General features: G+C 35.9%; 2 protein-coding genes across 3 annotated transcripts; one reads left to right on the top strand and one right to left on the bottom strand.

The window, feature by feature from the left end:
- Positions 1–22,500: 22,500 nt before the first annotated feature.
- Positions 22,501–26,083, bottom strand: LOC136811034 (uncharacterized). Its single transcript, XM_067067637.1, has 6 exons — positions 26,029–26,083; positions 24,227–24,739; positions 23,769–24,056; positions 23,385–23,594; positions 23,004–23,253; positions 22,501–22,609 (listed from the first exon to the last, which is right to left on the bottom strand). The coding sequence occupies exons 1-6, from the start codon at positions 26,081–26,083 to the stop codon at positions 22,501–22,503; spliced, it is 1,425 nt and encodes a 474-aa protein (XP_066923738.1).
- A 3,823-nt stretch (positions 26,084–29,906) lies between these two features.
- On the top strand, positions 29,907–37,400 carry LOC136810937 (uncharacterized). Of its 2 annotated transcripts, XM_067067525.1 has the most exons (6): positions 29,907–31,216; positions 31,613–31,687; positions 34,015–34,189; positions 34,729–34,882; positions 35,167–35,261; positions 36,617–37,400. In XM_067067525.1, exons 1-6 carry the CDS (start codon positions 31,107–31,109, stop codon positions 36,884–36,886), a joined length of 879 nt encoding a protein of 292 aa, XP_066923626.1. In that variant the 5' UTR covers positions 29,907–31,106; the 3' UTR covers positions 36,887–37,400. The 2 variants fall into 2 exon arrangements, with proteins under 2 accessions (XP_066923626.1, XP_066923625.1); XM_067067524.1 differs by lacking the exons at positions 34,015–34,189; positions 34,729–34,882; positions 35,167–35,261; positions 36,617–37,400 and adding an exon at positions 32,265–33,337.
- Positions 37,401–72,089: the final 34,689 nt, after the last annotated feature.

The raw sequence follows: 72,089 nt of genomic DNA, 5'->3' as shown, positions 1-72,089 counted from the left end.
CTTTTCGGCACCCCGTAAAAAATCAGCATTGGGGGGACAGTTGCTTCCTGCCCCTTCCACCTGTCACCGCTACTAGTCGAACAAGGTCATAAAGTGCTATAGAACTTCACGCTGGTGGTCAAGGTAAACCCATAAGAAGGTCACCAAAAATAAGGCCACAAAACTTTACAAAATCAAAATTAGCGCATGAATACGTGAATCAGCAGAAATTTGTGCATGAATACGTGGATTTGGGTTTGACTTGGGGGCTCTTNTTGGGCGATCTGATGGCTTACTCAAGCCTCGCAGCAAGTTTAGCTAGTTCCGGACCATCGCGCCGTATTCATAGCGGCTATATCATCACAGTCGAGCATGGTTCGTTCAGCCCGTTCGTTATGTCTCCGTACGGAGGACAAGGAAGAGAAACGGAAATGATCATCACGACCCTTGCAAAGAAGCTCTCAGACAAAAAAGACATTGAATTTGGTATCATGTTGAATTGGTTGAGAACCAAGCTCTCATATTGCTTGCTACGATCAGCTATCCTATGCTTACGTGGATCGAGAACTGTTAGGAAATTGAACATTGATATGAATGAGATTGAGATTCATGAATCTACTAGGAGAAATTTTTAGTCAATCTCTCTTATTATTCGTCGATTTTGAGATTATTTTTTTCAGACTTTTGCATTATCGTTAACCCCTTGTTTTGCGCCCGGCGTGACCGCAAGGTTATGCCACTATCCTTATGATGTGGATTTGTGATACTTGATTTGTTTGCCTCTTATTATTCATTTTTAACTAATTTAGTCTTATAATATTTATATTTATTCTAATGTATATCTCTTGGTCCAACTATTATTTACAAATTTTTCCTTTGAAAAATATCGTCCAGGATAGGTCGAATTCTTTGCGAATTTCACGTCACTGAGATGCTTTTACAAGGGAGTTTTGTACAAACATAAATTCAATAAAATCAAATGCAATGTAATGCTTCGCCGCCAAGAAAAGTAGGTAAATCGTAATTACCATTCACACATATAAATGAAATTGAAAATGACGTCATTACGAAAATAAAAAATAGTACCTTAGAGGTTGATCCTTATCTTGAGGTCGAGATTTCGCTGATATAGCATTATATTTTGGCTTTTTGCTATAGCATAATTTTGCTGGCTCAGCAAAAAAGGACATTTTTGCTTATTAGGACAAAATGAGAAAACTTATTTAAGCTTATTTGCTAATGAAAATTTTTGTCTAAGAAAATCCAATTTTGGGAAAACTAGTTCCTATGAAATAAGTCAATTTTAATGATTTGCAAAATTAAATTCCATCAAAACACGCGGATTTTTGCGAATGGCCTGATTCGCGAAATATTTGGACGCGAAAATTTCTGACATTAAAGTAGCTTACATCCACTCCAATTCACGCTGAAACTCTAAAGATGGAGGCCGGTATCCCACCGGAGAGGAAATGATAGTCGGTCTTAATTGTTCTTGTTGCAGCAAGCCAATAATAAGGAGTTGGACCTGATAATCCCCGAAAATCAGAATTGGGGCCGGCGGGGCCTCATTCTGCAATGCCTCATTCCGTTGTTAGGTCACTTGAGCTATAATCCAAACCTTTCAGGTTTTTAAACTCTTTCTAACAGTCAAAGCTTTAGCTTGTGGGAAAGGGATTCTACATCAGGTGCCAGATACCTTATCGGTAGAAAATATGCCAGCAAAAAAATCCTCTTTTTGCCGAAGAATATTTTTCCCGGTGAATTTTTTACCGATAAGGTATTGAGTAACGCTAGGTTTCCAGAGGAATGGAAAACGGTAAAACGCCAATAAATAAATTGAATAATCATTGCGGTCATAAATGTTTCCCTCGGCTCCTTCGGGTGTTTTTTTGTCTTAAATGGTACTGAAACCGTATTCAACAACCACGCATTCGGTATTCAGCAAAAATGTTGGGGGCCTCTTAATTTCATGTAAAGAAATCGTAGAGGACAGGCTTTGAAAAAATTTCGTTCTTCATCGTTTCGTTGTCGTTTCGTTGTCTTTCCCTTTTGATGCGTTTACCTCTCTAAGGAAAACTTAATTTTCTGTATTTATATACAGTAATATTTTGAAATGTTTTCAATGAGCCTCAGGGCTATTAATACCGAATAACCTTCCAAATCATGTTATTACTAATATTTACCTCTATCAAACGTATTGCCCACGGAAGCTCGGTCAAAATTTTACGGTATTGCCCTCATAAATAGTTAGTATAGAATTAGTATAGAAAATGGCTCTTCTTACTATTATACAATAATGACCGGTTACTGAGGGTTATACTAATACAATAATGACCGGTTATTGAGGACTTTACTGAGAAATATTGTCAAGTAACGACCGAGCTTGCGAGGTTTTTGCGTTAACCGAGGGCAATATTTTCAGTACAGCCCGAAAAAAACCGGTTATTATTGTATTTGTCAACCGTTTCCTTCTGCTTCGAGTGATTTTTAGCGCTTTATCCAAGAAAAATAGCGAAATAAAGCGAGAAAAACAAGCGAAAAGAGATAAAAAATTCTTATAATTTCTGACGTCAGAAATAAAAAATGAGAGAAATGATGTCAACGCATTGTTCATTTTCCTTTGAAAAAGAGACGTCACAATGAATTTTCCTAACGACGGGCAACTCTGGACAATGTAGGCCCGTCGTCATGCGAAAAGAACCAATTGCATTGTGTAAAAAGTCGTGTAGCCCGCTTCGAAAAAGTAACCGGTTAACAATGAGAAATGTTGTTCGAGGTCGTTGCGTTGACCGAGGGCAATATTTCTCAGTATAGCCAAAAAAAAACAAGTCATTTTTGTATTTGTTAGCCTTTTCTTTCAGCTTCGGTTGATTTTTCGCACTGTTTTACTGTAGTGTAAGGGAAAATAACGAAAGCAAAAAAAAAAAAAAAAAAATTGAAAATAGTTTTGATTTCTGACGTCAAAAATGAAAAATGAACGAATGATTTCAACGCAGTGTTCATTTTCCTTTGAAACAACTGACGTCACTGACGGGCAACCTCGTGCAGTGTATAGGCCAGTAGTCAAGCGAAATTGGACATAAAAGTCATGTAAGACCGCGTCAAAATACAAACCGGTTAACAATAGAAAGGATTGACTTGATAATGTCTTCTTTTGAACAGCCAAAATTGACGTCAAAAATGCTATTCAACAAAATCTTGACCTCAAGTTAAGAATCCACCTCTAAAACTAAGGTACTCATTTTTATTTTCGTAATGACGTCATTTTCAATTTCAAGCTTTAGAGTTGATAGGTGTTAATGGTAATATAACAATAGTTATAGCCGCAAAAGACGGCCACCTTAGTTTAGTCTCTTCGTAAGTCTCTCTTCGCTTCAATGCAACGACTTCAATCTAATTCCGAGCGGGCCGCAAATGACGTTATTGCCCTATAACCCGAACGGTTGATGATATTTCAGCCATCTGAAGCCTGGCGCCTTATTTTCCTCAACACGGGTATGACTATGAGTCAGAAAACCTTTCAATACTGCCCACCAATAGAATCTTTCATGGCTTACTTAATGACCGTTATATGGATAATAATTACGATTTACCTACTTTTTCCTGGCGGCGAAGCATTGCATTGCATTTGATTTTATTGACGTTATGTTTGTACAGTGATATGAAATTTGGGTGCAACTGTGCAACTGCAAGCCCGCCAGAGAAATCAATCTATCCTGGACGATATAGCCGCTATGGATACGGCGTGATGGTCCAGAACTAGTTAAACTTGCTGCGAGGCTTGGGTAAGCCAGCAGATCATCCAAGCCAGCAAAGTGAACTTGTAAAGTTTGGTGTCGCTTAAGTGAACTAGCGGGTGTCGCTTAAGTGAACTAGCGGGTGTCGCTTAAGTGAACTAGTGAGTGTCGCTTAAGTGAACTAGTAGGTGTCGCTTAAGTGAACTAGTAGATGCCGCTTAAGTGAACTAGTAGGTGTCGCTTAGGTGAACTAGTGGGTGTCGCTTAAGTGAACTAGTGGGTGTCGCTTAAGTGAACTAGCGGGTGCCGCTTAAGTGAACTAGTTGGTGTCGCTTAAGTGAACTAGTGAATTCTGGCTGGTCAGTAAATTATATCTTAGACGGTGGCCCACTTTCTGAAATGTGCCATCGTCAGTTTGGTACTATCATTTTGGGTGGTGTCGCTTAAGTGAACTTGTAAAATATACTAGTTCACTTAAACGACACCGACCACGCTAACGTCACCTGATCCNGCCTCGGGGCATTAATACCAAATAACCTTCCAAATCATGTTATTACTAATATTTACCTCCACGCCCTGCCCACGCAAGCTCGGTCAATATTTTACGGTATTGCCCTCATAAATAGTTAGTATAGGATTAGTGTAGAAAATGGCTCTTCTTAGCGACCGTGTACAAATATTGTTCCACTTTTCAACGAATTTACACGATTTCTTTCGTTTCCCAAATGATTTTAACCGTTCAAGAATCGTACCAATTTAAAGCGATGTCAGGCTGAAACGTTATGAAACGATTTTAAACGTTTTTCTTTGAACAAAAAGTGGTAAAACGATTTGAAAAAGAAAGTCTTCAAGTTCAAACGATCACCTAATCAATTAAACGAATTTGAAACTATCAAAACGAATTTCTTACCTCTAAAACGAATATCTAAACTATTAAACGAATATCTAAACTAGTAAACGAATATCTAACCTATTAAACAGATATCTGAAATATTAAAAAAAAAAACACCCTAAAATGCACCAATGTAGTAAAACGGAGCTCTTTCAAAAATACAAAATGTACTATGGGAATCGTATTGATTGATTTATCTGGAAAAACGATTTTTCTTCAAATTTTTGGCTACTAAATTGTTTCATACCTTTTCACTATACGATTTTTTTCTCAAATGATTAAAACAATATTTGTACATTGTACTAGCTAAACTTGCTGCGAGGCTTGGGTAAGCCAGCAGATCATCCAAGCCAGCAAAGTGAATTTGTAAGGTTTGGTGTCGCTTAGGTGAAATAGTGGGTGTGGCTTAAGTGAACTAGCGGGTGACGCTTAAGTGTACTTGTAAGGTTTGGTGTCGCTTAAGTGAACTAGTGAGTGTCGCTTAAGTGAACTAGTGGTGTCGCTTAAGTAAAGTGTCGCTTAAGTGAACTAGTAGTGTCGCTTAAGTGAACTAGTAGGTGTCGCTTAAGTGAACTAGGGGTGTCGTTTAAGTGAACTAGTGGGTGTCGCTTAAGTGTACTTGTAAGGTTTGGTGTCGCTTAAGTGAACTAGTGAGTGTCGCTTAAGTGAACTAGTGAGTGTCGCTTAAGTGAACTAGTGAGTGTCGCTTAAGTGAACTAGTGAGTGTCGCTTAAGTGAACTAGTAGGTGTCGCTTAAGTGAACTAGTGGGTGTCGCTTAAGTGAACTAGTGGGTGTCGCTTAAGTGAACTAGTGGGTACCACTTAAGTGATCTAGTTGGTGTCGCTTAAGAGAAATAGTGAATTCTGGCTGGTCAGTAAATATATCTTAGACGGTGGCCCACTTTCAGAAATGTGCCATCGTCAGTTTGGTACTATCATTTTGGGTGGTGTCGCTTAAGTGAACTGGTAAAATATACTAGTTCACTTAAACGACACCGACCACGCTAACGTCACTTGATCCGGAAGAAGTAACTTTCATTTTCCTATGGGGATATTCCGAAATACTTAACCGACTGGGCAGAATATAAATTAGAATGGGAACCCAATACTTCCAGGCCAATTATACGACGACGTACGAATTTTTGAAACCTTCATTCGCACTACGGCACTTTTCGAAAGCTAGGCAAACATATCCCGCACTAAAATATCGGATTTGCTCTAGAACGAGAAATTGAACAGAAATGTGTTTTCTAGCACGATATTTTTACGCGGGGTATGTCTCTCTAGTAAAAAAATCTGTCAGCGGTGATGTCTTGTCCCATGTCGATTGTTTTTGTTGTTTATACAAACTATCCGAAAGTTTTATCTTAATCGTTCGTGGCAACAGTAATCTCTCCAAAGCATTTGGAGGTGGTTTCCACAAAAAAACGCATACCTTTGAAACCAAAAATAACGGTTTAATAGTATCAGACGAGGAAGGTATATTGAATACGAAAATTACTTTTCTTTTTCGTAATGAATAAAAGAGATAAGTGATGTTGTGGGATAACCGGTTAGTGTAAAACGCAGGTCGCAGGTCGCAGGTCACAGGTCAGTGATGACAGGTTGACTCTAATCAATGTCATTACAGAGGAAAATGGTTGGAAAACACAAAGAATTATCAAAAACATAATTATCAAGCAATTTCATCCATATAAAACCATTTCAAACATCAAAATTTAACCATGTGCTTTTATCGATCTTTCGCAGTTTGCGTCGTGTATAATGCAGACCAGAAAATATTTGAAACCATATTATACGTATAACAGGTATATTACATATCGTAATGTTTGTAATGTTATATGATGGTTACATACATATAATAAAACACATCGCTCTAAAACTACCTTCTCAGAGAACTCGCGAGCTTCTGATTGGTGTAAATTTTATATCCAGCCATTTTGTTATCATCACATTCGGTATGCTAAATATTTTTGGTGTTTTTCTCTTGTAAGACATGATGTTTTGTGATTCTGTCAATATTTTTTGTCAAAGATTGTCATTAAGACGTTAAAATAATAACTGAATTAATTAATTAGTTCCATTCTTCTAAAACCACTCTATTAGGGAAATTTTTTTATCCATTCGCACCATCCACATCACATTTTGTATAATAAATATTTTTCGTGCTTTTGTCTTGTTAGGCATCATATTTTATGATTTTGTCATTATTTTTGTAAGTATAAGTGTCACTAGGTCGTTATTCTATTCAATTGTCATTTTATAATATCTAAATAACATGTATTACTTTTTTGTAATTTAATGCGTTATGGATTGATGTTATGTTATGTATTTGTTATGATCTTATTTCCGGTCTGCACTTTGTTGACCTGTGACCTGTAATCTGTGACCTGTGACCTGCGTTTTACACTAACCGTGGGATAACTCCTACACTATTGATTCAAGGTTTTAAAACTTTAATGTCTAAAATAAAAATATAACAAAAAAATTTATACAAATTTTATGCAAAATTTTCTGTTTTTAATTTCGCGAGTCACAGATTTGAAATTTTTTTCATAGATTTAATTTTGAGACTAAAGCAGCTGAAAAGAGTATTAATGTTGCGAAAAATGGCAAAAATTTGCAAAATTGTGAAATTTATTCTCGCAAAAGATAATCCGATTAAAGTAATAAATTATTTTGCCAGTCTTTTTGGCATTAAAATGCCTCTAGAATAAATATTTATACTTTGGTAAAAATTTGTTAATTGTTTTGAATGATATTAATTAAACTGCATACCCTTCCCTAAGCCTAAGTTAAATCGATTTTTTATTCAAATTTTTAGAATTATCACAAGCTAAAGCCACTGACACCAAAGAGAGCCCTTGGTCCGAAGAAATCACTTACCCCCAAGAAAACTACAAAACCAAAGAAAATTCAGGTTAATAAATTTGCCACAGCGGCCAGTATTATGCACATAGTAGGCACCCTTTAAAAAGGGAGGTTGACTTTTGGATCAAAATTTTTGAAAAAGGTTGGTAGAAAGAAAATAGGGGGTTAAATTTTAAGGGGGCTTGGGAAAAATTCTATCTAATTATTGCTTCTCAAACACGTTTTTATCAACAAATTTGAGTAATCAGTTCTCAAAAGAAAGAAATCTTCATCAACAAAGATCTTCTCCTTGTCATTCTAAATGTTTGTTTGATTGGTACAGTCTTAGGCCAGCACAAAATTCAGGGTAAACCGATAAAGAGGTGCATACACAGAGCCATAATAATAGGAGGTTATGTCAATGTTTTACCAAAATAAGGGGGTTGATAAAAGATCGGGGTTGGGAGATTTCCCTTTTTAAGAGGGGTTTTGAGCAAAAATAGGGGGTGATGATTTTGAGGGGAGGCTCAGAACCCCTGTGCCCACTATGTTATGTTAAAGTATCATTTTTGTGAATGGTGGTCAGACTCAGCAAATGATTGAGTGGTCAATGCTGTATATTCATTAGAAAAAAACCATTCTGAATACCTTGTGGTTTGGCAAATAATTTTCTGGAAACTATTTGACAAATTTGTTAGGTTTTTAAAATCTTCACTTTGGTTTAATAATCACATAAACCTTCATTCACAGAGACAAGATCAAGCCATAACACCTATCCCAGAGACATTTCCATTATGTATCAACATGAAACTTTTTATTCACAGAAAACCTCTTCATTGAAATTTTTTGATAATTTTTTCATTAGATCTACTCATGATTATCTTTCCAATAAATATTAAATCACAATCAGAAATTCAGAAATATAAACCCTCTTCATTTTTGAAAATTTTTAGTAATTTCTTTTGCATATAATAATCCACTCACGATTATCTTTCCAGCAAGTATTGAATCAATTCAAATTATATTAAAAGTTACATCCTTTTCTGTTTCCAATATCAATTATTTTGAGACATACTTCAGTTTTGATATAATATGTTTCTATAGAAGATCAAGAAGATCTCAAGAGTTATTGTATTTTGCATTTCAGTTCAATGGTCAGCATTTATCATGGAATCAGATTCGTTTTGTCTATGAGCTTGATCTTAATAAGAATTCCCTGTCACTTGGTTTGCGGAACCTACCACGATTAACTAATGATCACATTCGACTTGGTCCTCGAACACACATGAGAGTTAATCTTGCTGCTCAGGTGCCCTTTACTACATTTATTTTTAAGTTTGCACATTTCGCCATTTTCAGAGAAAGATTTTGAATTTTATATTTTGAAAATTATGATGTCCAAAAAATTGCAAAAATAAATTTGCTGAAAAGTTTTGCACTGACCTCCCCTCCTTGTTGGACCCTTTATTCTGGTCTTATTTTAGTTTTTAGTTAATGTTCTTTCAATAATTATAATTGTGAGCTTTGTAATTTATTATTGAAGCTTCTTTTTATGTTCTCTTTTCAGGTACTCAGCACCAGCATGGCAAATGCTTTAAAGAAACAAGGATTTAGCACCACTAAGGAGCTTGAAAAATTCATCAGAATGATTGATAAATTCTTTGACATCATGAATGTTCAAGATACTTATTCAGGCACGTCTACCAACAAACCATGGCTTATCGAATTTAGACTTGATGAAATTGAAATAGACGAAACTATCACACACAACACTCAGACTGATGCTACAGCTACAACACACAATCAAACTGCTGCTACAGCCACAACACAAAATCAGACTGATGTTACAGTCACAACACACAATCAGGCTGCTACAGTCACAACGCACGATCAGACTACTGCTACAATCACAACACACAATCAGAATGCTGCTTCAGTCACAGCAAACAACACTCAGACTGTTGCTACATCCAATCAGACTGCTAACGATAAAGTTAAAAAGGAGAACAGATTGAAGGTTTGTTTAAATTTGATTATCATAAGTTTTACAATAATTTCCTGATAAACGTCACTTTTTGTTGTTCGTTTCATTAAATTGGCTAACACTTCCAGTTAAATCAGATCGAACTTAGATATGTGATAAACTGTATTGATTATGAAATTGAAAAACAACAAATGTTTCGATGACTAAAGTTTTCTTTTTTTCCATCTTCTTATTTAGGGGGGGGGTACGGTTTCACGGTATGCAGGATAAGGCTTTTTTAAACACGGGATAACGGTATTTGTGAGAAAAAAAACGGGATGACGGGTTTTCAGATGACCCACGGTGACAGTATTTGTCAGATTTCAATCTCGGGATACGGTAATTTGAGTAAAAATCTTCGGTATTTCGGTGAAAATCATAGAAGGACGGTACAGCCAGTACGCAACTCTCACCACAACCATATTCGAATATTTTTGGGTACAGCCGTTTGCTCCCAGCTTTACGCAATTCTCACCACACAGAGAAAATTCCCGCCCAGCGTAAAGTGTAAACGGGGCTTTAAATATTTAAATGGAATATTTTTCGGAATGTTTTCAATTGAAAAGTTTTTTTCAAACTCGTGCTGCGTGGGTGATGGAGACGGTTGAAAAGTCTTTATCGATTAAATCTCCTCTTTTAAATCTTCAGTGTGAACTACCCTATTAGAAAGGGGGAAGGGTAAAGCTTTCCCGAAAATGTAACCCAGCTGGCACATAACGCTGTTTCAACGTCCATCTAAGGTTCAAAACGTCCATATATAACGTTAGACAAACGTAGAAGCAACGTTGTGTGCCAGCTGGGAAGGTATAAATAATAAGGCAAGGTAGATTTTCATAAAGAGGCGGGGTAAAGGGATTTTAAAGGAAAATTTGTAACAATGGGAGACAGAACTTGTAATTTGGTAAGTATTTAAAACATTACCCAAATTAGGGAATAACTTGTATCATTATATGTACAAAATTTGTTTTGGCGAAAGTTCTTGAAAACAGCATTTTTCTTGGGACAGGTACATCCGTCCATTTTAAGTAAAAGGGATCGGCGTAACGGATTGACCCATTGAAGGGGGAGCGATCCTTCTGTTACTATGATTTACCATTCCATACACGTATCGTTTAGTCGAATGTTTTTAAAGTATTTTTTTTTCTAAGAAGTATAATCGTTTAATGCTGAAAACACCACGTATTTTAGGTGATTACGAACTCAAAGCTCTTCCGGATGGATTAAAAATGATTTCACAGTCACTTAATATCATTTCTGGATTCGAGATATTCGGACCAGCGGAAACAATGTTCCAGCTGTATTCTTAACTGGTGCTCAAGGGTTCGTGTCTACAAAGTCCTTCGGGTCATTGCAGCAGACAGAATGGTCCATTACGAGACTGATTGAGAATCTTTCGTCGTTTAAATTCAACAACGCCAACTTTCTGAGCATGATGACCCTGTCTGTGGAGCATTTTCATTCCACCACACACGTGAAACATGTTCTAATGAGTCAGCTTCAATATGCAAGAGAATTCATGCGTGCAACAAAAGAATCTCTCAAGCAAACAAACCCTTGATCGGCTCATTATTTTACCAGTAGAAAGGGGAGTTGGTATCCTCCTCCAGAAGGAAGTTTCAACTTCAAAACGTTGGCAGCGCTCCTTCCGAAAAATAAATCTATCCCAATGGATAAACAGAAAGTTGAAAAACTTGGGCTAACAATTATACGAAAGCAGTTCGACAAAGAACGGTACGTCAAGAAACAACCATGGCGAAAATAGGGACATTACTACACTACATTTACACGAAAAAACTGAGTGAAGTGATTGAGTCAACAAAAGCTTATCAAAGAGTCGAAAAAGATCAAACGATTGAGCGTAACCAAGACGATCAACAGAAGGAGTCATCATCAATAGAAGCAGAGGAACCAGAAAAACCAGAGGAACCAGAAGAACCTGATAAGTTTAATGAATCAGGCGATGAGGACAAAGTGATGAACGAACCCATCAATATGGACAATGCTCTTGACGAGGATCTTTCTTCCTTGTTGGTCGCTCCTCGAGATTTGGTCGATCAATCAAAGTTAACTCTAAATTGTTGTCTTAGGATATTGTCTTTTATAGGATACTGTCTGTATATGTGAGCTAAACGTCTTTTACCAAATAAAGGGTCATGATATAAATCTTTAGAGTTCACATTACCAAACTATCAAGTTTGACCAAGGAACTTTCTTGGTTTTATGGAAATTCTTCACGGGATCGGTATTTTCGGGAAAAAAAACACGGGAAAACGGGATTTCCTTGAAAAATTTACGGGATGACGGGATTCCAGATTGCCGTACGCCCCCACATTTAGTGGCTCGAAGACGTTTTCTTGAAGTATTTTGAAGACTGGGAAAATGAAACAAAAGCCTTGCCGTTTCCACCAAAGGAACAAGCAAAACATTGTATCAGTACACAGACACTCAATCGATTAAGAATAACAGGTATATTTTCAATGTTTAACTCATAATTCTTCCATATGGGTCTTAATTTTCACCCACCTACCCTTTTTTTCTGATTGTATTGTTAATACAGAGTTCAATGCATTACTCTCAGACATGTTATATCAGATGTAATCTTGGGTCAAAAGTCTATTTATGTTGTAACATCTTGTGATATTATTTTTTTAGTTAGTTCCATTGCTACTACGTATGGATGGTCTCGAATACTTCCTGTCCGATAAGATCAATCAGGACCCCGTTGAAGAACATTTCTCCAAGCACAGGGCTCGACTAGGTGGATCAGACAACCCACCTTAATTTTTTTAAATTCTTCCCTTAAGGTAATAAAAGACCAAGCTCAGGAAAAATAGTTTCCAAAAATAAGCGGAACAGATTTTATATATAAAAAATCCATTTTGATCTTGGATAACTTTTGAATAAAAAATTGACTTTTAAAATGCATTACTTCAAATCCCAGAAGGCAACAGATTTTAGTTTTTTATCTTATACAAATTCTGTTTTGCTTTTATTTCGTACACTGTCGGACAAACTGTATTTAGCACAAAGAGTGAAAACGTAAGTAATAAATAATTAAAATAATACAAAATGTTAGAAAAAATTTGACTACAGGTTCAGTTTCTTAACTTTATCAAAACTCGCTTTGCACTTTTAACTTTAGAGTTCGCAGCAATAACACTGTGATTTTTTAGCTGTACCCTTTCACAGTTGTAAGTTTTTTCTGTGGCGATATCATTGACCGATCAACAATTTTCTTGATTCCCTTTTTTGCTAGTCCTATTCTGAGAGATGGATCTCCTTGTTCAGTTACCTTCTCTGCTTCTTGGGCCTTTTTCCATTTATATTGCTGCAGCCACACCTTAACAAATGCATTAGCTCTAACATTTATCCACTTTGAAATTAATTTGAGGAAAAGCTTTGACCTGACATTTTCATCCAAACTAATAGTGAGGGATTTCCACTCATTCAACAAAGTTGTGCATGATAAAAATTTGGTCCTGATGACTTCCTTGATATTTTCCCCAGAGTACGTAGCAAACGAATTCAGATTCAAAATAGTCCGTGCTAGTTTTTCAATCCTAACAATAATCTGATAAAATTGGCTGTTCACTTTGAATAAGCCGCTTCTATCCACCTGCTCAACCCAAGCTCTAACGTACTCGTTGATTCCCAAGTCTTTGTATGAGTTACTGTCTTTGGTACCCCAACTTTCGAGTAAAGTTACCAGTGGATTGGGTTTTAAAACAGAGGTCCGCATGCCTTGTTTGAGCGAAAAAAACAAGATACCCAGCCACGTAATATAAGGTTTGATCCTCATCCTTTGATATTTGTAGCTTTTCCATGTCCAATAACTCTATCTAAGCTTGAGACCCATAATGTGAGAGAATCTGGGTTAAGAAGGAATCTGCAACAAAATCGGTTAGTGTAAAACGCAGGTCACAGGTCACAGGTCACAGGTCAGTGATGACAGGTTGACTCTAATCAATGTCATTGCAGAGGAAAATGTTTGGAAAACACAAAGAATTATCAAAAACATAATTCTCATTATCAAAAACATAATTCTCAAGCAATTTCATCCATATAAAACCATTTCAAACATCAAAATTTAACCATGTGCTTTTATCGATCTTTCGCAGTTTGCGCCGTGTATAACGCAGACCAGAAAATATTTGAAACCATATTATACGTATAACAGGTATATTACATATTGTAATGTTTGTATTGTTATATGATGGTTACATACATATAATAAAACACATCGCTCTAAAACTACCTTCTCAGAGAACTCACGAGCTTCTGATTGGTGTAATTTTATATCCAGCCATATTGTTATCATCACATTCGGTATGCTAAATATTTTTAGTGTTTTTCTCTTGTAAGACATGATATTTTGTGATTCTGTCAATATTTTGTCAAAAATTGTTATTAAGTCATTAAAATAACAATTGAATGATTAATTAGTTCCATCCTTCTAAAACCACTCTCTTACCCAGCCGGCACACAACGTTTTCAAAACGTTTTTTTTAGGTTTAAATTACGTTGTGAAGAAACGCGTTGCCAAAAAACGTTTCAAAAACGTTTTTTCAACGTTGTAGAGAAAACGCGTTATTTCTTAACGTTTATAAAACGTTGTTGAAACGTTATAATCCAAACGTTTTTCAAAGGTTTTGCTAACAACGTTTAATAAGCGTTTTTTCTAAACTTGATTTAAACGTGATTTTGATCAACGTTTTTTAAACGTCTATAAAACGTTTTTATGAGACGAAAGTGTAGTGCTAGTAGGGGCCACTATGTCGCGAAAAAGCTTCCCGTGTGCAGCAGCTTGTGCAAAGGGATTTTATGATTGAATATTGTTCCTTGAATGTAGAAGATCAAAATTTGAGAGGTGGGGCCGGGTGTGACCACCCGTTGCCATGGAAACTGACGTCATTGGTTACTATGGCAACCAAAATAAAAAGTCGTCAAAATTGAAAATTTTTTGTTTCAGTCGAAAGAGCATGAAAAACTGATAAAGAAAAAGGTCACAACCTATATCTGAAAATGATTATATCAGGAGATATTAAGGAAATAAGGCAAAATGACGTCATAAAACGATGACGTCACCGAAAAAAAAAATTTGCCAAAATTCAAAAACTTTTGGTTTTTTGGAAAGAGTACCTTCCAGTGAACAAAAATTATTATTACGAAAAAGTCTGAAAATCCTTTTTAAGAAGTCTATGAGCCAAAATTGATATTTTTAAATTTTGCCTGTAATGTGTTTGGGCAAGCTCCAACCTTCGACAGGCAAAAAATGAAATTGTCAATTTTGGCCAATAGACTTTTTTTAACGAATTTTCAAACGTTTTCGTAATAATATTTTATGTTCCCTGGAGGGTCTTTTTTCCAAAAAACCAAAAATTTTCGAATTTTGGCAAATTTTTATTTTTCGATGACGTCATCGTTTTATGACGTCATTTTGCCTTATTTCTTTAATATCTCCTGATATATTCATTTTCAGATATAGGTTGTGACCTTTTTCTTTATCAGTTTTTCATGCTCTTTCGACTGAAACAAAAAATTTTCAATTTTGACGACTTTTTATTTTGGTTGCCATAGTAACCAATGACGTCAGTTTCCATGGCAACGGGTAGTCACACCCGGCCCCACCTCTCAAATTTTGATCTTCTACATTCAAGGAACAATATTCAATCATAAAATCCCTTTGCACAAGCTGCTGCACACGGGAAGACATAGTGGCCTCTACTATGCCCAAGATTTATATTTGAAATATATAAATATAACCTCGTCGACTCTCAGCTTTTATCCCAAGAAAATTTCTGAGACTTTACCTACCTGCTCTGAGATATAGAGGAGAGATATTATATATATCTTTTTCTCTTTTACTTTATTGACTTCTCTTTAAGTGTTAAATATATTTTAGTAAAACGGCCACTCCCTGTTTGAATACCTCGTAAGATCGCCCACCCGTAGAATAAAAACTTGTAAAATTCTCTCCGTCACGCCCTTTCCAAATTACAAACCACGCACCCGCTCCCCGTCCCACTCGCGCCGCCCCCAGCGTCCGCCGAATCAACAATGGAATGGCTTCTTTTCTGGACAGCTTTCGAACGTTCGAACGTTCAAACGTTCGAATTCGAAATCACTTGTAGTTCAAAACAAAAATCAAACAAAGTAAAGGTTCTGTAAAAGTTGGATGTTTCATGCACGAAGACTGGAAGAAGCTGGTTCTCTTACAAAAATCAACTAGATAATGTAAGTAGTTTACATTTAAACTGAAAATGCCTTTGATATTTAAGTTAATTCTTAAAGGCTTTATCGGTGTAGCTTATTTCAGGTTTCAATTTCTGATGATATTTATTTTTGAGAGCAAACCCTGGAAAAATTACATAATCTTCAGTAAACTTTATGTTAAAACTTTTTATTTTAACTTCTTTTCCCTCAGATTCAAGCTGGAGTGTATTATTGGTTTCCTTATTGCGACTATCCTCAGCTGACTTTGTGTGGTCGCCAGCAGAAAGTACCGAAAATATGCTAGTAAAGGTAGGTGAAATGTAACAAGACTTTATAATAATATCTTTCCAAAACTATGCTAATTTCTTGTTAATACCCCTGCATCACTGAGTGAGCTTGGTACTTCAAACTACTGAAATTTGACTTGGAAACACCCCTGTCTCAACGACAATAAATTAGCAAAGTCCTTGGTAGAATACATTTCGTGAAACATAAAGTTTGGCCATGAAATTTAAGAAGTTTTTTCTTTATCCTTCTGGAGCATTCTTTTTTCCATGGAAAGAAAAGGTATAGTTTATAACGTCTGCAGCTAAAAAAAATTTAAACTTAAAATTTACTATTCGTCTTTATTTTTTCAGGATCGTGAAGGAGACCAAAGAAATCGCAATCAAGATATCGTTTTTTAACACTTCGAATAGCAATCATACTGGAAACGTTTGGAATGATTATCACAAAGATGCCAGAAAGGAAGGACGGAAGAGAAAGAACATTTTCATACCCAGAAAATTATATAGAAAAGAGCATTCAAAGAAAATTCAAATGTGTGTACGGTCTTTCTCATAATAGTGTAATGAATAGGAATTATTTTGGCACTGATTGGTGCCGTTTTATATCCATTCACACTATCAACATCACATGTATTATAAATATTTTTCGTGTTTTTGTCTTTTCTTGCATCAGATTTTATGATTCGGTTAATATTTTTGTCAAAAATTGTCAATTAAGACATTAACCCTATTTTTATCAGGGGGGGGGGGGGGTGTTTTCCACCAGGCTGACACTATTTTGCTAATAGCTCACTGAAATTTTTTTTTAACACTCTGAAAGTTTTTGACTTTTAATATAATCCTATTAGCAGCATGTATACCAAATTTTACAATTACACACCGACCAGATCAGGTTTTATCACTTTTTTGTGCAATCGTATCATAAAACCCTGTAAAATCCGAAAAGCTTAAATGTAGCTGAACTTTTGATCTAGGCATCCAACTGACTTCAAATTTTGACAGGTTTTAGGTATCAATAATAAATTTTAAAAAATTTTCAAAAACTGCCGACGTCATCAAAAATGACGTCATTGTTTTTTTGAACAAATTTACTCATTTTCTGTATGGATTTTAAATGTCAATTTTATCAGTATGTTAAAAACCGGCAAATATGTTAAAGATATTTATTTTGCCTTTTAGAAATTCAAAACAGAATTGAAAAATCTCCATTGGTTCAACTTTAATTGCTATTTCATTGAATAGTACTTTTTCATTGGTAAGCGATGAGTGTGAAAGTTTGTGATGACGTCATCACCTTTATGATGACGTCATCAACCCAAATTTTGTTCTATTAACTCCCTTTATGGTAGAGAACATTTCTGCCAAATTTCAAGTCCATATCTTTTCTAGATCAAAAGTTATGCAAGGCTGGTGGAAAACACCCCCCCCCCCTTGAGAATACAAAATCCGAAAAAGCCTGATAATAATAGGGTTAAAATAATAATTGAATAATTAATTAGTTCCATCCTTCTAAAACCACTCTCTTAGGGACCTTGCAAGCTTCTGTTTGGTGCCATTTTTTATCCATTCACACCATCCACATCACATTTTGTATAATAAATATTTTTCGTGCTTTTGTCTTGTTAGGCATCATATTTTATGATTTTGTCATTATTTTTGTAAGTAAGTGTCACTAGGTTGTTATTCTATTTAATTGTCATTTTATAATATCTAAATAGTAATTTAATGCGTTATGTATTGATGTTATTTTATGTATATGTTATGATCTTATTATCTTTATTCCGGTCTGCACTTTGTTGACCTGTGACCCGTAACCTGTGATCTGCGACCTGTGACCTGTGACCTGCGTTTTACACTAACCGCAACAAAATTGAACAGAAAAAAGGAGTGTGGGCTGGAACAACCAAGGCTTTCCAGGAGTCGATTCCATTTCGCAACCTAAGCTTCATTAATAACCATTTTGTAAAATTTTGATAAAGAAGATTGCGTATTTTTGATGATGGTCTCTTTTTTAATAATTTCAAGCATGGTCTTTTGAAAATTGCTTGCATGCATACTCAATAAATTCATCAGATTTGAAATGTTCAGATAACTTTACAGCAAGCTTTTTGACTGACAGTCCAGGTTCTGCAATGTTGTAGTAACCACAATCAACAGCACTGGCAATGGCAATATCCAAGAAATCTGAAAATATGAAAAAATTATATTAGGAACCAGGTCTAGGTAGCAGGGACCTTTTAAACAAAGGATGGGAAGTCATTTTTAAAATTTAATAGACAAAGGAACCTCATTGCTCATTGGGCTTGTAAATAAATAGGATATTTACCATAGCTCACACAACCCCTTTAGGAAAGGGGAAAATCTAATGCCTCAAAAATCACAAAATGGGAGAGAATACAGAGATTTTCATATAGAGGGGCGATTTTTCAAAATGGCGAAGATGTATCTTGGAATACTTTTTGTAAAATCTATATACATCTCTAACATCCCTACTTTATTTCCTGGAAGTTCTTTTTCAAAATTTTCAATTTCAACAATATTTTTCAATTGCTTACACTGCGTGAAACATAGCTGAATACGGGAGTATGTTGAGTTCTAATTTGATACATATCCGGAGATATACAGCGCGTATACGTTTTAAAAATATATTGAATATAAATTTTCCCGTATACAGTATCCGTTGTTTTGATACTCATGGATATGGTATACCTTATGTGGATACCGAGTTATACGTATCCAGATACATTATACTTTTGTATACAGTATGCGGAAACGTTATATTACCGCTATACTAACTATCTATATTGCGCTTAAAAAATCGAGATATGCGACTACCGCATACAATATCGAATAGAAAGAGGTTCAAAAATTTAAAATTTTGTTTTCTCATTTCTTAGAATAAAAATTTTTAATTTACATATTTTGTTCGTTGCATATAGATTTTATGCTATACCATATAATAAATGTACAGTATTGAAAGGAAAAATTGAGCAAAACAAACTTAGATATTAAGAAAAATTAACCATATTATGTAACACCCTAAGTCTCCCGGTGGCGCTTTTTCAATCAGTAAAATTAAAAGTTTTCATTAATACTATCTATTGTTTTGAGCTCAAAAAGACGATAGGAATGGTTTTTACTAAACTTTGATTCAGAATTGGCTGTTCTTTTTTTGGAAATTTTAAGGCTCAAATGTTCTTAAGAGGTTCTTAAAAATAGCTTATTTTACTTGTTATGGAGGGCCGGTAAGCAGCCCTTCTTTGAACGTATTCTGACCGCGATAAAGGGTTATGGGGTTAAGAGGGCGTAATAACATTTTTTTCAAGGCGTTTTTCAAATCTCAGGCTTAGGATTGTTCTTAGTGTTTGGCCAAATTTCAGCCTTGTGTTATTATGAATTGTTATTAAAAAAGCGTGTATTCCCACCTTCAAGGCTTCAACGGGGTGAAGGTCTAAGAATTTATCAACAAAAAGGAAGTTGTTACATACAGTCCTGTGTCACGAACCTAACCTATGGGAGTGTTTCTGTACCATGATATTGCTATTAAAAAGTGTATTTTACAAGAAAGAATTAAAGGGTATTTCTATACAAATAGTAACGTCTGCTGGTTCTTTCCCAAATTTGATACTCTCTTTCAAGTAAACGAATCTATTCTTTATAAACCTTACTGGAATAAAGGTGTGGTTCTGCTCGAAGGTTGTTTTCCAGATTGTTGTCTTTGAATTTTCACCGTAGTAAAATTTCTTCCTCTCTTCGTACTCCTTAAACCATCCAACTTCAGCGACCCAAAAATTTTTATCTTGACTATCCTCCCATGCTAGGACTTGATACAAACTCTTTATGATAGCCGGTCGGAATACAATATCCCCAGATTTACTTTTCTCGTGCCAGCGGGCTAAAACATAGCTATACGGTGAATCACCACGGTAGCTGTTGGTGGCAAAGCATCGAATGAAATCACCAAAGAAACGTTTTGACTTCAAATCCCTGAATCGAGCAGAGACAGAACAAAACTTTAAAAGGAATCTCTCCATCAAGCTTGAGTATATTCAGCCAGAAATGCAATCGAATACTCAACTCAACGAACACTTTATTACTTCTATTCAAGAAGCTGCAGACGAAACGATTCCGAAAATAGTTGCCCGAAAACTACACCAGCCGTGGCATGAGGATGTAAAACTTAAGGAACTATATCAACAGAAAGAACTATTGGTAATGAGAAATGCCTGTCCGAAAAAAGTGAAAGCCGTTCGTAAGAAAATCAGAACTAGAGCTCGACAACTACGAAATCAATTTTATAGAGATGAAGCCGAGAAAATAAACCAATTGTCCATTAACAGAGAACTTGATAAATTATTTGCCCGTGCCAAAAAAGCAAGAAACCCACCTTAAAACCCAGTCATTGGATCATGTCCTCCGGACAAACTTTTGAACCATTTTTTAAAACACATTTTTAACCCAGAAGACCCTTCTACAACCCAAACACCTGAGGAATTTCTGAATCTTCCAATTTTCGTCAATGCTCTACAGAATATCTCATTGAATTCTGAATTAAATGATGCACCCCCAACCGTTGAAGAAATACAGAAACACTTACAAAAACTTAAAAATAATAAGGCATCTAACGACATTGAACCGGAGCTCTTGAAAAGATGTACCGAACCAATCATGCTTCAGGTGATACAGAGAATGATGTTCAACCTGTGGGATAATCTCGACATCCCTGGTGTGTGGGGAAACTCTAGACTTAAGACATTGTGGAAAGGGAAAGGTTCAAAGAAAGACCCAACAAAATACCGCGGAATTAGTATAGGATCAACCGTCTGCAAATTAGCCATTAATATGATTCTTGAACGACTCAGACCCTGGTACGAGAATCAGTTATCGGATGAGCAAAATGGCTTTAGAAAGGACCGTGGAACAACAGACGGTATCTACACAGTCAAACGAGTTCACCAAATTTCAAACAAAAAGTCTGAACCTACATTTCTTCTATTTGTTGATTTAAGTGCAGCTTTCGACCACATACCACGAAGCTGGCTCTTTGAAAGTATAAAACTGCGCTTCCCTGATAGATCCATCCCTCGAACTTTCGAAATTCTTCAAACCTTGTACGAAAATACCACCCTCACCTACGACGATGCTATGATATCCTTCAAAACGACTTCCGGTGTGCGTCAAGGGGGACCCGAAAGTCCCTTTTTGTTCAATTTATATCTAGACTTCGTTATGAGAGTATTTATCGAAAAATGTAAAGATGATAACCGAATCAAGTACTTCAAACACAAATATCGAGTTAACCCACAAGCACACTCTCGTGCAGAAAGATTCGAGATGAGAGCAAGTGGTATAAGAACTTGGGGAGAAGCGACTCTCTCTTGGTGTGGATATGCTGATGACATCGTCCTCTTTCTACTTTCACTCGAGGGTATCAGTGCTGCAACAGAGCTTTTGGATTTAACTTTCACTGCCTTTGGTTTGACAATCAATGTCTCGAAAACCGAAACAATGACCATCAATCAAGAACAACATCTCGATTCTATCATATCTCTTCGTGAAGAGCAACTCAAAAATGTCAAAGAATTCAAATATCTTGGTGCTGTCCTTAATCACCTTCAACCAAACACAGGGGAAGCAGAACTCAATCAACGAATTCAACTTGCAATTGTAAAATTCGCCCAAATGTCTAACCTGCTACAAAACTTCCAAATCAACCTACGTGTTCGTATCTTCTTCCTCAACAGTTTCGTCAGGAGCCGGTTAACGTATTCATGTCAGAACTGGAACTTAACGTCTCTCCAGTACGATCGCCTCGATGTCACCTATAGAATGTTTTTGAGGAGAATGGTCAGAGGTGGATTTCGTTATGTAGATGAGGTCAATAATGATTTTCGATACGTCATTAGCAACAACCAGCTTCACACTATATGTGGTACCTCAGATGTTAATGTTTTTATCAAACAACAGCAACGAAACTACGCAGCTCATGTTGTGAGAATGCCTTCTGGTCGCTTGAGTAAATTGTTAATGTTTAACGATGATAAAAATTGCAAACGTGGTAGAATTTCTTTGACTTTACTCGATCAAGTAATTAAAAATGAGAATTGTTCGATTGAAAAGTTTTGTGGACTGGCTATTGCAAAGAAAAATGCAAGATAGACAGGGAGTCTTCTTAAAGGGCTCTCTGTCCTTATTTTCTAGGAATAGGAAATAGTAAAATTTTATATATATATAAAGACCTGTTTACCAATTGAAATGCGACTAGCACTTTTAGCTAGAATAGAAATTTTCGTTATTCCAATACCACAAAAATTATTAAACATTTCAATAAGTAAATTGATAACTTCATTATCCAACTTTGCCTGCCGACCTTTGGATCTCAAAACCTCAATTTCGTTTTCAAAACAAGAGCTATCGATTTGTGACGTGTACAGTGTTGAAAGAGCTTCTTTGAAATCAACTTTTGGGGTCTGTTTTCGGTCGTTATCTTCTTCAGCATCGATAAAAATGTTATCAAAATCATTGTCCGATGACATTTTTGAAAAAGTGACGAATTTCCGCATAATTTGGAGAGGAATAGAGTGACCATTTGTTTGAAAAGAACCCAAAATATAAGAACCCATTATACCTGAAAATTTAGAAGAAATAATTTCAAAGCAATAATCGATCGCATCACCCTATTAAAGGTACGGATGTTTAAGATATCCAGCTTAGCTGTTATCATGTGCTTTTCTATAGAAAGGAGACAGGGGTATCTTAATGTTCTACGTCAAAAAAGACAATTAGAAATATAGAATCAAATTAATAAAAACATTCTGTTCCCAGAAAAACACACACATTTACACCCCTGTTTCAGTGAGTAGGTGAAAATATTTTAGCCAAGTGAGTCTGATAAAGAAAAAAAAACTAAATGCTAATAGGAATATAAAATCCTTATAGCTTTTAGTGCTTGGTAATTTTGAATTATATTGTTTATACAAGTTGGGATTCTAGAAACATTAGTCCTAGAATTGTATACATACCTCTCGAATCCAAAACACCAAAAAGCATACAATGGTCCATAATCCTCGATGCCTTCCTTAAGATGGAGCATCATATGCATGTTCGGCACCGTAAATTTGCTGCTGTACCGGGCTTCGAACTCTTTAGCAAATTCTTGCAGCAGTTTGTGGGCTTTTTCAACTTCAGCCAAACGAACAACAGGGACACATATCATGTGACATGCGTTTACAAATTTTGTCCAAATTCGCAAATCCTTATCAGGAATGATTCCTAAAACCAAAAATACAAATATAAATAAATTAGATAATCAATCATTTGATTCAAAAGACTCGATGTCATAAAACGAAATCAATACTTTTCAAAAACCGGAAAACAATAGAGAATATACACAGCAAACATACCCCTAAGACAGTAAGTAGAATATATCAGAGCCCAATGTTTCCACTCATCAGCCTTCATGTTTTTGTAATGGCTACAAACCGACGTGCTAATACGACCCATATCTGATGGAACACGAATTCTTTCTTGTCTTGCATTAATTTTTTGAAAATGGATCTTTGCTTGAATGGTTCCTGTCTCCATCCAGGTGTCAAAGACGTGATGGGCGATTCCTGAAAATTGAATATCGAAAACAGGAGCTATCATCAATTTAGTAAAAGAAAAACTAAATAAACCTTTCAGGCTAAAAATTTACGTTTTTCTCTTCAGACACTTCTACACAAAAAATCGGAAGTTAGTTGTCACCATTTCATGCATGAAAGATTATAATTTTAAATTCATCATACCTAGAAAAAGGTTATGCATTGGGTCAACAACATGCATCTTAATTGGATCAAAATACGGAAGTCGGAAAAGTTCGGAATAGCGAACACCATGTTTTGATTCTTCTGTTTTAGTTTCATCCAACGTTTTCGCTTTTGCAATTTTGAATCCTAGCCTCTTGTGCTCATCACCTTTTCTTGAAGTCCATTTATTAGACTCAAACTTGCCAAGGTTTCTTTCGACTGCAGGTGTTCCTTTCTTTTCATTAGCCTTTTGCTCCCATGTAAAAATCGTCAAACATTTACTACATCCTGAAATGAGAGAGATAAGGCAAGCCAATGTCAAACGATGTATCACAAAGAAGGGGTAACACAAAGAAACCAGCACACAGATCACATTTTAAAAACGCGTAAGTTCTCACCACTCAAGCATAACTAACATGGGAAGTGTTTGAAAAAATAGCTGTAAAAATAACTTATACCTAGCTTAGCCCTGAAGGACAAAAATCCACCAATTTTTCGTAACGCTGGGAGGTCGCTGGAAATGCAAACAACAGCAAACTTGTATAGCGAACAAAGTCCATCACTCTCTTCTATTCTCATCCCAGAGTACCAGCCTTCTATCAGTTCATCAACCAAAGGCTCAAGGAAGCTGTTGATACTTAGCTTTGGTTCTTCAGGACCAGGAACAACAGCGATTACCAGGACGTTCTCCCATAAAAAGCGTGATTCCCTTGGAAGATTAATTATCACTGCATATAAGACACCTAAAGAGTACTTTGACCTTTTGAAAGGATCAAAGAAGTCAAAATTTAGCATCAATCCGATGTTGCGTTTGTCATTGAAGAAAAAATTTCCATCTAAATCTTTAAATGTTTTATACATTTTGCCATCGTAAATGTCCGAGAGGTATTCATCATTCTGTTGTATATCTCGAAAAAGGAGGTCAAGAAAATCTCTCCGTCTGGTTAAATCTTCCATACCTCTCTTGATACCTGAAGAAAAGTTATTTAAAAAGATATAAGTAAAGGTAAATCTGTAAGTCCTATATACAACCTCTATACAATCGACAAAGGGGGGGGGAGGGGGTCGGTATTAAAATCTCAGACATAATATGAGTAGTAAAAGGATTTTTACGAATTTTCCCCCCAGATTTTTGGAATAGGTATTTTGCTACCCTGGTAGTAAATTTGTTCGGGACAATTTGACAAAGAGACCACCAATTTCACAAAAAAAGCTACCCAGGTAGTAAAAGCTTACCAAAAGTTTACACATAGATACCACCTACCTATTTTGGTAATTTTTTTGTCACATCATCAGGTAGCAAATATCATAATGTCCAAGATTTTACTACCCATCCCTCCCTCTGACCCAGGCGGTATATCTGTCTTGAGAGATATCTGTCGCAAAAAGACATTTTACGATTTTTGTCTCTATTCATGACTAAAAATATTTCATATATTTAGAAGTAGAATAGTGACATTGCTGCCTTATCCATCAACTTAAGTTATTTGAATAGAATATGATATTTGAAGGCAGTAGAGCTAAATCTTGTTAAAATCACCTTAAACGTCTTACGGAAGTGACTACTGACTACTATTAAAAATAATTTGTATTGGGTTAAAACGATTGAAAATTCTAAGGAAGAAAATTGACGTAGAAAAGGACTATTTTGCTACGTGTTCATACAGCGAAAGTGACAAAAATAGCACCAGAATAAAATCCAAGTTACCTCTATAGCAGTAAACCTTTTTGGGGTAAAAAGTGCTTTTATCACCATTTATGTTGAGAATAGTTTTGAGCAGTTCAGTTCTGCAAGGGGATCGAAAACGTATCTGTGGATGTTTCCGAAATTGTACATAGTCACAAGTCTTTGCTGTTTTTCTCCCTGTAAAGCAAAATCAAAGATTTAGGATACTTTTACTATAAGCATACAAAGAAATGGGCAATCAGTGACAAAAAATCACGCATAGCCAAAGGTCAGATTTTTTAGTCAGATTCTTAGATAGATAGATAGTTCCTTTCATAAATCAAAGTTTGAAAAAAGGACCTACTAAAAGAAAAAAAGGAGGAAAAATGAAATACCCAAGACATCAGTCTTGATTGAATCTTCCTTTGGATAAATGAAATAGCAGCTGGGACACACAACATATTGTTCGAAATCGTCTCTTTCTAAATGAATTAATCTTCTCGCAAGGTGGAGTGAATCGGGTATATTATCCACAATCACAGTTAAAACACTTGACCGAATGACAACATTGATTGCAAATAAAATCTTTTTCACCTAACGAAACAAAGAAAGGATGCAACTGTCCGACAGGGAAAACTTTGATTGCCATTTGAGCAAAGATTTTACAATGAAGCACACATTGGAATTAAGCTCTCTGTAACTGGTTTCGTTGTCTTTCTTGAAATAGTCAGGTAACTCTTCAGTCTCCCATATCTCCTCCTGTTCCTTTGAAATAAAATTAGATAGAACAAAAGTGAAGAGTTTTCAAGTAATTATGCAACATTCTGATTTAGACATGTCTTACGATTCTACATATATTTTACATTTTATGGCGGCTGATTTTTCTCAAAAGTAATGTAAGAAAAACATCGATCTTTTTACCGTTGTTTCGTTTTGTTGATCGATTTCATGGTTATTTTCTTCATTCTCATCGTGATGTTCTTGATCTATAGTATATTCTCGACCAGTTTCTGAAATTATAAAATGAAAGAAATCAGACATCAACAGGAAGTATCGAAGTCGAGTAAATAATTGAAAATATTTTTTTAACAAAAATTCATAATCTTTTACCCAGAAAGTTTAATAGGCAGATTTTAATAGATGGCACAAGCCTTCCTTAATTTAAATTGTGTAATGACTTCTCTGTTGACTTACTGGAGACCCGCCCGTTTCATATTAAAAAGATACCTAGAGATTCATCATTTTCCATTTGTTTTTTGCAACCTATCAACACGTATCATAATGTACTAGGAAGAATATTAAATGCATTATAAACTAACCTATAGGAATTTGTCCATCGTGCTCACTGTCCATTGTTTGAGTTTCCATGTGAAAATCATCGTATATCTCGTCATTGAAAGATGGTGGTTCAACTATTCGAAAATGAAAACAATCATTTAGTTGATTGAACTATTGATACAACATGGTGTTGTTTCTTGACAAAATACTTACATTGAAATTACCCATTTATAAAAAATAAATAAATACCTGATAATTTTCTCTTTTGACTTAAACCCGTAGTTGCTGGCATCAGCTTTTGTTTTTTAGCAATACAATTTCCATTGTTATGTGATCTATAAAATGTTGCTTTTGAACATTTTGTTTTACAAAGAGCACAAAAACGCACTGCAGTACTATCGTCATTTTTAGAGGTCATCTAAAAAGAAATTATATTTTATATCATGATTTTGCAACTCTAAAATCATTAGACAAATATATTGAATGTAAAGATGTAAAGATGTAAAGATGCATTTAATACATTGGTTTAATATCTTTCCCAGGACCCTAGTTAACTGGGTTTAATGAATTTATAAAAATATACAAAACTTAAAAAAATAATAAAATTGAAAATTTCAAAGAATAACTTAGTCGGTGGCGTTAGCTTTCAGACACAATTTGGGCAACCTGTACAAACTGATAGATAATATAACTTAATATAATGGAAAATACCAATATATAGTTCTTTTTTAAATGTTCAAATGAAACTTTAAAATCCAGGTATCAAGCAAAATTTGTCAACTATACTTCTATCCAAAGATATCAACATCTAAATTTCTTTTTCTTTAACTTGAGGATTTTATTTCCTTATAAAAAAGAACATATGATTCCTAGTCCAATAGCAGTCTGTAGTAATTAAATTATGCAGAACTGATTCAATAGATCATTGCAATTTCCTAAAGGTCTAATCTCTGAATATCTTTAATGATTGAGAAAAGAGAAACGGCTTGTCTATTTCTCATTGGATGTCATGTTAGAAACAATAGCTATCTGCCCAATCATTAAATATCAGCGAAATTATCAGATTTTATCGAATTAAAAGTCTGACTGACACCAATCAGCCTGCCCACTAGCTGACCCAATTTATTCTTCATAAATCTAAACTGTACATTCCTAAATCTGATAATGTAGCGAGAATGGGCCTTCGGGCCTAATGTTACTAATATATAGATAGATAGATAGATAAAAAATGTAAAATCTTATCAATATAATTTTTCCTTGATATATGTAAGTTACAATCAGGTAACATTACATACACATATCACATCAAATACATCAAATAAACCTAGTTTTACCAGAAGTTGCTATGTGGCATAATAAGGTAAAATTAAATTTTAATTTAAATTTACATTCCATATTACTATTTTAACAAATTTCCCAGCAAATTCTTACTTAACAACACTATAATTTTCTCAGTAAATTCTTAACTAAAATCCTAAACTACTCAAGTCTCAAAATCTAGTAATCTAGTAACTCTATCATTCTAAATCTTCAAACCCTTTTACCTTTTAACTTACATAATTTACAATAAATTATTTTAGATGCAAACAAATTATTTATATAACCAACATTCATTGTATTTTTGTATATTTTATGAATATAGATTTTTTATTTTTATTATTTATTTATTTATTTTTATTTTTAATTTATGATATATTCGAGAGAATAGGTTTGTAAAACCTCCTAAGAATTATTACATAGAAATAGAAATACATAAAAATAGAAATAGAAAAAGGTGACAATCATAAACATCTTCATTTTGTGCCATTCCCAAAATACAAGTATATATCCTGGTCAGTCAGTAAAAAATTTTGTCGCAAAATTCAAACTTGACCAACACAGACACTTAGACACTTACATATAAATCTATTTTGATGAACTAAAAAATCTGACTAATTTACAGATTTCTTTAGTCCATTGGGGCCCAATGTCACCCAGGGTGACACAAAAAGAAGATATTTTTGGTTGTCACCTTAATATCAATCATAATATAGTCCTTTTTGGCAGTCAGAATAACTTCTATAAAATAACTTTTCCCCAACCAGGTAGTTAATGCCATAATTGATTTTAAATCATTTTAGTATAAATAGAGCCTTAGATTACTAGGTATTCAGTTAGGCTTTTGCCTTCATAGAGTGAGGAGCTATTTTATGGAAGTTAATCTGACTGTTAGGAGGTTACGACGGACTAGTCCATAACTAGGGCCAATCATAACAAATACGACCCTGGACACCGCTGTACATTGTACGGTGATGTCCGGTGGGTACGGTGGATTTCGAGTTAACCTATTTCACCACCGTACCAAATTCGGTGGTCCCACCGGACATAGTACGGTGGTGCTTTCCCTTTCGCGATCGCATTCCCACCGTACTATTGTACGATGGGAAATTTAATGTATGGTGGGAAAATGTATGGTGTTTTCAAGAGTTAACCTTTCATTCCCACCGGACATTTAAATCAAGCCCCGCCGTACAACACCGCACCATGTACGGCGGTGTCCAGAGTCGTTAACAAATTAACTATCGATATATATATTCGCATATCTAAATTGCCACCAAAAGATATCTCCATACTTCAATGTCAAACATAAAAGCCAAAAATGTGTCACCAGAATGGATAAAACAGATAAAAACACATTTTCTTCACAAATATTTTGACACTTATATATGTCTTTATCAAGTGTGTAATGTACAAGATACTTCAATGGATGTGAGTACAGTAAAAAACCAGCAGGAAATTAGATAGTAGCTATAAATAAGTTGTTTCAAATTGACACGCTAGCAATATGCCTGTGTTCCATGTGGATCGGATACAAAAGTCAGGCAAAATGACTGGGGACATGATGAGACACCCCTTTGCGCTTGCCTAGCTGTTCGTTTTTCTCTTGTGATATGAGATATTGTAGATGTAGCCAATGTTTATTCTCTATACTTCTTTGATTTTGTTACTTTCCCATGCTCATACATAAAACCATTAAAACAAGGACAAATAGGGGTACATACATCCAAGTTTTCATCCTCTGGTCTGGTTTAAAACTTTGTTTTTGGTGGGGATAATGGTTCTGACGTTATGGTTGTTATCGCCCACGCCGATAAAAAGTGCAGGTCCACAAGAGCTTGTTGTCACTTCGTTTTCTCTTTAAAGCTAGCTGAGACCAACTTTTACACGACTCAGCAGGCGGTAGATACCAGCCAACAAGTGAAATGATGGGACCAAAGTGAACAGTGAAGTGAAAGAAGTCTCTAGCTGTCTAGAGGTGACCCGTGTTCCATTATTCCGTAGCTCGCGGCTACCATATTTGTTATTGTTTAGCCCGATGTTGAAAAAGCAGTCAGCCTGTGCGCTGATGCGCGTATTGCAGTTTTAGTGGCGCGCAAAATTATAACAAAGGGAAGGAGTTTACAGAATCTAGATCTAGGCTCATCATAGATTGAAACTCAACTTGAAAGAAGATTCAAAGATGGAACTACCAGAAGCCAAAGATAAGTTTATTTTGCATTTACAAACCATATCCCTTTTTAGCAAGTATCCCCAGCCCAGCCCATGATGGACCACAAACAAACTCTCCCTTCTTCTTAAGAATGATCACTGACTGTGCTCACTTATCCAAACCTATAGTGAAAATATTGCTTCTAGAACCTTCCAAACTCTTGTGCAATAACATTTTGAAACAATGATTGAATGATTGAAGAAATAAAGAATAACAATGAAAAATAGAAAAGTTAGAAAGCAGAAATTTAACCCCAGGGCCTTTTAAACTCATTTAAACAATACTTTCATGGGTAAAACAATGTAAAGCACTCAACTGAAAACAAAATGATCATTGTGTTAACAAAATCCAGCATGGGAATTTCCCTATAAAACACCAAAAACATGATTACAGAGTCCTTTTAACTTCTGCTCATCATCTGAAGATCCATCAACAGTTTAATCTTTTTGTTGGAAACTTATCTACCGTTTTTAAAAGATCTTTTAACTTTACATTGTTTTTTCCTCATACAACCACTAATAATTCAGTAAGTCTAAATCCTTTTTCACCATGGTTTGTCATGGGTATCATGATAAATTATCTTCTAAAGTTTTTTAAATTTAATTTCTTTTTGTGGCCTTTCTGTGGTACCTTTTTCCTTTTCATGGTATATTTTTCGTCAAACTGTTTAATAAATTTTTTTGCTTTAACCCTCTGAAGATCTTTTTCTAACTGACTGAAAATTTCAAAAGTCTTTTCTATTGTGACAAAAAAAATAAGTGTCAAAACCTTGGACAAGCTTCACATTTTGATTTTATAATTTATGGATGGGTTGTTTTGTAAGGGTCTGTATTTTTATTCTTCTAGCTTTCTTCAATAAATCATCATGCCAAGAGCTGCCAAAAGACCGTTAGTTTTGAATGCAACCTCTACTCCCAACGGAGTTAAAGTCTTACTCCCTAGAGGTCAAAATCAGGAAACTTCACCAAATATGAGGTAACATTTTAAGGTTTTTTTGGGGACCTCGAGTTATCTTTAAACGATTAGTTTTCCCTCAGAATGATTCTTTGTTAAAAATTGTTGGGCCAGTTGAATTCTGCTATCACAGACCAATGTTACCGGCTGTTTTCTGGGCATAAGTTTTACATGCTTTTAAGCCCTCAACTTGTCCTTTCCCACATGGTTAATTTCTGGCTAGCATTTATTAATATTGGAAAACACTAGAAAAAGTACTGAATTACTGAAATTCATTATTTTAAAATTCAAGGCCCTCCTGTTATGTTAGGGATCTGAGAGCAAAATCAAAACCATTTTTACCAAAGTCAATAATATATTCCATAGAGTAGCTGGTGAATCTTGTCACAGAATGTCACAAACTCTCTTCTTTTTCAGAAACAACAATATTGACGATACCTTACCCATTTTGGACGACTCAACCTCAAGAGACGACTCACAAATTACGCAAAGGTATGCTTTTTTAAACAATAATTGCTTTACACTTATGTTTTGTCATAGTAAATTGATTACCTTTGCATCAATAAACTATTTCCTTATTGTGAATGTTTGGTTTTGTGGCTTACGAGTGCAAAATGATTTTAACCATTTCAAAGACTTTCTTGACAACATTTTCTTTGTATAAACAATATTCAAAATTTATCCTGTTAAAGTGGAAACAATTCTGTAAAACAACACAAGATTAAAATGTCCTTTAGAATTTAAACATTGTATCATCTGGCATATGTGTAGTCATCTAGCATGCCAAACACATATCAGCATTAGCCATTCAAAAGTGTCCAAATGTGGATGGTACATTGTTTAAAACTAAAAGACAAGTTTTGATTACAATGCTAAAAAACCATGCAAAATTTGACCAAATAGTTAGATTGGGTGTGCATGTTGTTAGTCATTAAAAATGCCAAAATAACATCATCAGTCAAAACATTCTAAACCATGTTTAAACTGTACAAATCATGATTTAGCTTGACGCTCATTTTTTGCATTTTTTTTGTCATTTTTTTCAAAGCTTTAAAAATTCTTTTTACAGAAAAGCAAAAACGGCTAAGCGATCCATTAACAGGAGAAAACACTATCGACAAGATATGAAAAGAAAGATTAAGCAGAGAAAAGGGAAAGCAAAAGAGCAAATGAAACACAATTTAATCAATGCCAAAAAGGAGTTAAAGAAGTTAAAGAACGAATTAATTACACAGAGTTCAAAAAGAAAACCAATTAACCGAAGAGTAGTCCAGAAACTTGCATTTACCATGCCTGCAAAAACCAAATATTCTCAAATGAAGAAAAATTGTCGAAATGAGCTTTTGTCCTCCTTATCGTCCACAATCCCAGCTTTCACCAAGGACAAAATCTCTCTTTACAGCAATGGGTATCCTAAATGGTCTGGTGTTTTTGGAGAAGTTGTATTATGCAAGATAAACTTTCTTGGCATTACATGTGCCAAGAAAAATATCAAAGGAACCATGGCAGACTTGAGAGCTGAAGCTTTGGTTCTTCAACACCTTTCCGGTTCTAGTTTTGTGCCATATTTATTTGGTATACTTGATTCTGGTTCAATTTTAATGGAATTCGTATCAGGCTCAAAAACCAGCATTACAACTGCTCAAACACTAAGATCTGTTCTTGGAAAAAGTAAAATTAAGAAATCACAGTGGTTCAAAGTTTGCAGGGAGTTAGTTGAAGGCCTTACTTATATTCATGAGAAGAATATTCTTCACAATGACTTGCATGGAGAGAATATTCTTTTAAGGCCTTCCCTTTCTCCATGCATAATTGATTTTGGTAAAGCCACTCTCATCAATGCGCCAATGATGTATGATATTGCACCTGGCTCTAAAGAGCAAGATATTTATAATAAGAGGCATCAGCATCTTGCCTTTGAACTTCGAAATATTCAAAAGACAAAACAATCTGAGGCCACAGATGTATACTCGTTGGGGTATAATTTTAGAAACATTGGAAAATTTGAATCAATAAAAGAGTTGGCTTCCCTAGGTTTGAAGATGTTGACAGAGGACCCCGCAAGTAGATACATCTTGATTGACTGTTCGGTGAACTTACTTAAGTTTGACCAAATCAATTGAACTTCTGACTTAAATACAGTGGTAGTGGTTTTGATACTTTTTAGACAATATTTTCTTACTTTTTATAAGAATATCATATTTTAACTTTAGAGTTCTGTTTTCTTAAAAGACATTTTTTCCTCTTTTCAATAATCTTTGTACTCTCTATTATTATTTTGACAATTTTTTCCATCCCTTTTTGGAAGTTATGAATTATTTTAACTTTAACAAGACATTTAAGAAGCAACAAAATTTTTGAACAAAGAGAAATTTATGAAAAATTTTAATTTATCTACCTTAAGGGAACTAATTTTCCCGGTAACTAATTTTTTGCGAAAATTAGTTCCCTTTAAGGTAAATCTTCCTTTTATCGTACCAATTGCTTGGTTACGATGTAATACACACTTTTTCTTTTATAAGAATAACTTCTATCAGAATATCAGGGTGAGTTAGTGTTAAACCAAACTGTAGGCCTATCGTTTAGAACAATAGAAAAATAAAAAAAATGTTCACCCTTAACCAAAATACTCAATTCTTATAAAAAAACGTGTATCAATAATCAATTTTAGCAAAACAAGGCTCTCAATTTTTTATACATCTTAAAAACGGTGGTTTTTATAGGAGACAATTATCTCAGGAGAGGCGTCTAGATGGGTTAAGGTTACAGGAAACCAAAAAATGATCTTTGCTTGTATTTTTATTCTACATTCAATTTAGGGAACTTGATCAAGTCAAAGATGCACTCAATGCGAAAATCATAAAACAACAAAAGGATATGGAAACACTGGAGCGAAAATATGAAGATTTAAAGGTGCTTGTTATGGAAATTTATGCACGGGAAGAACAAAATAAAGTAAAAGAGAAAGATCGAAAACTGCCACCAGCTCTTTCAGTAAGTTTCCTTTTTTAATAGTATAGATTTATCCATCCTTGATAAGTTATCATTTTTGATGCATTTATCTTTTGGTAGTTCAAGAGATAGTAGTTTGAAATGGTACATTTCATATAATTTGATTTTATAACATAGATTCTACCCTTAGACTTCAGGGTCTGAGACTTTCCAAAATTTTCGTGAGAGGGTATAAGCTATAAGCAAGGTTCAACTGGGACAGCCAGTTAACAATTCAAATTGTAATTTTTTTGCCTGCGGCGTCATTTTCCCCCTTTTCCATTGTAGAATTTTATTAATAAGCAAGTTCAACCTGAAAAATTGCTTGTACTTTATTTATAAAAGTACTTTAAGTCAGCAAATTTCGTAAGGGTCAATTTTTTTTCATTTTTGTAAGGGGGTTGCCACTTAAAGGGGGTCTTCCTACTTAAGGGGGGTCTTGACCCCTCTAAACTAAGCCCCAACTAAGCATAATATTTCATATAATTAACTGTCTGTAAAAAGTCAGTCTATAATGTTTAATTGCCCCTATTTGTTTACAGACTCACGTACATTTGGCTTACGATGGTTTAAGCGTTGACACGATATGGAACTTCAATGAAAGTTACCGTTCCAAACACAACAAAGAAATTAAGATGAAAGTTTACAATTCCCTTCGGACATCTAAAGTGGATTATGAAGAGAAGTTAACTTTCAGTAAGTACAACCTAAAATATTTTTGAAAGACTGATTTTATTATTCATCTTTCTCGTTTTCTATTCCTTGCAAGAGGTTAAATTAGACCATTCTTCTTATAAAGACTCCTTAAAGTATAATATTAAAATAAATTCAACAAGGGGTTACGTGTTTGCCGGAACTTAACTGCTAGGAAAGTATTATTCTTTTCTCTAGGGTGTTGATGTTGTCTCGGCAAATATGGAAATACAAATTTATTAGTTTATTTGTCGATTTAATTTTAAATGTGTTTTTGTCTTGTTTAGGAGCTATCTATCGCTATTTCGAAAATCTGAAGAGGCAAGAAAAGGAAGGACCAGACACAAAAACAACCAAGAGGAGAACTACTAGGAGGCACAGGGTAAGAATGAAAGTTTTTATCATTTCAGATCATTTTCAAATTTATGTCAAGTTACAGCAAAACACTCGATGCAGGGGGGGGGGGGCAAGCAGTTAGTACACGACACCCATGACACTTAGTACCGTGGTGGGTCCATTTTTCAAATTTGCGAAATGCAGTTAGTACACCTGTGTACTAACTGCCAAAAGGGGTGGTGTATATTTGCAAATTTGCAAATACAGTTAACCTTTGTACTAACTGCCATAAGGGGTGGTATATACAGAATTTTGGAAGTAAAAAGGTGTAATAACTGAGAATTTTAAACTAGATTTCTCAGATTTTTACTGTTATCAGTTTATGACAGGTTTATGATTCTATCTTTTTTATGATTCTATCTTTTTTATGGATCTTCTTTCTAGGACAGTCAGGAATACCTTTTAACAGCTTATATTTGAAATTGTATTACACATAACTTAGTCCTTTGCAAAAGCTTCCTGGAAAAAGTTAAGCCTCTTGGCACTATTTCAGAGGGCAATTAAGAACTCAAGGGTCCATGAGTCGTATAATTAATTTTGCTAATTTGCTAAGTATTATTTCTCCCTACTACTAAATTACTACTACTATTTTTTATTTACTAGTGTTTTCATCAGTTTTCATTGACAAACTGATAAATATTCACTTTGAAAAAGAAATTATTCATCAAATTCTTTCCCCCAATACTGGGACCTAGGACTTTTATCATGCTGGGGGGACTTTGCTTTCAGGGGGGACCTAAATTTGGCGGGGGGGGGGGGGCTAGAACCCCAGTCGGAACCATGAAAAAGGATAAAAAAGATACTCTAAAATTTCCTAGTCCCAGCTAGTCCTTGTAAATTCGTACTCACTCTCATCATTGACCTCCATAATTTGTTATATTTTCATTTGTTTGAAAGTAGTTTGTGGTAAAAACAGGTAAAAACACACCTCATAAAACCTCTCTGGAGTGTGAAATTCACCTGGAATGCAGCGTAGAGAGACGTATCCTTATTTTTGGGGGTGGTATATATATTGAGCAAGGTCAAAAACAGTTAGTACACGGTGTACTAAGTGACAGGGGGTGGTGGTGGGTTACAGATTTTGCCAAGAATCAGTTAGTACACATAGTGTTCTGTACTAACTGCTTGCCCCCCCCCCCTGCTCGATGTAAGCTTAATTTGAAAGTAGTAATAAGAAAATAATGATCTTCACTGAAGTTTTCCCAAAGAAATTGTAATATTACACTCACGAACATGTTTTCAATAAACTCAAAATCGCATTATGACTCATTTCTATCAAAAGTAACATCCAGCTTGTTATCAGCTAGTAAATCTGTACTGATCATTTGTTTCTTCGTTTAGCTTTTCCTTGCACGTGACAAAGTGGAAAAGGAGGGTGATGATGCTGAACTCTGGCAGCACGCGTGTGCGAATGTGATGTCCGATGAAGAGACGGATGACGAAGGACCAACGACAACGCATGTTTTCCGTCGTCATGATTGGAGGACAGATGCATTCAACGATTTGATTGATCGGATCGATGCTAGCGTTCTGCAGATAAGTCGAAATTATGGAACCCCCTCGACCAGGAAGTTTCAAATAGCCAAACTTCCAGCAGCTTTGGTCCGATAACTTTTCATGGTTTAAATTTATCTTGTTTTATTTTGTTTTCATCTTTTTCGTATCTTTTTCAACTAAATAAGGCTTAATTCTGCAATTCAGAAAATTGTTCAGTGTAATGCACTAAACTGTTAAGATAAGACACAATAAAGACACAATAAGACACAGAAAAGCCTCGATGCCTACAGAAATACATCGTCAAGAGATTTCGACCTTTGGATTTTAGCTTACGCAGATCTTGATCTGTCTTAATCTTTTTTCAGACGTTTCGTCGGCCTTTCCCGCTAACTTTATCAGTGAATTTAAAGGGGAAATTTTTAAATATTTATACAGTGGACAATTAAAAAACGATAAAACTTAAATCCCACGAATAATGCATTCTTCGCGTTTGCCTAAGTACGCACCTTTTACAACAACTTTAGTAATCTGATTTATGGTTAGGATACAATAATTAAGCAAACTAGTTAACAGGATTAGATTTTTAACTTTTTTTATCCTTATCTCTGGCCTTATCGAACATATTTTTGTATGCTTTTATTTTTTTTTTGTAATCTTTAAATAATCTTTTGTAACTTTTAAATCAATATTAAGAAGACATTTATTTCTTAAGAAACAAACCACTTGTTTTGTCAATTCATTAATTTGTCATTGTCGACCAATAATTTCGAACATTCTATTTTTCTTGATTCCCCTCTAAATAAATATTGCTTGCTTGTTTTGGCATTAAATCCGCTATGAAAAACTACCCCGACTAAAAATTTGCTTGTCATTAATTAATTAAAAAGTAATATGCTTATAAAAAAATGTGATCCAGTGCCTCCATGAAAGCTCGATCACCATCATACTCCCGTATTCATATAGTGTTGTATAACGTAATATATATAGAATGATATACATCCATCGTCATACTCCCGTATTCATATAGTGTTGTATAACGTAATATACATTTGGTATACGGTGCGCAAATATAATGTTGTATACGTATCAAGAATATGTATGTGTATACTGGGTTCGGTATCCGGGGAATATGGATATTACATTATACGTATCCGCTGTCCCTATATTCAACGAATATGAATGCAGTAATATAAAACGATATGCGTAGTCTCACTTTTGAGTATGTGGTAAAACGGATACTATGTATGCGGTAAAAATAACGTATCGCATAATACCGTATACTTTTAGTATGCGGTAAAATGAACTAAAAAAATCGTACCGTATATAGGGACCTTTCGCTCTGTGTTAAAGATGGGTAGCTTTTTTCTAATGGCCCCCAAAACGGAGGTTTGAAATTTTAGCGATACTTTTCTCCTATGTTTTGCAAAAAAATGACAGAATTTGCCGTTTTTGCTGATTCAGCGAAAAATGTTATATATAATGTTAATTTTTTGAAAACTATTAACTCAAGATGATAGGAATAGAATTCCAAGATTTTTTGCTTTTTCTCATATTTAGAATTTTCGGTTTAGTCAATGCTGATTCTAGGGCTCCAAAATACTGGTTAACCTTCGAGATGCTATATCTTTTACCCAGCCTCTAAAGTCATATGCAATTTTTATCTAATTTTGGTGTTAAAATATTTCCTTTGGACGCAAATATGTTATTTTGAATCCGTCTCAAACCAGCAAAAACATGCTCATTTTTAAGTATAACCATCAAACAAAAATCGTTTAATTCTGATAAATCTACAACTCAGAATCTTCATTTTAATGAAAACCTCCGTTTTGGGGGCCGTCTCCGTTTTGGGGGTCATATACTGTATCAAAAGACACATTTTCAAAAAGTAGACCCAGAACCCGGTTCGACACCTAAAGTCCGAAATGCCGTGCAGACGTCCGCACGGAAAAAAACGAAAAAGACAATGACTGAGAAAACTAACAGACAATACATAATATAACAAGAAAGCCTAAGCGGCATAAAGGCCCAGCAGTGCTGGCAGTGTCAACATATTTTTTGTTGCAGAGTCACAATACAAATTTACAGGTATGATGTATTGACTCAAGTCGAGCGAGCAATTTAATTACTCTGATTACTTTAACATTTTGAGATAAGTACACTCTTACTAATTTGAGAAAGAAAGGTTTGACCATATAAGTTAGGGGTATTAATTATATGTGGTTTTTTCTTACGCATGCGCACAATAGAAAGTCAGATAATTCGATTTTAGCCTGGATGTGTCGATTGATAATTGCGCGCATAGGCCCCGACAGAGTCAAATCTTCTCAATCAGTTGCGTTTTAAAGGCCCATAACGCTCCGCGCTGGGCCAATAACTAAAAAAAAAACTCGCGAAGAAACACAAAGAAACAAAAAAGGGATTAAACAACAGACAAAACAAACACATTCACATCTCGACAAATAAGAAACCAAATGTGGGAAGCAAAGTGGAATTTGAAAAATGTGAATACAACTAAAATTGGACTTAATGAAAATAACTCTATTTATTTCATCGCGACAAATGGGGTTTCCATGTTTTGACGTCAAAGAATCGAACGTCAGAAAAGACGGGGGTAAACGTTCGAAAAAATGTCAAATAGAAGACAAGAAAAATAATTTGTGATTTTTCCTAAGTAGCCACGTTTATTTATTAATTTTTTAGAATTCTTTGATGAAAGAAATATATATTTTTGAAAAGTACAATACTTCGTCTATCATTTATTCTTTTTTTGAGCTCGTTACTCCTAGGATTTCTCTTTTTGTCAGCCGTTGAACTTCAGTGCTTTTTCGAACAAAATTCTAAAACCCTCCTGTGTTTCAGGGTTTTGAAATTCCATCTTAGACCTTTCCAAAAATGTATAACAAGTACAAAGTTTCAGGTCTGCGATGCGGTGATTTTTCACTTTGAAAAACAGAGACATTTTTCCTTGAATTCCCCTAATGTTTGTTTACATGTCAGGGAAAACCCGCATTTAACAACAGCAAAAAATTTGGAGGTCCAAACATTCGAAAAGTATAATCAAAGGGCTTTCCAAATATGTATAATGTTTTTTTTTTTTTCGTCAAAACTTTTTTGAAAATTATTTTTCGAAAGTCGACAATTGACGTGATACCAGTTTTGTCTTTTCTAAGATGTCTTTTGAAAACTCTTTGAAATATGTACCAGCCTCTAACAAAAACAGCACTGGAGACTGTTTGGAAATGACTGGAGAGTTGGTACATTTCCTTAGTAAAATGGGTTTTGTGGAGGCAAAAGCTTACGTAGAGGGGCTTTTAACGAAGGCTGGGTGGATTGGGTCGTATGAGCTTTCCATTCATTGGTCCATCAGGAAGGCGGGTGAAAGAATCGGGAAGAAGCTCAAAAAGAACAACTCGGCAAATCGCTACAAAATCAAAGGCCTGTGGCACAGCTTTGGAACACCTCCCTTTTCAATTGCAACATTGCAGGTATGTTGCGACATTTCCTACTCTTCTCTTTTGCCACGCCCCAAAAAGATATTACGCATGGATCGATCGATACCTTTAGTTGCTCTCCTATTGGCTAATGAGGGTCAACTATATAGTTTTGCAGAGAAAAATAAAAATGACAACATTTAGATAGTAGTCGGATTTGTTAAAGCCCCTCCCCCCTTATGTTATGGACAAATTCACTGACTCAATATATTATGTTTTTAGAATCCGCAAACCAAAGGTGTTAGACCAACGAAACCCTTTGAGGAGTTGGGTCAACGACAAAAATACCGACGACTGACACAAGTTCGGTAAAGAACGTTTTCTTCAAATCAAAATAATTTGATTATTTTAGCCCAATAACTCTTTCATTTCGCTACAGAAATAGGTGCTTCAGCTAGAAAGAAACCAGTTTTATAACAGTTTTCTTCTTTAGAGAGAGCGTAACAAGACAAGTGGAAAAATTCGGTTTCACTTCAAGCCAAATAAAATTGAAAACAAAGGCATCTACAAAGATATCCATGTCATGTGATAAGGGTAAAAAATCAAATTTACATTCAATGCATAAATAAAAGGGATAAATAAAAGTAGCTACTAACAAAACTAAAATAATCGCTAGTACCTCATCAAGGAAGAAAGTTTTTTTTCAATCCAGAAAAAAAACATTCATGGGGGGTGGAGGGGAGGATATATTGTCCAGGGGTATTGAAAAAACCCTGAAAAACAGCCATGTCCATGGGGTGAATCTGCGATGTCCAGGGGTAAATATTTGTGTCCAGGGGGTCAACTTGATGCTTGTCCAGGGTAAAACACGTGTCCAGGGGGTGAAAAATTGAAATGTCCAGGGGTAGATCACAGAATAAATAATATATCCTCCACCCCCCATGAACGAATTTTTTCTGGAAAAGCCCAATCCCTATTTTAATAACCAAACCCGTCGAACGGGGGATCTGACAAGGTCTGAGGGTTGGAAAAAATCGAAAACTTATTAAGTTATCAAGCGGGAGGCTAGTTTATCAACTGAGATTAATTTAGCTAAATTTGCCTGAAATTGCCAGATTTGAATCAACTAATCGGGAATTCAAAAAAATATACAAGTACTTTCAAATATATAATAACATTTTTCACTTAGGATCATCTTCGTGGTCGGAGAAACTTCCGGCACATCTTTCATCACCTTCTACGGAAGAAACGGAACTTTCCATGAGTGAATCACGGTCTGATTGTTCAATTCTTTCGTCGAGCCAATCCAGCGCTATTTCGTCAAGCCAAGCCAGCGATCTTTCGTCAAGCCAAGCCAGCGATCTTTCGTCAAGCCAAGCCAGCGTACTTTCGTCAAGCCAAACCAGCGAAAATCCGTTCGAATGGAAAGCAGGTAATTTTCTGACGAGTTGGCATGCGATTTAATAGCCCTGCCCAATAAGGAAGAAATTTATAACCATATATACTCGTTGCACGTCTTGAATCTTAGGTCTCATATTGCGTTTCGCTCTTTAGGTGATGACTTGACTGAAATAGAGAAAATGAAAGCTGTCATATACGTGAAGGACAGATGGATGATTTCCAACAAAGCATATCATGAACTGTCTCAGATCGCATTTGGTTTGCCAAGATCTTATTTGGTGGAAGATATGCAACGCGAAATTTCAAAAAGCTTTGACGTCCAAAAGACACCTGGGGATAGTGCTGGAGCTCAAATGAGTTTAATTGATGAATTAAAAACAGATAAAAGGGTCAGGTCTGCTGAAAATAATATCATGGTTAGTTTCTTTAAAGCCTTAACTACTAACAGTTTACTAAAAATGTATGAGAGTAAATCCAAAAATGTCAGATTTCAAATTAAACTGAAGAAAAGAAAGTCGTTTCCATAGATTTGCAATAAATGTTTTTGACTTAAGTGTCTTTGCTAGGTAATGATATCATTTGTCTTTCTCTAGTTGAAAATCAGTGGAGATGGCACCAAACTGACACGGCATTCAAATTTGGTTGTTATGTCCTACTCAATCATTGAAGAGTCTGGCTCATTCTATAAGAGCTCTGGTGAGAAACTTACTCTGACAATATTGTTCTGATAATAAATTAAGGATCTTTAAAGCATTTTCTCCATCTCACGAGGAGTAAAATCTAATTTCACTAAAAACTTGGCTCAGGCATACACTTGCTTATAAAAAAACATGTAATGTCTATTTTTGTAGGGAATAATGCTGTTGGTGTGGGAATGGCAAGTGAATCCTACGACTGTATAAAAGAAAGTTTCCATGATTTGATAGAAGATGTAAACAAGATTGCAAAGGAGCCAAAATTAACTGTGGATGGAAAGGAATTAAGTGTCGATTTGTTGATTGGTGGGGATTACAAAGTAGGCCCCAGCATTTTCGTTATTATTCTTACAAGGGCCAAGTCACTGGAACAAATCTTGCACACTTTTTCAATAATGCCTAAAAATCCCAAAAAACTTAACCTCAAAAATTTCCAAAATTCCGAAAATATCTTAAAGAAAATCCCAAAATGTGAAAGAATCTTTAAAAGAATTAATGAAATTACCTCTTCTGTTTTCAGTTTCTTCTCACGCTTCTTGGAATGAAGGCAGCCACATCTGACAATGCATGCATCTACTGTGACATTGATAAAGAAACAAGGTATGCCAATCTAAAATTGATGAAATCAATATAAGTAAATAACTTGGAAAAATACAGTGAAAATCTAATACACTTTTCCAAAACATCCCAAACCCAAAAATTTCAAGAAAAAAACAACAAACTTGCTACAGGTCAAACCCAAAATTCATCTTGTCATTTGAACTCTTTGACACTAAATCAAATTTTGCTTAAAGTTATGGTACAAAAAAATTCACTTACATTTTCTTGCAGACAAGACCCAAATAAACAAGGCAAGAAACGTGTGATTGATAAAAATTGGAAGAAGAAACCAGGCTGCAAAAATGATCCAATTTTGAAGGACGTTCCAATCGAGAAGTATTGTGTAGATGAATTACATCTGATGTTGAGGGTCACTGATAGATTGGAAGATGGAATGTTTCATAATATCCTTGACATAGATGAGGTGATAATAGAAGCATTTTCTGAAAAAAAAAAAAAACATTTTTTGATCTGTGAACTTACATTCTACCTTAGGGAACTAATTCATACAGCTAAATAATGTTTGCGAGGCTAATTTTTTAATGTCTGCCATTAAGATTAGTTGGAGCGAAATAATTTGCAAGTATTTTTTAATGGAATTCCGAAAATTTTAGCAGTATTTAGGAAATCGCAAACCCCATACGCCCCTCTTCAACTGCAAACACTATTTCCCACATGATATCTCAAGTTTTTTTTATATTTCCAATTTATAGAAAAATGGCAACGAAGAAATGAAGACCAAGCTAATAGCCGCAATGAAAGAGATTGGAATCACACTATCATTTTGGAAGAATAAGCAAAACAAAGTGGAGTGGACATCACTTATGGGCAATGACAAAAAGCGGATGCTTAAACGCCTTCCAAATTATTTTGAGGAATTCTTACCAAAAAATCAAGTCCAACCAACAAGAAAATTGTGGAAAGTGTGTAACCTGGAAAATGTTATCCCCTCTATTTTTATTCATTTTCTTTTTCAAAGAAAATTGCATATCACAAAATTTTCAGGAAATGAAAAATTCAAAGGAAATCTCAAAATTTTTTAACCCCAAAAGTTTTAAAATTCCCAAACTTCGAAAAGTCTCTAAAAATTCCCAGAACAGTACTAAGTAAGGGGTGCATTATAAAGATGTCTTACTTTCTCAGGACTTCGAAGATCTTTATGTCACGATGAACAAGCCAGAACTGACACCTCAAGAGATTGATGAATTTGAATTGAAGGTAGGTAAAAAACTTTAACACAACTCTAGTGAACATCACTGTAACCATGAAACACAACGATAACAGTCTTTGAGTGAAGAACAACCTGAAAATATGATAAACCTTTTTACTTTTAGGCCAAACGATGGGTAGTTCATCTCAAAAAGATGAATGGTACTGGCTATTCATGGAACTTCCCTGTAACCCCTTATATTCACATCATGGTGAAACACATCCCTGACATTATGAGAAAATACAAAACCCTAAAGATCTTTACTGGTCAAGGTATGGAAATCAAAATCTTTATTTTATAACTGGAAATCACTGAATAAATCAAAGATACTGCAATCAAATTTCTAGCTACATATTTACTCTGAAATGATACACAAATTTAATCACTGAAGTCTTCTTTACTTTTTTTGCAGGAGTTGAAAAGAAGAATGATGTCTTCAGAAAGTTGTTTCACCAGAAGATAAACAGACACGACGCATGTGTCAATCTTTTGGCGGCGGAGAAGAGAATGCAGCTTCTTTCGGAGGGTGGTTATGAAAGAACCAAACGCACATACACGACATCAAATGAAGAATGAAACATAAAGAGAATTAAAAAATCATTAATTTTTCATTTTTTGTAAATTTGTATGCTCAGTTTGAGTGAAACTTTAAAACACTTTCATGTAGCCTCATTTTTTAACCTTTGACATGCCCAGTGCATGGTCCATATGTGATGATCAGCAGGAACTTGCATGATCATAGATAAAATATATTTCTGAAAAAATTATTGAAACCTAGTATTACAATCAAATTCTAAGAATTAAAAGTGTCCTTGAAAACAAGAACTGATAATCTTTGCACCAACCGTGTTTTTTTTTCTTGAATCTCTCCGCTATTTGTGGCCTTGAATAGCTTTGGAGATTTAGATAAGAAACACCGAATGGTGATTGGAAAGACAATTTCTCTCCTGCTTCCTCTCTTATTAATGATGCTTTTGTGCCAATCATTGGGAAACCATTGAGGGTCAAAGTCATGCTTATAAAGTTGCTTTGACCCCCTTTTTTTGTCCAACCCCCTCCCATGGAAGAGATACCTGAAAATGGCCACTGGAAAGTCAAGCTGTTTCACGCTTTTCAACCGTTCTTTTAAGGAGGCATCAAAACAAGAGAGGAGACGCTCAACATGGAACTCAACTTGCCTGAAATCTGGACACGGCTGCTCCCAAAATCTGAAAAAAATATTACAATATCTTAAGGGAACTTATTTTGACGAAGACTAATTTTGGCGAAATTGGCAAGCAAACTCAAAATTTGACAAATTTAGTTCCCACCAAAATTATTATTTTGGCTCATTCGCCGAATTGAGTTCGCGTCAAAATTAAAAAAATCATTGATTCGCCAATTTCGGTATTTTGCCTAAATAATTTCTTGAGTTCACAAAAAAAGCTTCAAATAAGGCAAAAAAGAGCTGATTTACGCTGTCATTTGCCAAAATAAGTTCTCGCCAAAATTCAAAAAACCGTTGATTCGCCAAAATAAGTTCTTGCCAAAATTCAAAAAATTCCTGCTTCGCCAAATTAAGTTCTTGCCAAAATTCAAAAAATTCCTGCTTCGCCAAAGTTAGTTCTCACCAAAAAAAGTTCCCTTAAGGTATATTCAGGTATACTCTGACTACGGCCAAAGTCTAAATCTCTTTTCTAAGAATCTCAGCAAAAAAAAATCTAACAAACTGTTTCCCAAGAACTCTAGTACAACACGTGCCTTAAATCTTTAACCTTGAGACTGGAAAATGTGCTGCTGGAGAAAGATTTGACTTTGTCCGATAAACCTTAGCAATAAAGAACCAGTGTTAGAGGCATTTTTTTATTTGGAAATTCTGAACCCTGACAGAAATTTCAAGAGGTAGATGAGAAAAGAGCCTTGCCCAGCAGCACATCCCAACTTAGCATAAATACCTAACATATGGTTAAATAACTAGTAACATATATAACACTCACTGTAACAACCTCCTGTCAAGTAAATTCTCAGCTGGCTCCCAAGTACAATCTGAGGTCGAGTACCTCTCCCACTTTACAAGGTAGTGGGTTTTCTTTCCAATCTACACAAAAAAAAACAGAAAAGGAGCCACCCATTACATTTGGTAATTCTATATGCTTGCTAGGTTTACAAAAATAGCAGTCTCAATACAAGGGGCACACAAAAAAAACCACAATGTTGATCCAAAATAAAAGCATAAACTCTCACCTTTTTCTCTGCTAATATTTCTTCTGCATTGTATACATCTCTTCTTCTTCTGCATACTTTCTGTTGTGCCAGCACTTCATGTTCACTGGCACTTGAAAAGTCATTCAAAGATTTGTAGTGAACACTACGTCCACGAGACATTTTATTCTTTCGATGTGTTCACCTTGCCAGCCAGAAATCAAATGATCTCCCCACGTGAAATTTACAACTTGAAATTTTGCTGACGCAACAATATTCGCAGAACCAATCACGCGCGAGAAGAACTGTTGCATTGGCCAATCAGAAGCCATTACGCAAACGAAGAAAAAACCGGGGGAACACGTCAATCACGGAAACGTGACAAGATTTGGAAACCCCATTTGTCGCGATGTTAATGAAAGTTTAACAGATTACAAAAGGAAGACTAGCTTGGGACAAACTGAAAATACCTGGATATTATGACAGATCGACATCTACTTCAAAATCTGCATTGCATGGCCTATCATTAGCTGATATTGAAAAAGCTGTTGAATGGAGAAACTGTCGAACTATCGCAAAATTTTACAACAAAGTAGTAAAGGACAATTTTGGTGAACTTGTCTTGAAACAGATATAATTCTTTTGTGTTATTATTATATCAACTGTTAACATTGTCACATTTGTCATGGATATTCAGAATATCAATCTAGTTTAAGATATCTATCCTTTGGATTTTCAGATTAATATGCATTTAAAACATAGGGTCAAAGAAACGAAATGTTGTTATTTCCTTGTTTCTTTGGACCCCAGTTAATTTCAGAACTTTTGCAGGGGCCCTTAGCACGCTTTCAAATCTCATTTGGATACCACACATAGATACGGTAACCGACAAGGAAAGTTAATTGGAAATTATAGAAATGTAATGAAGGGTAATTGAGATTAACCTTCCTTGCAGGAGGCCCCCCCAGTCGACCCTCAATTCACGTATTCACGTGTAAATTTTTGCCAATTCACGTATTCACGCGCGAAAAAAAACATTTTCACGTTCACGCGGTAATTTTGCTTTTAATTCTTTTGTTAAACGATTGTGAACTTATTGGGGTAAATATGACCTTTTATGGCCTCTTTTAAAGCTGTTTGACCTATTCTTATACCGACAATTTTCATCAAAATGAAGTTTTCTGCAGTTTTGTGATTTTATTCTCGATAGCGTCGACCCTTTAGGGAAATGTTTAAGGTCTGTCACGCCAAAGTTACAAAGAACTACCTCTCTGGCGTACAGTGATATAGACCCTGTCTGAATTTACTTGTTAAGGGTGGCAAATGCAATGTTAAGGCTTAGCTTTAAAGATTTCCCTCCGATTTTCTTCGTCGCAGACCCGTATCTATCAAGGATAAATTTTAAATCGAGGCTTTGGCCTAAAATCATGGACTGGAAAGTCTCAGGCTTCAAAGAGGTGGTGCAAGAAAAGGTCGTCTAGTTTGACCTTCGTCTCCTAGAAGGAAATTTTTGGAAAAGAAGAACGCGAGCGAAGCGAGCGCGAAAGATTTTCGACAATTTTTTCTTCTTTTATTCCTGAGAAAACGGTCTTAACACGCTATTGTTAAACCCAAGTATGCCTTCTTGGTCACACAATTCATTCAAAATCTTGCATTATATTCAACACTGACCATTTACTGGCAAAAACCTGGTACGGCGAGTGAGGTACCTGCCCTACACGGTGCGGCATCACAAGAGTTTCTTCTGAATGTTCGATGATGCATTTATACAAGATTTATTAGAACTACCTATTTATGTAAATCATTAAAAGAGCAAATACCGCTCCCTGTCTCCAAGTTGATGCGGTATCATTTTGTGTACTGCATTTAGTAACAATATAAGTGACTACAGAAAGACGACCATCATTAGCGTCGACCGAGAAAATTTTCTCTAAGACTCTTTCGTTTTGGCTCAAAACACTATCGTTGGATGCATTATTTGCATCACAAAAGTTGTCATTAAATGTTACAAAATGCGTCCTCCGAAAATTATGGAAAAATTTTTGTTTATCTTTAAATTTTATAAAGTTTTGACTATTTGAATAACTTTACAATAACATTACGTCAGTATGATATCCAAGATTATATGCGAGCGAAGCGAGCAAGAAAATTTTTTCGATTTAGGTTTATTTAGTTTTGTTCTAGACAATAATTCGCTTTTCACGTTCACGCTCAAAATCTCGATTCACGAATTCACGCTGGAAAAATCTTATTTTCACGTTCACGTTGATATCTCAATTCACGTATTCACGCGCCGAAAAAGTCCAATTCACGTATTCACGACAGAAAAAAGGGTCATTCACGTGTCACGCCAGCCCCTGGGGGAGCCCCTTGCAGGTTACCGAACTTTGTGGGTATTCAAATGCCCACATCCCACCCTATAGGAATGTGGGATTTCTAAGAACAAAAGTAGTTATATGCTTCCAAGTAGAATTTTCCAGACCTTTCGGCTGATCTCGCTTGAATACCCACAAAGTTCATTCGTATTGATATCCGGTATGCCGAACCGGGCTCTAGGTCTACTTTTCAATCTTTTCAATAGTGCATCTTTCTGCCCTAATGTGTCTTACTCGAGTTATAGACGACTTTGCTCAACCCAGAAGGTGAATGGGATTGTTATACATCGTTAGAACGGAAATTTTATGCTGTATATGGAAACCCAGGTCTTAAAAAGTCTTTCCTGGACAAAATTGCAAACGAGGCTGGAGTTTGCACTCCGTCGTGGTGTTTTTTCGATTTTACCTGTTTTAGAAAAATGCTTACTGTCAGCAAAGTAAAGGGTTTTAGAATTTTTTATGCAAAATGCTGTCAATAGAATGGGTTAATAGAAAAAAATCTCGAAAATCTCGAAAAAATATTTCTTGCACTCCATCTTGGAGGGTTTTGGCGAAAATCAATGTTTTTTCTTAAAATTCGTCAAAAACTAGTCTAAACCACTGAAATACACCGTTTAGGAGTGTCGACTGCGCACGCGTCAATCCAATTTTCCATTTTTTTGATTTTAGCGATCACGGAAAATTCACTCTCCTCCGTAAAAAAACGGTAGGTAAACATCTGGTTCTCATAAGGAAACATAGCAGAAAAACGGTAGGTAAAGAACTCCTTTTAATCATAACTTCTTTTCCTCTTGATGAATTTTTGTGAAATTTTCAGGAGAGACTTATAAAATTATCATTGATATCATGTTCAAATATCTAAATCATTCTCTTTAAAGGAGAGACAAAAATTCACAATGTTTACATTCCTCTAACCTTTCACAGTACTAAAGTGCGCATTTTTACCTACCATTTTTACCGGGCCTCTGCAATGGAGTACCGTGAAATGGCGAGACTCCTAAACGGTGTATTACGTCAAAATAAGTCCAAAAATACTTTCCTGCTAAACATACTATAAAAGAACAAGAAATTGTAACAAAATAAAGAAAAATCGGCTCAAAACGCTATTTCGCACTCCCCCGTTGGTGTTTTATTGAAAAAACGAGATTTTTGGTGTTTTTGAAAAAAAATACAACATTTACAAGCTTTTCCTTTGATCTACGACTTGAAATTCCATCTTTCTCTTAGAATCATTTTTATCTAACACAAAATGCTAAATCTTCTGAAAAATGACCCTCCTTCGCTGGGGTTTTTCAGTAATTTTAAGCCTAAATTCAGTATTTTTACTTAAAATTCGTTAATAACTAGTCTATAAAACCACTGAAATTGTGTCAAAATAAGTCCAAAAATACAATAAGAGCATAAGAAAGTATAACAAAGCGCTATTTTGCACTCCCCCGTTGGTGTTTTTATTGGAAAAACAAGATTTTTGGTGTTTTTGAAGAAGATATAACATTTATTCTGGCTTTTCCTTTGATCTACGACAGGAAATCTTATCTTTTTCTTAGAATCATTTTTATCCAACACAAAATGCTAAACATTCTGAAAAATGACCCTCCTTCGCTGGGGTTTTCAGTCAAAATTCAGCATTTTGTAAGCCGGAATTCAGTATTTATTTTTTAATTCAGTATTTTTACTTTAAATTCGTCAAAAACTAGTCTATAAACCACTGAAATTGTGTCAAAATAAGTCTAAAAATATTTCCCTGCTAAATGTTTATAAAAGAATAAAGTATTATAGGAAATAGAAAAATGGGCTCAAAACGCTTTTTTGTACTCTTCCGTTGGCGTTTTCATTGAAAAACGAAATTTTTGGTGTTTTTAAAGAAAATTTTGGTGTTTTTAAAGAAAATATTACATTATTTAAGCTTTCCTTTGATTTATGACTGCAAATCCTGTGTTTTCTCTTAGAACTTTTTTTCCAACACAAGAATGCTAAAAAAATATGAAAAATCGCTCTCCTTCGCCTGGGTTTTTAGGACGAAATTGCTATTGAAGATAAGGCTCTTCACTTTCCAGTCATTTTCTAATAAGCGCGGCGCTTATTTCGAAACTTAAACTTTAGGTGCGGCGTTTATAAGAGGGCCGTATGGTGGCGCTTAATGGAGGAAATAAGGCGTTAAAGCGGCAAAAAATATTGTTGTATTTATTGTATTTGCACCATGTTTTAGACTGTTTTTCTATGAAAACTAAGTACCTCAAACGCTACTTTTTATGGATATCTTTGCTCAAGCTCTCAGTTGAGTTCATTGGGGAAATGAGGCAGTACGAATCCCATCACCTTCGTTAAAGTTAGTACAAAAACTTAGCAAAACAACCAAACTTTCACTGGTTTAAGGACTATTACAACGGGGACGTGCGGGCAACGGAAAAGTGTCAAACAACGTATTTGAAACAGGGGTTTACTAGTACTTTTCTAAATTTGAAGATAGTTTAGCGCCCCAGGCAATTTTTGGAAACTTCTTCATAAAGAATATAGCTCAGGAAAAGTTACCGAAATAATACCTACCTAAATTCCATAGGTAAAATACCGAAATGCCGAAGTTTCATGGATATTACCATCACTAGCAGCATTTTGAATATACCGTGTCACCGAAAACCCTGAACCACCCCACCAAATTAACTTTTTTTTTTGGATTGGATAAAAAGGTGGTAAAATCGACAACCAAAGCCTGTTTTGGATGAGCAATTTGATACTCCGGTTGCTTTTTCGAGCTGCCACAACGTTGGTGTTCACTTTCTTTTTTAATGGATGGCTGAAAATCGTAATGATCGTGTACAACTGCTACAATTCGACTTTCTTTTAACGAAGAATGGATGTGTGACTCGATAGACGTTTGAGCGTCATCGATTGACTTTGGTTTAGCAATGACGAGAACCTTTTGGACGATAGTCATGTATTCGATGACTGTGATGGACTTTTCTTCCGATTTGGGATGAGAAGGTAAAGAATGAACTGCGCTTTCTTTGAATTCAAGCTCGCGTGGAGTAATCTACTTTTTCCCGCCATTCGCATTGTTCTATTTCGGTACTCCTTCGCACTTAATTGTAGTGGGAAGGGGGTCGTTTTACATTTTTTCAAATTTTTTACTCTTGATATCATTTTATAACGACCCCCCAATTTTATGAAATTTTCCTGAAAAATAAGCTTAGTGGTATAGTGGTTGTCGTGCTTGACTTCTATCCAGGAGGCTCGAGTTAGATACACACCGTGGCACTACGATTCAATTGGCAAGTGAATGCTCCTTCGCCCGGGTCAACCCATCCCATGTGAGGGGAATTAGATATCATAACTCTGATACAAGAGTATGGGTAGATATTCCAGACATTGTGGTGTGCTGAGACACTTAGGAGGTTCTACACCTGCGAGGACATCCGTTCTCCCGTGTAGTTCGAGTGTCATGGTATACACCATGGCTCGGCAGCTCGCATCTGCAGGGTTGAAATGTCTGCCTGCGCTGTGATTCCTACTCCATCGTGGGTAGGAGGCATTCCGATGCATCGGAGGGCATATATATCTCCTGAAAAATCCAGGGATCCCACTCCTCCTAAAAAAAATTCCTAAAATAAGTCAAAACTCCTAAAATCCTCCTAAAATTCAACAAATCTCCTAAATTCCTAACATCTGAAAACTTTATCAAGCACGGTAGCTGATTATGTTTGTATATTTGTATAATGAGACAAGAAACTAAGATCTTTTCCTCAGCAAAGTCAAAACAAACTGGGAGCAAGCTACCTGACCTTGGAAAAACATGTTTAAAATATATTTTTGCACTGAAATATTTGAAACAAAAGCCTATGCTTATTGAAGGAGTGCAGACTTAATTCAACAAAGAGGGTTCAAATGTTTTAAGAGAGCAAGGTTTGGTGGTTTGTGCCCTCATCTGTGATTTATTTACTTGAGCATAAGCTTTGTTAAAACACAACGCCATCCCCTGTGAATCTACTATTCTTTTGTTTCGTTTAAGCAAAAATGAAAAGAATTATGAACGCTGACAACTGTTTTCCTTACATTTCCTTCCATGAGATAGGGGTCGAGAATTGGAATTAGAGTCCTCTGGTTGTACTAAGCTTGTGTTGAAGTCTACGGCTTCTTAAACCATGATTGGCCCAGCCTCGATTTGAAAATTAAAAAAGACTTCCTACGGTTCTGCAAGGAAGAAAACCCCACACCAAAAGCCCACCCTACGCCAGAGGGGTAGTTCTTTGTAACTTTGGCGCGGCAGACCTAAAACATTGCTTTACTGAAGCTCAAACAGCTGTAAAAGATGCCTTAAAAGGTCGACGCTATCGAGAATAAGGTTACAAAATTGCAAAAAACTTCATATTGGCAAAAATGTTTGGCATAAGAATAGGTCAAACTGCTTAAAAAAAACACAAAAAGGTCATGTTTAGCCCAATAAGGTCACAATCGTTTTAACCAAAGATGTAGAAGCAAAATTGGCGCGTGAACGTGAAAAGCGTTTTTTTGCACGTGAATACGCGAATTGGCAAAATTTTGTGCGTGAATACGTGAATTGAGGGTCGACTGGGGGGGGGCCTCCTCTAGGTTATTTTGATGTGGACCCGGAAGTGCAGCCACCAACATTCATCATCCTTCGACTTAAAATTCTTATGATCTAATGGGACTGATTGAGGACCACAAAATATGAAAATGGTCATAAACTAAACAAAAAAGTTAAGCATGTTCTGTACACAACAAAGTTTGGGCACGAATTTTGCGCCAAGCCCCTCTGGGCGTGTACACAAATCATGAATCCACTTTTTACAATTATCGTCGATGCAACCCACCCAATTTACCTTTTTCCGGGCCCTTGGAGGGCCCCTCTCTGTTACAAACCTCACAAATCCACACTTGATCATCATCGTCATCCACATCAGACTCGCTACTCGATACAAGATCGATTCGAGGCGAGCCAATATCAAAATCAACACCTTTCTTTTGGGGGCTTGACGTTGAAGCGGTAGCAGCATTTTTACGCTTTCTTTTATCAGTGTTACCAGGATTGGTTCCAACAGCATTTCCAGGGGTACTCGGCGTTGAAGCGGTAGCAGCATTTTCACGCTTTCTTTTATCAGTGTTACTCGAGTTGGTTTTAACGGCGTTCTAGAGCCGTAAGAGCGTTTTAGAGCTGATCGCAACGGTTTCTTCGTTTACATTTCTCTTTTTCGAAGGGATCGGTTCAGGAGGCCCCCCCAGCGGTTGGCGTGATGACGTGATAGAGGGTTTTTGGCGTGTGCGTGAAATCGAGTTTTTTTAGGCGTGATGGCGTGAAATTTGCTGTTCAGCGTGATCGCGAAAATTATATTTATTACTTGAATCGTAATTCCATGTCCATTTTAGCCAATTTATTATGGTGGGGCCTCTTATAGATCTCATTTTATAACATAAAAGAAACGGTGTAAACAGTTTTATTCATCTGCCATTTATCCTTGTAACTTCCAATTGTCTTTAGCAGTTGCTAGCTAGTCTTCAAAATAAAGTCGAATGCTACGAGTAGGGTCGAGAATTGAAAATTTCTCCCGTAGGCGCAAACCATGGTTGCACTTCCTCCGTAAGTAACATTTTCCTCTCTTTCTTAGATGCTTATTCTTAGATGGGGGGACCAGAGGGCATAGCCCCTCATGTTTTTACCAAAAAAGCTACTTGTGCGTTTAAAAGATTTCCATTATTATTTTTACATGAATTATTTTTCAAATTAAATTGAAATGGGTCCTAAAATACCACTTTGAGCCCTTCAAAATTCAAAAACTTTCTCCGTTGCCTAACAAATATACCTCAGCCCTTTCAAACCGGAGCCCTTTGATGTGACCCACCAGTTGTCAAACAATTTTTGATATGCATAAGTCGAGATTACGTAGTTTTTCCTATCCGAAACACCCGAAAAAACTAGAATTTGACCCCTGTATAATACTAAAAATAGAAAAACAAAGGTTGCAAATTCCTTCCAGATTTTTCAGGTGTTTCTGATAGGAAAAATGATATAATCTTGACTTACGCGCATGAGAATGCCGAAAAACTGATTGACAGAAAATTAAGCTTCTATAAAGGCATTTTATCCATACCAATGGGTCTAAACGTGGTCTAAAACTGAATTTATCCAGAGATTATGAGCGTGAAAACTAAATTTTCTAGGAGAAATTGCGTGAAATCGAAAAAATTGGCGTGATCGTGAAAATCAAAATTTTCAGACGTGATGACGTGAAATCGAAAAATTTTGGCGTGATGGCGTGAATTTTGGGTCCGCTGGGGGGCCTCGTTCAGGCACAGTGTCAGACTTTTTTTTAAAGTTGATGGTTTGTTGGCCGCTCTATTCATTCTTTTCGTTCTTCTTCTTCTTATTCAAACAAGTTTCCTCCTTTCCTAAAGGAAAAATAAAAGTGTCGGTGTAAAATAAACAAAAATAAAATAAAAATTCGATTACCGAAATCATCGAATTTAATCGAAAACTAATCGAACTAATTGAGATTCAAAATAGGTTGGAAATTTCGATTAATTCGATTAGATTCAATAAGCTTCGAATGCTTTCGATTACTTCGATTAGTTTTCGATAAGTTCGATTACTTGACTTCGATTACTTCGATTAGCCTTCGATTTATTCGATTACTTGACTTCCATTACTTCGATTAGTATTCGATTATTTCGGCTTACGATTTGCGCACTCGATTATTTCGTTTTCAGCGTGGGCTTTACATTCATACCACAAAGAGGTATACTCTATCAGGGTAGGGTTTCGTAGCAGGGCCGGCGAAACTCGGGGGGCCGGAAGGGCCATGCCCCCCCCCCCCACTTTTTTGCTAAGAAAAAAAAACCAACCAACCATGGTGGCGCCTCCTTAGACACTTACTATTCGGCCCCTCCACTTTCAAAATTGTTTCGTAGTACAATTGCCTCTACGACAATGAATTTTGAAATTAGCCGTAGATATCGGGTCTGTGTACAGACTAAAAGGAATGGAGAGGAATCTGGAAATCTGATAATGGATTTTATTTTTAGTCCTTCTGAAATAACAGTCAATAAAAGTCAAAAGGGACCCAATGAAAACTATTAGAATTTTTCATTGTTTTGGGAACAAAAAATTGCTTAATTCTTGTCCAGACTTTTTGCATTTAAAATGACTTTAATAAAAAATCCCATTCATTAACAAAAGCAACTGCTCCTTTATTATAACACCGCTGTCTATTACGACAATGAGACAGGGGTCTACTTAAAAATTTTAGTCACAATAATTTAGCCTAATAATAAGAGGCATTCAATCTGTGTTGACGATAGAAGAACCGATGTAGCGCTGAATTTTTTAAATAAAAACTAGGTTTAATGTATATAATATAAAATAAATCATGCGAGAGAGAGCCGAACTGAAAGTCGAAGGCAGATAACATCAACTAAGCATTAAAGAAAGTACAGAACGTCAACTCTAGCAGGAAATGGAGCTTCCCGGACTAGCTTTCTGATGTTGACCATTTGCCACTACAACCAAAACCAACAATATCTCGAACCTTAGCCAATAATCTACTAACATACGCAAATCCACAGATGATGAAACTTATAAGAAAATGAATAATCTAGGATTGGTCTGCTTTTCTCAATAACGCAATTAAGCTTTTTTTCGACGCATTCTTTGGAGATTTGATGTTGAGAGAAGTTAGTTTTTCCTTCATCAGCTGAACATCAAAGGTATCAACATTTTGTTTGTCAGTTTGTTTTTCTGTTGGTTTCTTCTCCATCGACAGCAACTTATCTTTAGGATTTAACAAAAAGTCAAGATCAAGCTGGCTTAGCTTCAAGAAAAGTCGTCTGACTAAAGAAATACCTTTAATTAAGACATAAGTGATTTTCCTTTTTGGTGTCAGTCTTAATTTTTTGGCATCAAATGTGTGGCAGCGAACAAAAAAACTCAATCTTCAGATTTTCAATTTCGGCTTCAAGGGCAGGATGAGCAGTCCTTGTTCCAAACCGTCGCATTATTCTGACTATCCTGCCAGACACGCAGTTGTTGTCGTGACAAAAAGAACATAGATCTTGACACTAGTCTCTGAGAGGATGTTTGGGTTGAGCTGCTCAAAGAAAGACGTTTGATTTGTAGATTTCCAGCACTCTGAGCGACTGGCATTTGGAGAATATACTTTGCTCTCGGTTAGGGATAAAAATCTTGCAATATGGTACTCTCGTGTTCGACATACATTGTGCCGCTTGCTAGCCGGACTTTCTTTCTAAGAGTTCCATTTGCAATTTGTTTTTTCAATTGATCCATAGAAATGGCTGTGTCGTATGTAAGCGCCGTGCATCTGATGGGATAGAAGGGTTTCAATGTTACATTAATAATAAGTTAGTAATAAATATTAAACTTCAAAATGAAATTACCATCTGGCGCCATAACACCTTAATTGCATAAAATAGGTTAACTTTCCATTATGTATTCATGCATACACACTACCTATCTTTAGTCAAATTTCTCCCCACGCCTCCGTGATCTAGTATTTTCATAGCCTGGGAATCCAAGCTTATAATTTTAGAAAAAACAAAAAATACCTCACCTCACAAAGTTCTAAAATTATAGAGCTTGGTGCAGGTAGATTAGTCTGGCACAGAATGTTATAAACAGTCTGTGTGTGAACCCTTGTTGACAGACTTTCTAAACTTTGGAAACCCAGGCAAACACACATAATCAACTTACCATAAAAACTCTTTCACAAGCTCTAAAAGACTTTCAAAACTACTAAAAACTACATCAAAACATCAGCCACATGTATTTACACTTACAGCCAACAGCCATTTTGTTTCGAAGTGAATCATGTTTTCATTTTCATTTGTTTTCCTTTTTTCTGCAGAGTCAGCTTTTTCCATAAATTATGCGCGCGCATCGAAAATATCAAAATGCGCGCGAAAGTACTGCTAAGTAATACGCCAAAAGCTGGCCAATCAGGCCGAACCTGCATTGCAGGGAAAAATCTCCCTGCAGGCGAGTTACCTGCACCAAGCGTTAAACCAGCAGCAAAAATATCATAAACTAGACTGTGAAAAAAGTTTAACGCTTGGATTCCCAGGCTAGTATTTTCATTAACTTTCAATAAGAAAAGCGGTGTAAATGAATCGACTTACCTGTACATTGTGGTACCGTGTTCTGGGCAGTGGAAAATAAATCTTTGGGCCTCAATCTGGCTTTTGAATTGTAAATCGACACATGAACTGGATCCATACGAATTTTTTCACTCTACTGCTCTTCGTGAATTTACATTTCTTGAGAGAAAACAGTGCACATTGAGTGGGTTCGTTTTCGTCTTGCTCGTCATCACTGGCTTCATCAGAGCTTTCACAATCTAAACAAGATATTAGAGAATTAAATGGTATACCCAGAAGTTGCTAAGCTAAAGGGAATCTAAAAAGAAAGCGTTTTCACATAGAATATCCTAAATAGCATAGTGTCCTGAATAAAATCCTCTATCCGATTTTAGTGTCGGCAACTTATAATACCTTCAATACCTTCATATACAGCTTCAGAAACCGCAGATGTCACACTTTCAACTGGTTTGTTTTCTGTAACCAAATCCGCCAGCTCTCCGGGGGGGGGGCATGTCTTCAAAATCATCGACATCGTAGATCTTGGATTCGTCATGCACGCTTTCATCTAAATCTTCAGTAAATATAGATGAACCATTCTTATGAAATAATTAGAGGCGTTGAAGGCGTTGAATTACTTTGACGATCGAGGAAAAATAGAAAAGCTTTGAAAAAGATAATATACAAATATGTAAAATACGATAAAATATCTAGAAAAATATGAAAAACGGTAAAAATTGGTTTAGAATAATTTGAGATATCATTTCGTCATCGCTTGCCGTGTCATACTCATCGTCCCTTTCTTCTTCATACTCAATTTCTATATTCTCGTGGTCTCCTGTATTACCGGAGGAGGGGGGGTACTTAGGCAAATGGAGGGTACGGTATGTGCCGCCCTTAAGGGTACCTTTTTTGGATTTCCAAAGTCCCGCTAAGGGTCGGAAAAATTAGAAAATCAAATTTCAGTTCCACTAAGGGTCGGTAAATTTCAACTTTTTACCCCCGGAAAGATCAAAATTTGGTCAAAATTGGTCAAATTTGTCCCGCTAAGGGTCGTAAAATTCCCAAAACTTTCGTTTGTTTTCTCCTTTTTAGTCCCGGTAAGGGTCGAAAGTCGGGCGGCACCCCCGTCAGCTCGCAGCTCTAGTACCCCGTCCTGTATGCACTGTTGGGTCTTGTCTGTTCATTTCATATGGTTTGATTTTATTTGCCATTTCATTCATTGCAGCATCTGAGCTGTATGATAAATAATGTGGAAGCTTTACACATGGTCGTCTCCTGACGAACAGTGCGCTGACGAACAGCCCTATCTTAAGTAAAAGCTCGCAATTGAAGATCTTCTTCTTTCACCTTTTCAATTTTATTTGGCTGAATCTTTTTGGAGAGCAAGGGTATGATTTCTTGAAAAGACATTCGTGGCATGGACCAGGGGTTTAGGTACCCCCTAAGAAAATAGGTACCCCTCTGAATTTTAGGTACCCCCAAACAACAGACGTTAGTAGGTACCCCCTGTGATTGGTACCCCCTGTCATGTCAAGAAATGAAAAAATTGTGTATTTTCACAATTAAAAAGAATAATGATATCCACAGAACTTCTTCAACTCAGAGATCAATTTGTCCCAAGAAAAGAGTTAGGAGCGCCTCACTGGAAAAAGAAAGAGAAAATTCCAATTAATGCTGAACTACGTAATGACATCAAAGAAAAGAGGCGACTTCACAGGATCTGGCTAAAAACAAAATCATCATCCACAAACAGACGTCAAGCAAGAATCCGATATGTAATCGCGAGGAACCGTGTCAATCGAAATATGGCACTTGCAAAAAGAGAATACGATCTAGCCATCGGTGAAAACTCAAAGAGAAACCCAAAAGCATTCTGAACACATGTCAGAGGCAAACTTAAATCAAAAAGTGGAGTTTCCCCTCTTCTTGAAACGCCCGATGACAAGACATCCCTAAAGCACGAGGACCAAGAAAAGGCCAACATCCTGTAGAAACAATTTTGCAGTGTCTTTACTAATGAACCGGAAGGTGATCTACCTGATTCTGACAACAGAACAGATAAAATACTTCAAGCACTAAACATTACGAAGGAAATGATAACAGAACAAATCAGGAAGCTCAATGCAAATAAATCAATAGGTCCAGATGAGATTCATGCCTCAATGCTTATTGAACTTCGTGACCATATTGCAGAACCACTATCAATTATAATGAATAAAACTGTCGAGGAAGGAAACTTACCTAGTGACTGGAAACTAGCATATGTGACACCAATCTATAAAAACAAAGGAGCACACAACCTTGCTATTAACTATCGCCCTGTAAGTCTAACTTCAGTAGTCCTGTAAGTTGATGGAAACAATGATATGAAAACATATCATGGAACACCTTTTCAGCGAAGAACTTCTATCGAACAAGCAATACGGTTTCATCAACAAAAGGTCAACAGTCACACAGCTTATCTCCTTTATAGATATGTGTTGCGAATCAACTGCAAAAAGTGAAGTGGTCGACTGCATATACTTCGACTTTGCCAAGGCATTTGACACGGTACCCCATCGAAGACTTATGTTGAAACTAGAACGCTACGGGATAAACAAATCAATTCTGAACTGGATCAAATCTTTTCTATCGGACCGCAAGCAATTAGTGAATGTTAATGGTGCAAAATCATCTTTAGATCCAGTGATAAGTGGCATTCCTCAAGGAAGCGTGCTCGGTCCTCTGCTCTTTGTTATTTATATTAATGACCTACCAGAACATGTTCTATCAAGCATTTTCTTGTTTACAGACGACACGAAGATTATAAAGGCAATTCCATTCTTGACTCCTTAATCGTACAACATGACATTGAAGCACTTGAAAGATGGTCCCGTGAGTGGCTGTTGAAATTCCACCCCGACAAATGCCACTTTTTAACGGTAGGTAAATTCGACAACATAAAGTATGCACACCCGTATCAACTAAATGGAGAGCAACTTGAACATGTCTTCACAGAAAAAGATCTCGGTGTTTTGATAGACTCAGAACTTTCATTTGAAGAACATATCGCTAAGCAAGTAAACAAAGCTAATTCTATGTTGGGATTGCTCAAAAGAAGGATTTCAAGACCCTAGTCCTCACGTATTCCAGACACTTTATACCACCTTTGCACGACCACATTTAGAGTATGCTCAATCAGTATGGCAACCACGATTACGTCGATCTATCAACATGATCGAGAGTGTCCAAAGACGTGCGACAAAACTAGTAAAACCAATCTCACGGTTACCATATGCAGAAAGACTAAGACGTTTGGCGCTACCATCCCTTGAGTTTCGAAGACTTTTCTGTGACTAGGTCCAGGTGTATAAGCATATCCATATATGATAGTAAAACAACACCAAAAAAGTTTATTAAAAGGATGTAGAAAGCATATACACGAGCTTCACATGAATTTCCCGGACGATGGAGTACGTGGTGCACAAAGCAAGTCCTTCTTTTACAGAACTATCTCAACATGGAACGCGCTTCCAAAATACGTGGCAGAAGCATCATCGATAAAATCGTTCAAGAATAATCTAAACAAAGCATGGGCAAACCATGAACTACGCTATTTATTGTAAATAAAGAAAGACCAGTTCTAGAGGCCCACGGCGTGCCTGAACTTTGTATTCGTTGTAACAATAATAATAAAGATAAAATATAGTTCCCAAGCCCCCAGACCTTACTGCAATGAAAGTTCGATACCCCCAGAGATCATAGGTACCCCCTGAAATTAAAAGAAAATCCAGCCCCCAGCCTTTTTCAGGAAGATTTTGGTTGTAGCCCCCCCCCTCCTGCGGGCTGGGGGGGTTCATGCCATGACATTGCATTTTCAACAGGAGGGTACCAGCTGCCTTTTCGATTAGTGAAGTAGTATGTAGCCCAGGGAAATTTTCTTTTAAACATTATTTAATCGTTGTCATAAATGATCTCGAATATTGGAATTGACTCATTAACACTTGCTTGACATGTGTTGTCGAATGGAAATGTTCGATGCATAAAGTCATCATACTTTGCTTTGGAATAGCTCCTCAAAGTTAAGGGACCATTCTGTAAGCTCAAGAGCCCGGGGGGGGGGGCAGCTGGGCAAAAGGACCGACGGGTATGTGCGGGTCCTAAGGGTACCTTTTCCAATATGTTTAAAATGCACTGTAAGGGTCGGAAAAACTAGAGATGCACTGTAAGGGTAGAAATTTCAGAAAATTCTTGAAAAATCTAGATATTTTGACCAAAAATGCTAGAATTTTGACCATTTTTTGCACGAAAGGGATCGAAAATTTGGGGGAAAATGCACTCTAAGGGTACGATTTTCACTGATTTTTGCTGCACTGTAAGGGTGCAATTTTAAAAGCCAATTTTTGGCCCGCACATACCGTCAGTCCGCAAACCCAGTGCCCCCCCCCGGGCTCAAGAGAGACTCGTGATTTTGTCGAAATGAAACCATGATAACTGTTTTTAAGGATTTAGGTAACTTGGTACTAGTACCAGTTTAACGGATGTCTTTTTCGAAGCTTTTGATGTTTGTTTAGGATTTACCAACCATTTCTGTAGCTTCTGAAAGCGATCTTAACTTGTAACTCCCTAAGAGAGAATAACAAGTTTGTAAAACTTCGTAAAATCGATGAGACATCGTAGACATTTAAGCACTAATTTCCACTCTCATATGTAAAGACATCCCATTGATAAATCTGTGTTAGTTTTAGAATAACCTCGACTCGAGTAAATGACATGCAGAAGTAATAGTAGTCGTAAAAGAGGGTACTTTTCTTTTCATGGATTAAAAAAGCATTGATCAGGTAGCTGATTGATTGCAGGAATCTAGGGGTCTCTTTTATAGTCAAAGCAACCTTTATGGAAGATGTACGTGAATCACAAATGTAAACAACATGACCAAATTCTACACACATCCTTGTAGACTGTAACAGCTCCCAATCAGCTGAATTGCCAGCTATATTGCCCTCTCTACCAATAAAGGTTGAAACACCTTTGTGAGAATTCCATAAACATACCTGATGCTTTTCTGGAACAGACATCGAGATTCCATTTTTAAACGGTACAATTGTATGGGCTCCAAAGTCGAAAAATCCACTTATTACAGCTTTGCTTTTGTTGTTTTATTATAAGCATATTGAATAGGGACGCTATAAGTATACTACACAATATGATGATGTTAAAAAAATCTTGAATCATATTGAATAGGGACGCTATAAGTATACTACACACAATATGATGATGTTAAAAAAATCTCTTGTAAAAAGCCTTGAAAAATATTCTTATAAAAAAATAAAAACAAGAAAAATAAACCCTATTCTATTATATTGTACTATATTCTATGAATAAATACCGAAATCCCAAGAAATATCTGCTTGATTACCGTTTTACCGGTGAAATCCCGGTATCGTTGGAGGGCTCCAATCCCGCTTTTCCGTCACATTGTCTTGCAAATCCCGAAATACCGCTCATAAATAGGCCCGATCCCGTTGTTTCGTTATCTCGGAACAATACAGAAGGGCCAGGGTACCATCTTTATCAAAATCTTCCAAACATGTACGTACACGTGTCTCGAACAAACGAACGGCGGCATCAACGTTTTGTTTGTCACGCACGTAGACGTCAGTTTTTTGTAGCCCAGAATTGTACTTGAATCTAATAGAGAAAATTAGGGGCAACATAATTAGATTTGGTTTCTTTTCTTATTCATAATAATTTAATAAAATTTCTGGACCCAAGCTACATTACATTACAAATTCTTGTATTAATAGAGAGGAACTCAGTATTCATATACGCAATGAAATTTGGAGATTACTCTCAAATACCATTAAGAAAGAAAGTATCTACTAGCAATTCAGGGTATTCATTCGACGAAATTTTAAATACCTTTCCCATGAGCCTTGTAAATGTTTCAGTTTTATCGCATGCTCTCCGATGATAAGGAGGCCTTTGACATTCAGTATTTGATTCCGCCACTTCTTCATAGGTGCTTCAAGTCAGGGTTTGGCATTGCTGGCAAGGGAGGATCAAACGATTCGTCAACAACCGCAGCAAGATCAAAGTCTTTATGTGCGAGCTTCTTTATCTTGGATTGTGAATCTTCTTCGACTGAAAATACTTCATGGAAGAATTTCCTGACTTTACTGTCTCCATCAGCACCAAATGCAATAACATGCAATCCAACATTGTGTGCGTAACTTCGTAATCGATCGAACCAATTCTTCACAGACGAATGATTTTCACCTTTTACAACGGGTTGTATTGCAACAATGAAATCTGGGACGTTCTTTATGAACGGTGCCAGCAAGAAAAGATTTGCTTGCTTTGCTTTAGGGAAGCGGCGTGCGACAATGTCGATAATCTCTTCAGCAGTTTTATGACGATCTCTTTTTCAGTTGCATAGCCATATAGTTTGCCCCCACGAGCTTTGACTGTAGGAATTATGACCGTACTGCTAATGACAATGGCCCTTTGTAGTGTACGTGTTCAATAAAGAAATAACGTGCACTTGTGAAAACATCTTCAGATAAATGAGTTGGAATTGGATACTCATTTCTGGCGTACCGGTACATGGGTACTGGTACATCATTGACGCTGATGGTCCATGAACAAATCCAGTTAACTCTAAAGCCACTCTTTTTCCTCCATAGTCAAGAATTATAGCAAATAGTGTGGATGTAGAACTTGTCCATCGCTTACCTTGCCTTTGATTATTTTTGATAATATCTGACCAAAAGTTGTAAAGTCCTTCGCTGTCTTCACAATTTTGAATTTTTGACAACTGAGCTGCGATAAGATTGATTTCATTTTGACGGTTCGGCTGTTCCTTTGTTTCAATATGTTCGTGTGCTCCTTTTAATAGATCTGTCTTGAACCTTTCAAAAATTTCCTAGATAAAGATAAAACAGATTAAAATTTTACAACCAAAATGCTCTTGTATATAATTTTAAAAGACTGCCAGTACAGGTGGAATTCATTTAAACACATAATAGCTGGGGAGCTAGTTAATCGAGAGTAACTGAAGCGGATGTGATTATATAAACATGATAAATATGAACTAGCCGTCCCGGCATCGGACTCTTTCACATGACAATTTCTTGTATTTTCCAAGGAAAATTGAATAAGATAACTTTAACACACTCAAAGAAAATTAATTAAAGCAATTTGCTTCTACTACTTTCAGCCAGGTTGATTTTTCAAGAAAAAAAGGAAAAAAGGAAATCTATACACACTTATGCCCAAAGAAGACAAATATACTTGCTCTTTCACTGTTTCGTTATGATGCACTCATTTGCAAAGGTAATAAGGACTTAACAAACCTTTCTTTCGGCTTTTTCAGCCAAGTACACCAAGTATGCGTTTACAGTCGAGGTCCTTGCCTTGTTTTTCATTTCTACCGCTTCAATAATGTGGTCAATATTACGTTGTACTGGTTGCTTCTTTAAATCGTCAATTATTGTGAAAAGGTTTTGAACAGTTTGATTCACTTCGCATACTACTTCTGTTACCCTCTTTTTCTTTCTCAAACTGTTCAATTCGGCTTGCATGGTCTCATTCTTACATATCAAGTCAATCTCTCTTTTGCGAGCATCGCGTTCAATCTGTCTCGGACAACATTTTGATAAACCTGATTCCCCGCTTCTATGACGTTTTGGATGTCATGAGCACGTATTTTGTCGGCAACAATCTATATACAAAAGTTTTACTTTAGAAAATGTATTGGATGCTTTGGTAGGGAATTCCTTTGATTTTGAAATTTTATGATTATGTATGCCATTGCAAAATGTGATGCGTGACATGTGCTATTTTTCATTTTAAAAACATGAATATTAATAAAAATTATGAATATATTGGTGATCAAGATGAGTGTACCTTAAGGGAAGAAATTTTGGGGCAAATTATTTGGTGGATGAAGGACATTATTTTAAATGAGCAAAAAATCTGTATAAGCTCAAATTTGAGTCAAGAACAAAATAATTCAATTTTAGCTGGAGATTAATTTGGCGAATTTTTGACTAAATTCGCCAAACTTTTTCCGGTAAAAATTTCTTCCTTTAAGATACCAAATTTCACGTGCTTTTGTAATGAGGGATATATTTGAAACCGCAGAACATTTCAAGTTACCTTCGATGTCTTGATATCCAAAATTAGATCCTTTGGATTATCATTTTGCAGTGGGTGTTGTTTCGTGTCGTAATGGATTATTATAGATTTTGGTATCTCCTTTGCCTTTTCTTTTGGGGTCTTTTTGGCAGCAAAAAAAACCAGGAATATCCGTACAACCTTAAATAAAATATTATTAAAATTATACCATATGCGAATCATGGATTGTGTTCTAAACTAAACCAAAATAATTAATCTAAATGTATGAAATCCATACATCAGCACCAGATCTGGATCGAGATGTTATGCTTGATGTCTTGGAGAAGGTACCCATTGACGAACCTGTCACATGGTGTCATCGAATGGTCGTTTTTGCCGAAAAGAATGGTGATCCACGACGTACGGTTGACTTCCAAGCACTTAACGCGCGCGCAACGAGGGAGACCCCCCACACACAATCCCCATTCCGTCAAGTTCGTTCTGTACCACATCACGTTAAAAAGACGACCACAGATGCATGGAATGGCTATCACAGTGTTCCCCTTCGCGAAGAAGATCAACATCTTACTACTTTTATAACACCATGGGGTCGTTACAGATACCGCACCGCACCGCAAGGGTACATCTCATCTGGAGACGGATATACAAGACGGATCTCGTCCGACTTTCCCAACAAAATTAAAGTCATTGACGACTCCCTCCTATGGGCTGACAACATCAGTGCTTCGACCGAACCGCAGAATGGCTCGATCTCTGTGCAAGGACAAGTTCACCTTCGCAGCTGATACGGTTGAATTTGCAGGCTTCGAGATGTTCGTCCATGCAAGAAGATCATCCAAGCAATACAAGAATTTCCAACTCCCAGAAACCTCACCGATGTACGATCATGGTTCGGTTTGGTCAATCAAGTTGCCTACAGCTTTAGTATGACATCTTACATGGCACCGTTCAGATCGCTCTTGACACCGAAAACCAAGTTTCAATTGAATGAAGAGCTACAATCCATCTTTGAAGAATCGAAACGTCAGATAGTTGCCGAAATCGAGAACGGTGTTCGTATCTTCGACAAGACGAAGCCGACGTCCCTGACGACTGACTGGTCAAAGACTGGACTGGGCTACTGGTTGTTTCAGAAACATTGTGATTATCCAAACGTCAAACCATTCTGTTGCAACATTGGATGGAGAGTTGTCCTAGTCGGAAGTAGATTTACCCACCCAGCCGAATCCAGATATGCGCCAATTGAAGGGGAAGCCCTAGCTGTAGCTGACGCTCTCGACAAATCAAGGCATTTCGTGCTTGGATGTGATAACTTGATCGTTGCCGTTGACCACAAGCCTCTACTGGGCGTCTTCTCCGATCGATCACTTGACAATATATCCAATGGTCGTCTTCGAAACCTGAAGGAAAAGACTTTACGCTATCGCTTCAACATGACATACATCCCCGGTAGGAAGAATTGTGGATTTGACACCATGTCCAGACACCCTAGTGGCTCGCGATCACCAAACAAGATGCACCTAGTTGACGACTTTTCATCGATATCATGTATCGATATGTTACCACCAAAAGCACATCAACTCCTGCCATCAAACACTACTGCAACACCTTCTACCCGTGCTGATGAGGATCGTCTTCTTTCACAATCAATTGCTACCATCACTTCGACATGCAACTCAGTAACATGGGATATGGTGAAGCAAGTAACATCCAGTGATGACATGATGCACCTTATCAACATGGTTGAATCGGGATTCAGCGAATCGTTAACTGACATCCCAGATGCTTCAAAAGCTTATCACCAATACCGACTTGATCTCTCAACCATCGATGGTGTCGTCATCTACAAGGACAGAATCGTGGTTCCTCCCAGCCTCAGAAATCTGGTCCTCGGCCCACCAAGGAACATCCTCCATGATCGCCCATGCTGAGGCTGCAGTCTTCTGACCGGGTATCACAACTGCTATCAAAGAACGACGCTCGCGGTGCCGTGATTGTGATGTAATGGCTCCATCTCAACCGAATCTGCCACCAACCAAACCTCCAACACCTGAGTATCCATTCCAATATCTATGCTCAGACTTCTTCCACTACATGGGCAAGTACTACTTCGTCTCCGTTGATCGTTATTCCAACTAGCCGATTGTTGACCAAGCAAAAGACGGCAGTGCCGGCCTGATCCGATCTGTGAAGTTGTTGTTAGGGGTGTTGTAGTTCTTTTAACTACCTTTACCCATTGAGGATTTTAATTTAGTTTACTTAAGTTTCTGTATCCAGCCTACTGAACTTGTGGAATTTCTGATTAAAATTTAAATAAGTAAGTGGAAGACATGGAGTGATAGAAAAGAGAGATTTAATTTAAATAAGGTTAAGAGGATTTTAGAAGATTATTAATTTTAATTTATTAGAGGTTAAGAAGAAGTATGTATTTTATGAAAGATTTATTTAATAAAAGAAAAGAAAGGTATGTATAATATACATATATATGGTTTATAATATTATTTTAATTGGTTAAAATGTTTACTATAACGTAACGGTGTACTAAAAGTACATATAAAATGTTTTTGGTGGAAAAAACTTGTGTCTCTATGACTTAAAAAGTATTACTAGAACGTAATAAAAGTGAATGCTTGAAAATGCATATTAAGTGCATAATAAAAAATAAAGAATAACATTTTTGAGTTAATCAAGTTATGTAAATAAAGGAATAAATATTTTGTATAAGATAAAAGGAATAAATTTTTTGTGTATGATTATAAATACAAGAAAAGGAAAATATACGAGAAAAAAAGAAAAAATATATATACTTTTAAGAGAGGTTGATTTTATAAAGTAGTTAATCTATTTCAAATAATGTTGGCTTTTCAGGGTTTTGTCTGTTCATAAAGTTGTTTGTGTTTAAAGGATGGTGGAGAACTCCATTACTTTTGGTTAGCCAGTTTTTTGCAAGGGTTTTTAGTCTATCTTCTATTGATGATACTTTTGATTCCTGATAAAGGTCTGTGATTCTTGTTCTCAAAGGTCTCCCTAATATTATTCTCAGAGCTTGATTTGGAATTTTCTCTATTCTGTACAGTTGGGCTTTAGAGATACTTAATAAACAAATATGTGAGTATTCCAGTCTTGATCTTAATATACTTTTATATAGCATTAACAGTTTGTTCTTTTACATTTGGTATTGGTTTTTAAGGGTTCTAAGAAAGTTTAATATGTGGTATGATTTGTTAATTTTATCTGAAATGTGTGTTATGAGATTTAATTGTTTGTGAAGTTGTAAACCTAGGAATTTTATTTTATTATCTTTTTTGAGTATTACATTTCTAACCCAGATTGACATTTTACTTGTACCAAAATTTATGTGTTTGGTTTTGTCCATATTTACCACTAAGCCCCATTTTCTAAACCAGTCAAATAGGATCTCAACGTATTCATCTAATTCAGAAGCATAAGCTTTCTTGTATCTTTCCCAAGTAGCAAGGTCGTCTGCAAATTGAGACATTTTAATGTTATTATTTACTGGTTTAGGTATGTCACTGACAAAGAGAGAAAAAAGAATGGGTGATAGGCAGGAGCCTTGTGGTACTCCTGCCTTCAAAGAAAAAGGGTCAGATTTAAAATGGGAGTATTTTATGTATGCTTTCCTATCCTTTAAGTAGCTATGTAGGATGTATAAAAGATATTTAGGGATTCACAGAGAGTTTAATTTAAATAGAAGAAGAGAGTGGTTTATTTATCGAAGGCTTTCTCAAAGTCCACAAACACAGCATGCATTCTTTCACCTTTTATTTTTGCTTCTTGATAGTCATTTAACAAAAGGAAAAGGTTATCTACAGTACTTCTTTTATTTCTGAAGCCAGACTGTTCCCTATTTATAATATTATTTTCCTCAGCCCAACTATTAATTCTATCAGCCAAGATTTTTTCAAAAATTTTACCTATGGCAGGTAAAAGGCTTATAGGTCTGTGGTCGGAAATTTTCTTGGTGTTTTTTGCTTTAGGAATCATTGTAATTTTTGCATATCTGGAAAAATGGAATTATTTAACCAGTCATTAAAAAGAGAAGAAAGTGGTGATATAAGAATACGAGAAAGTGTGGAAAGAAGTTTATTTTGTATGGCATCATGACCTGGTGCTTTGTGGACTTTGAGACTTTTAAGAACATTAGCTACTTCTTGTTCTGTTATTTTTTCATCTATTTCGTGCCTGGTTAATAATGGGTCTAACATGTGGTAGATTGAATGTCGTTCTCTTCTGTGGAATTGAGTGTTTTCAAACCAGTGGTCTACTACGTATTTATGCCTTCTATCGTTTGACAGGTTAGGCTGAAAGATACTTTCTTGTCTTTCTTTAAAGGCATCTGCAATGTCTTGTTTGTTTTTAATCTTTGAGCCGTCATCTTTAGTAAAAGTCTGCTCTTTATGTTGGATGTTTATTTTCTCACCATCTAAAATTGTTTTGATATATTTCCAAGTCTTTTTGGTGGTTTCCCTTTCGTTCATCCTCTTTTTGATTAAATCAAATCTCTTATTGTTACTTTTTTGAATTTCAGTTCTGATTTGCCTGTTTAATTCTGTTTTCCTGTTTCTAAGAAAGTTATTGTTTTCATATTTTCTTAGCAGATTGATAGTACTTCTTCTTTCTTTGATTAACTTTCTGCATTCCATGGACATTCCCTGGTTTTTGTTAGGTATGTTCTTAAATGGGACATGCTTATCAATTTCTCGGAGAATATTCATTAATTTATTAGTTTTTTCTTCTACTTTCTTAGTACCAAAGACTTTCTCACAAGAGAATTGATTTATGATTCTGGATGCTGTGTCCATGTTTAATTTATGATATAATTTAACAAATTTAGATTTTTTAGGAGCAGAAGGATCAAAGAAAGAGAAAGAAACAGGAAAGTGGTCAGAGCCGATGGATTTTGAGGAAGTAATGTCATTAATTTGGAAGAATCTGTCTGGAGAAGTAACTATTTGTGGATAACTTCTTTAAATTCACCTTTCTTACTTTTATAGTTTGGTGGCATCATGTATGTCTCGAAATCGTTATTATCAAATAGTTCTCTGAAGGTTGTACCTCTAGAGTTTGTTTTAAGACTACCCCAAGAGTGGTGTTTGGAATTTAGGTCTCCAACGAAGTTTTAAAGTTTCTGGATTAGCTGTGAAAGTTGGTAGAAAGTAACAACAGCATAGATTGAAAATTTTTTGCATGTTTTGAGAGTCTGGGAAGATTTTAATTAATAGCATTTCATGCTTCCCTATTTGGTATTTCCTTATGTGATCATGGGCTATGTCTTCTCTTAATAAAATTGCTGTCCCCCCTCCATAGGATCTTAAGGTCCTTCTGTCCTTTCTGTTGTTCATTATAGATGTGTAGTCTTTAATGCTGATGTTTTCTTTCTTTATCAGTTTTGTCTTATTAAGACAGACAATGTCAGGTCTTTCCTCTGTTAAAAGAGTTTTCAGGTCTTGTTTTTTAGATTTATATCCATTGATGTTTAATTGGATTATTTTTTGGGTCATCATTATGGCGAAGGAGAAGTAATTGGGGTTCTTGGAGTAGTAGAGAAGTTGTTTCTAGTTCTTCTATTGACTGCATGAAAGTTTCTTTACTGAAGTTGTTATTATGTCTTTTTAGGATGGATTGAAGTTGGAAACAGATTTCTAGGTGAGTTGTCATTTTCTGTTGTTCGATGGCATAGCAAATTTCAAAGAGGATTAAAGAGAAAGATTCAAAGTTGACAGATTTTTGGGAAAGAGAGAGGATTTCAGAACAGAGTTCAGAAGAAAGAAGTTCTTTGGTGACATAGTTGTCTTTTATGTCTTCTAGGTGTTCAAAAATGATTCTGTTTTGGTTTTCAACCTTTTCCAGACGTGAAGATATTGAGTTTCTGTATTGACTGTGATTTTTTCCAGAAAAGTGGTTTTAACAGAAAAATTCTGTTACTTGGGATTTGACTAGACCCATTCCTTCTGTACAGCTATTGACACTGGTTTTTACTGATTCAGATTCTTTGCCAAAGTTTGCAACCTGTGCATATGATTTGAGAATAGGAGTTTTTTACTTCTTTGACAGAGTTGTTTATGGCTGAAATTGGAAGACCTTTGTCTGTCTTGTCTTGTGATGGTAGCTTTCTCCACTAGGTTCTCATAAATGGAGCAACCTCTATAAAAGGAAGAATGGTTTTTCCCACAGTTTACACAC

This window comes from Clytia hemisphaerica, unplaced genomic scaffold (genome assembly GCF_902728285.1).
Source record: "Clytia hemisphaerica strain Z4C2 unplaced genomic scaffold, Clytia hemisphaerica genome assembly, whole genome shotgun sequence".
Taxonomy (NCBI): domain Eukaryota; kingdom Metazoa; phylum Cnidaria; class Hydrozoa; order Leptothecata; family Clytiidae; genus Clytia; species Clytia hemisphaerica.
Note: the sequence above shows the minus strand (reverse complement) of the source record. Positions and strands in the feature narration are given on the sequence as shown.

Excerpts from the sequence above, each read along its gene's own strand:
- LOC136811034 (XM_067067637.1), bottom strand. The coding sequence starts at position 26,083 with ATGGCAATCAAAGTTTTCCCTGTCGGACAGTTGCATCCTTTCTTTGTT. Across the intron at positions 24,057-24,226 it reads GTCCTTCAGGGCTAAGCTAG|GATGTAGTAAATGTTTGACG; the intron begins GTATAAGTTATT and ends CTCTCATTTCAG. Across the intron at positions 23,254-23,384 it reads TTCTACTTACTGTCTTAGGG|GAATCATTCCTGATAAGGAT; the intron begins GTATGTTTGCTG and ends TTTTGGTTTTAG.
- LOC136810937 (XM_067067524.1), top strand. The coding sequence starts at position 31,107 with ATGCCAAGAGCTGCCAAAAGACCGTTAGTTTTGAATGCAACCTCTACT. Across the intron at positions 31,217-31,612 it reads GAAACTTCACCAAATATGAG|AAACAACAATATTGACGATA; the intron begins GTAACATTTTAA and ends CTTCTTTTTCAG. Across the intron at positions 31,688-32,264 it reads GACTCACAAATTACGCAAAG|AAAAGCAAAAACGGCTAAGC; the intron begins GTATGCTTTTTT and ends TTCTTTTTACAG.